This window comes from Neofelis nebulosa, chromosome 16 (assembly GCF_028018385.1).
Source record: "Neofelis nebulosa isolate mNeoNeb1 chromosome 16, mNeoNeb1.pri, whole genome shotgun sequence".
Classification (NCBI taxonomy): Eukaryota; Metazoa; Chordata; class Mammalia; order Carnivora; family Felidae; genus Neofelis; species Neofelis nebulosa.
This window is the reverse complement of record NC_080797.1, coordinates 55,892,185-55,949,359: the sequence shown is the minus strand read 5'-3', so window position 1 is coordinate 55,949,359 and position 57,175 is coordinate 55,892,185. Positions and strand designations below refer to the sequence as shown.

At 45.4% G+C, this 57,175-nt stretch overlaps 3 protein-coding genes and 1 long non-coding RNA gene across 6 annotated transcripts; 1 reads left to right on the top strand and 3 right to left on the bottom strand.

Moving 5' to 3' along the window:
• Nucleotides 1–28,679: 28,679 nt before the first annotated feature.
• On the bottom strand, nucleotides 28,680–32,428 carry CCL16 (C-C motif chemokine ligand 16). 2 transcript variants are annotated; one of them, XM_058703169.1, is made up of 3 exons: nucleotides 32,273–32,428; nucleotides 29,633–29,753; nucleotides 28,680–28,979 (listed from the first exon to the last, which is right to left on the bottom strand). In XM_058703169.1, exons 1-3 carry the CDS (start codon nucleotides 32,340–32,342, stop codon nucleotides 28,847–28,849), a joined length of 324 nt encoding a protein of 107 aa, XP_058559152.1. In that variant the 5' UTR covers nucleotides 32,343–32,428; the 3' UTR covers nucleotides 28,680–28,846. The 2 variants fall into 2 exon arrangements, with proteins under 2 accessions (XP_058559152.1, XP_058559151.1); XM_058703168.1 differs by lacking the exon at nucleotides 32,273–32,428 and adding an exon at nucleotides 30,158–30,244.
• Nucleotides 32,429–34,570: 2,142 nt separating this feature from the next.
• LOC131497142 (C-C motif chemokine 14-like) lies at nucleotides 34,571–37,266 on the bottom strand. The gene is made up of 3 exons (XM_058703170.1): nucleotides 37,066–37,266; nucleotides 35,198–35,312; nucleotides 34,571–34,763 (listed from the first exon to the last, which is right to left on the bottom strand). Exons 1-3 carry the CDS (start codon nucleotides 37,148–37,150, stop codon nucleotides 34,676–34,678), a joined length of 288 nt encoding a protein of 95 aa, XP_058559153.1. The 5' UTR covers nucleotides 37,151–37,266; the 3' UTR covers nucleotides 34,571–34,675.
• On the top strand, nucleotides 34,763–37,236 carry LOC131497143 (uncharacterized). The gene is made up of 2 exons (XR_009254793.1): nucleotides 34,763–35,591; nucleotides 37,029–37,236. It is a non-coding gene; the product is annotated as an uncharacterized LOC131497143 (long non-coding RNA).
• Nucleotides 37,267–43,220: 5,954 nt separating the features above from the next.
• On the bottom strand, nucleotides 43,221–53,364 carry LOC131497139 (C-C motif chemokine 15-like). Of its 2 annotated transcripts, none has more exons than XM_058703166.1 (4): nucleotides 53,193–53,364; nucleotides 50,560–50,607; nucleotides 49,964–50,075; nucleotides 43,221–45,665 (listed from the first exon to the last, which is right to left on the bottom strand). In XM_058703166.1, the coding sequence occupies exons 1-4, from the start codon at nucleotides 53,266–53,268 to the stop codon at nucleotides 45,527–45,529; spliced, it is 375 nt and encodes a 124-aa protein (XP_058559149.1). In that variant the 5' UTR covers nucleotides 53,269–53,364; the 3' UTR covers nucleotides 43,221–45,526. The 2 variants fall into 2 exon arrangements, with proteins under 2 accessions (XP_058559149.1, XP_058559150.1); XM_058703167.1 differs by lacking the exon at nucleotides 43,221–45,665 and adding an exon at nucleotides 49,284–49,563 and having other exon boundaries at nucleotides 53,193–53,355.
• Between the last annotated feature and the right edge of the window lie 3,811 nt (nucleotides 53,365–57,175).

Here is a 57,175-nt window from a genome sequence, read left to right as displayed (position 1 = left end):
CGGGGATGGGGCAGCCCGGGGAGTGGGGCCCAGGGAGAAACACTGGTTCTTACAGAGTTGCTGAGTGACAGGTGATCTCAAGTCCTAATCCTCCTGATGCTTTCAAGTCGGCTTTTTGTTTTTGTCTTCCTCTGCTCATTTGTCAGAAGGGGCCCCTTTCTTTGCGCCTACTCCCAGAGTATAACTGCCTCCTCCTTTCCACTGTCCCCACCTCCAGGGGAAAGCCTGGTGGAGAAGGACAAACCTGGGGTAGAAGTCAGACAGATCACCTCCTCTCTGTATGGCTTTGGACAAGCTATTAACTGGTCTACAACCTCGGTTTCCTCTCTGGAAGTGGGGCAAAGAATGCCCAGCTCCAGGGACACCTCAGAGGATTAACTGTGCCAATCAGTTAACTGTCCAGCACCGTTCCTGGCACAAGAAGAACGGGGGTAACCGTTCCTTCCGTTTCTTCCTCCAAATGTCCAGGCTCCAGTGCTTCTCCCCTCCACGTCTCCCCCTCCCAGTAGGGGTGTTCAGCTCAGTTCAGCGTTAAGGGACATGGGGGCGGGTGAGGGGGAGTTGACGGTGTTTTCCGTTAGTGATTAGGCACCGTGCTGGACACTGTAGGCATTATTTCACTTATTAGGAAGAAACCGTGTAGAAAACGGTGATGACTCAGGCCTGCCCTAAGCTTTCCCACCTTCTGTGCATTGGACTTCAGAGACTTCGCCTCCACAGTCTGTCCCTCACTGGAACTCTTTCTTGCGCCGGGCTTGGCTGTGGAGTGAGATACGCCCCACTCCCCTCCTTTTCCCTTGCTGGCTGTGTCCGCAGCCATCATGCAGACCCTTTTTTCAAAGAGTGTCACAGACAGGCTTACAAAGGAAGTGACACAAGTTTCAGAATCTTACAGGACTCTTGTGGTTGTGGTCTGAATTCTGCCCCTTTTTTGAGCTGGCCTTGGGAAGCCCCTTCTTGCCTGCTGCATCCATTCTCAGGGATGGGGGTCCCCAGTCTCTTGCTTCTCCTGTGTGCCACTTCCCTCAGTCCCTCCACCGGCCCCCCTCAGAACAGATGCCTGTACAACATTCAGGTTACTATAGGGACCTGAGAACTTCCTGAGGCATTGGCATTTTTGAGGGCCTCCAGCCTGGGTGAGGAAGTTCCCTTGGGGAATTTCCTTGAAATGGAATTTGGAAATTCTGCACCTTAGTCATTCCTTGTAGAGGCAGTTTTCAGCAGTGAAAACAGAAGGGACTGGGAATTAGGACCTCGAGTTTTAGTCCTAGCTCACTTGAAACCTAGTGAGATTTTTGGGAATCATTTACCTTTGTGGGCCTTGGTTTCCTCATGTAGGAAATGGAACGCTTTCTCAGTTAAAAGATACAAGGCTAGGGGCGCCTGGGTGGCGCAGTCGGTTAAGCGTCCGACTTCAGCCAGGTCACGATCTCGCGGTCTGTGAGTTCGAGCCCCGCGTCAGGCTCTGGGCTGATGGCTCGGAGCCTGGAGCCTGTTTCTGATTCTGTGTCTCCCTCTCTCTCTGCCCCTCCCCCGTTCATGCTCTGTCTCTCTCTGTCCCAAAAATAAATAAAAAATGTTGAAAAAAAAAAATTTAAAAAAAAGATACAAGGCTAAAGGAATTCTAGTGTACCGGAGGAGATTTGGGGGTGGGTGTCCTGTTGCCCCTAATTCAGTTCACATCATTCCTCTCGCGGTGAAGCTGAAGGGTTATCGTGCCTTCTCTCCCTCCCATCCTTCCAAGGCCCGGGACTCAATACTTAGTTCATAAAGTCCTTCCTGAGGCAGAGCTGCATTTATCCACTTCTGTTCCACCCTACCGTTCCTCCACCATCCATCTGTTGTTCATCCACTCATTCATCTTGGTGTCTGTGCCATTTAAGATTCATTGTTTATAAATACAGAAAACAACTTTGGCTAATGTAAGCAGGAAGGTAATGTACTGGGGAGGAGGGGGGAGTTGAGTAGCTTGTGGAGTGGATAAGACATTGGAGAACCTGACTTAGAACAAGAGTGGTAAGAAACCAGAGAAGCTCTGGGTGTTGGGGCAGCAGGTAATACCTGCCAGTCTCATCAGGGTACCACTGTTGAAATCATCGTACTCCAGCCATTCTTCCTACCCACTTCTCAACCTTCACAGTCCTGGGGAGGCAGATGACCAGCCAGGCTTGTGTCATTTGCTTGCTTTTTGGCTGGGGGAGGATAGGGCACCTGGTCTTCAGTACCATTGAGACTATACCGTGGGGGAGAAGCAGTTCTGCTAAAGGTGATATTTGGAAGGCGTAATGGATGCTGTGTAGAAAAATTAAAACATAAAACAAATAATCAAAGAAACAAACTAAACCGATACTCCATCTACCCATTCACCCACTATTCATCCATCCATCTACTCATCCATCCACCTACCTATCCATCACCCTTCTCCCAACTCCCCATCCATCCACCCATCCATCCTTTCATCCACCTTTATTGAGCATTCCTGAGGTCATGCCAGGCACTTAGATATACTACAAAGCCACCCATCTGAAACACCCCAAGAGTCTCCTTAAAAAGACTTCTCTGTGGAGCTGAAACAAAGCTAAGGATCTAGGGAAAGGAATTTATGTATATCCATGTATCACAGGGTCCCGAACAACATTGCTAGGGACAGGGTGACTCAGTCTAGATGTGGGCAGATAAGGGATGGTTTTTGTGGGTGCCTCATCCTGCCAGGAGATTGCTTATCATGGGGGCAGAACAGACTGTGGCCAGATTAGACACCAGAGAACCTGGATCAACCTCTAGTCCTTGCTCCTCTGGAGCAGTGGGCAAGTCATACCTCCCTTTCCTTATCTATGAAGTGGGAGGAATTAATGTAAGAGTCCCTACCTTGCCTAACTCAGAGCACTGCTGTGGAGGTAAAATGAATTAATGGATGTGAAAGCACTTTCTAAGTACAAAGACAGAGAACTGTTTTCACCATGCTTGCTTCTATTTCCAGAGTGGCTGATGATAACACCCACGGCTCATGTGTTACCCTCACTGTGTTCACGCCCTCACTGTCCACCACCGAGCGGTAACCATGGAGAGGGTCTGTTGAGTTTTTCAGTTCCTTAGGCTGGTGGATGAATGTCCACCCCAGAGAAGTGGAAGATCAAGGCTCCATGGGCCCCAAGTAGGCTGGAAAGAGCAGCTGGTGAGTGTGTATGTGTGGGAACAGGTCCTGGTTTCCTGTGGGTGGGAATGAAATGACAAGTGGAAGCCCAAACCATGTGGGTGGCCCAATTATTTTCGGCTCACAATAGGAAGGAACTGGGTTCTCCAAGTGTGGCGGAGTCAGTGCAGGAGGCTACAGCTGAAACCAGAGGGTGAAGCATGCATGGTCTGAGGGAATTGGCTCCAGACTGACAGGGTTCCAGGCCGTGACCCTGGGTGAGGCATGTCAGCTCTCTGAGCCTGTTTTCTCATCTGTGAAATGGGTGGCTTGCCCGCAGGGAGCCGCCTGTTGGGCGGGCCTGCCTGTCTGCCCCTCAGCCAATCTCCTCCAGCTAAAGAACTTTCCTCATTTAAAAAGCACTCCCTGTGCTGCATTTCATTGGTGGTGGATGACACGTTGCTGCAACCTCAATGGAGGGAGGGCAGTTTGGCAAAATCTATTAAAAACCTAAAAACATATTGTATTTAATAAGCCCTAGCAATCCTACATCTAGGAATTTATCTTACACATATACTCACATGTTTAAGGGACTGATTAAGTAATCCTGGCACTTCCGTATAATGGAGTATCAGGCAGCTACTAAAAAGAGTGAAGCTGGTCCCTACATGCAGCTATGGAATGATCTGTAAGATACACGAAGAAGCAAGGGACAGAATGGCTTGTGTAGTGTGTTGCACATATAAAAAAAAAAATAGAGTCAACTATGCTTATAAATGCATAGATTCTCTTTTGGAGGCTCCTAAGAAATTGGTAACAGTTACTTTCCTTCCTGGCTAGGAAGGGTAGTGGGAGGAGGGACAGGAGTAGGAGGGAGACCTTATTTTCATTGTATATATTTTTTTATCTTTAGAATTTTATATCACGATCATTTCTGATGTATTTGTAGAGAGTCATCTGGCAGGCTGTGCCCAGATGTCTGGGGGAGAATTACCATGGAGTGTCCTTCCCAGTCGTAGTCTCTTTTATCCCTCAGTCCAGTGAGAGAACCAGTCCGTGGGGTTCTCTGAGATGGGTTGACTCGCCCAGGGGCTCATCTTGGCACCTCCCTTACCCCACCCCTAATGACACCCTTCATCCCATCAGGGAAGTGGGTTTTAGAATCACATTTTGACACTTAGGTGCCTTCCCCAAAGAAGAGTGACATTTGATCATTATCTCCTCTGACAGAGGGTGTTTCATAGTGGAAACTCACGAGCCTTGGAGTTGCTCAAGCTTCGGTCCAAATTCCAGCTTCTGCTGCTTACACTGTGAAAGTTCAAGAGATTGCCACGATCTTGCTAGATGGTTCCCTCCTCTGCTACTGAACTCAAGGTGGGGCAGGGGGCACCACGAGATGAAGTCATTGTATACAATGTCTGGCACGTTATGAGTGCTCAGGAAATGGTAGCAGTTGTGTCTCACTGTCACTGAGGTCATTTCAGCCAGCTGGGCCCCTTACCATGAAGGAGGGAAGAAATAGTAGTGATTGGAACCGCACCCAGCTGGGCAAACACTGATGGCCCCTCTGGGCTTGGCCCCTTTCCCAGTAATGGTGGAAAAGTCACCGTGCCAGGGGTGCCTGTCAATCAGATGGTCTGGGAGGGCCTCAAGTTTGCAGTTAGAGAGAGAGAGAGAGAGAGAGAGAGAGCCTCTCTGCAGGTCTGGGGTCTGGAGACAGTGAGGGTAGCCCCAAGGTGACTGTTTTGCAGGATGGATTTGGCACTGGGGTTCTCTGTGGAGGCTCTCTTGTCAGAGAAGAGGCTGACTTGGGAAGGAGCAAAGGTCCTGGAGGATGGGATCTGGGACCAGTAGGGACCCTGGAAGCAGGGGTTCTTATCTTCTGTCTCCAGAGATGACCTCACAGTGTGGGGATTGTTCTCTCCTGCCACATAGGAGTTGTCCTAGAAATGGATTCGCCTCCTTAGCTATGGAAACACAGTTCCTTCTCCCAGGATGAGCAGTGGTGGGGAGCTGAATTCTCGCCTGGTTGTTGATTCACTCAGTGACTGTTATTGAACTTTGCTAGGCCTTGGTTTCCTTGTTTGTGAAATGGGGATAATAATATTACCCACTTCACTGTGAGGATTCAAAGAAACATGTGAGGTGTCACAACAATGCTGTTTTAGTAGAGCTGGCTGGTCTAAAATGAGGGCAAAAATCTTAGTGAGGGTATGACTCTTTGGCTTTGGGGGAAGAATGTTCAGATGCATGTTTCATTATAAAAGGAGAGATGCGGGAGACCCCCTACTTCACCCCACCCTCCCCTGCATTGCTTAGAGAGGGGTAAATTGTTCTGCACAAGAAGGAAATAGGATTGGGAGTTGCTCCTGGTCAGTGTGAGAGCCGTTGTGGGGTTTTGAGGGAGAAGAGGGGAGATGTGCAGGGCCCCAGCCTTGGGAAGAAAAATCAGGCCAGGGGAGATGAAGTCCTTCTGGCAGGGAATGGCCAAGGAATTTTAAGGCAGGGATCTTTATGGCTAATATCCTAGTTCAAGTTCTCACCTAAATTATTCTGTGCTACATTCATGCTACATCATATTTTGAACCCATCCTATTTCCAAATGTCCAGTAAACATCTTTTGATATCCAATAGCCTTACATCAGTGCTGTTCTGGGAGAATGAAGGAATGAGGGTGCCGGCCCATGTGGGGAGAAACAGCAGGTGAGGAAATGGAGGGTCAGTGGAGGTGGAAGTTGGAGAAAGGGGTGCCAGGTTAGAACATGAGACTTCGGTTCTCCTTGGAGTGTGGATGGGGTCTGACTCATGACTGCTTGCAGCATCTGAGGTGGGGGATGGAACAAAGGTTTCTGATATTCTGGTGAGGCTCCGGATGGTCCCATAGTAGAGGCTGCGAAACGGATGCTTAAAGAAGGTGGAGGACATGCTGGGATGCAGGCACATGTGGGCTAGATGGGGCCGAGGCAGCAAGGGAGGAGCCACAGGCCCTGCCACACCCAGAGAACAGACCACAGTTTCCCCCAGCTGTGGCACTGTGGCAGTCAGGAGGGCTCAGGGGCAAGGCAACATGAGCCATACCTCAGCACAACATCAAGTGAAGCTGGCAGGACGGGAACCACGTTCCTCACTCTCAGCCAGGGCCACGAGGCAGCTTAAGTGCACCCTGAAGCCATCTTGGGAGGTAAGCAACAGCCCCGGTGAGAAGTCTGCTACTCCACACTGGCTGTGAATATTTCCCTGAACTGCCACTGCTTTATTCCAGGGGAGATGGCTTCCCTTAATTGTCATTGTTGGTTTCGTCCACCATTCCAGTGTGATCATTTACTGAAAATAAAGAGAACAGCTTCTTCAGTGTATGTAAGTTGTAACCCGCACATTTTGACACGGCCACGTGATTGATGCTGAAGAAGCACCCCCCGCTGCCACATAGACCCACACCGCCCAGCGAGAAACCACTCTTTCATCTTACAGGCTCTGGCTGCTTTCTAGCCTCAGCACTGCAGACATTCAGACCACTAGGGTCTCTCTTCAAAGCCCCAGTTAACACTTCTGAAAACAAGGGGGACTCTCCTTTTTGTGTCCTGCAGCTGTCCTTAGGTTGCCTCAAACCCCTTGAAGAGACTTGATTTCCCCCCAGGGACCAGGCAGGAAATACTCAGAAAGTAGGGTGTGGAACTGTTTTCTCAAGAAGAGAAAGAAGAGAAATGGCAAACATGGAGGCTGAGGCTGAGGCTGAGTCGCAGTGAGGAAGGGCTGGAGCCCGGCGTTTGCTCTTTATTGTTCTGTAGTACTGGTCCTTCTATACTTCTGGTAAGTGGGCATAATATTAGATGATTCTTCCCACAAGGCTCTTTGGGAGGTTTAAGTGAGTTGACAAAGAATTTAACAGTGCCCTGCACACTGGAAGCACTCCATACAACTATTGTGATTATTTTGATTATTCCCTCCCACCTTTGTCCTTTTGGTCCATTCTTTTCCCCTCTGCCCTCCACTTTCTCTATGAGTGCCGTTTTCTATGAGTGCTGTTTGTGAGGAAAGGGGAACTCTCCAGTTGGAAGTGAGGGGCTGGTATTGGAGGTAGAGAGCCTCGTGAGTAACACATCAGGGGCAGCCAAGTCAAAGCATCGTGGACTTTCTACCTCCCTCACCTCCTCTGCTCCTTGGAAACCAGCTCGACCCGTCTGATCCCGGGAAGATGGCTTAACTTTTCTGATCCCGGGAAGATGGCTTAACTTTTCTGAGCCTGTTTCCTTGTGGGTATTATGGGGATGGTTCTGTACTACAAACTGTGGCTGGGATAATTAATTGGCAAGCTCTGTGTAACGGGCCCTGCAGAATGCCTGGACACGGCAAGCGCTCAATACGTGTAGCTGCTTCAGCTAAAATCACTATTGAAGCTTGACTGGTCAGGCCAGCAGCCTGGGAGTCACTCTTGACTTTTCTTTCTCTTGCACCTTTCTTAGGTTAGGATTCCCCAGAAGTGACCATGAAATAAGGGTTTTAGTGCACGTACTTTATTGGGAGGTGATCCCAGGAAGTTCCAGTAGGAAAAGTGATAGCCAGGGAGGACTCTCAGGCAGAGTGGCACGTGCTTGCAATAGAGGGGTTGGCCAGGTGTTGCATGGCCTAGATTAAAAAAGATGAGCTGCGCCAGTAAGATTCCTCTGTTGGGGCCTTGGCAGTCAGGAATCAGAGAGACTGGGCAGTGGGGGGCATGGTACCCCTAGAAGCTGAGCCCGGAGTGTAGATTTTAGAAAGATAGCCCACAGGGCCCACAGGGAGGGCTGGGTCAGACACGGACAGGTCCCACCTGGGGGCCTGGACTCAGACACAGATTTGGATTCTGGCTTGTTCACTTGCTAGTTGTGTGAGCCAGAGCAAGTTGCTTATACTCCCTGAACTCTGCGTGGTTTTCTCATATGGCTGTAAGATGCACCTGGCCTGCAAGGTGGAAGTAGGATCAAGGTGGCATGTGTAGAGTGCCACTGATACATAAAATATAGCCAGTGAGTGTTTTCCCCCTTTTCATTTCTATCTGCCCCCACCTCTTGCTGCTTGGAGCTGGACAGTGACAGGGTTGCAGGGTCAGAAATGAGTTTGGGAACAGATGTTCCTCAGGAAGTGACAGGGAGAACTCCAGCTAGAAAAGGGGAAGCGGAAGCCCTTTCATGACTCAGAACTTCCACTTTCAGGGTCCAAGGCAGGGTTGAGAGGAGAGTTCCCTGCCGTTGTGAGCTGTAGGCAGACAAGCCCAGAGTTTGTCACTCAGTGGGGGATTTCTGGAGAGGAAAAGTCCCCCCAAGAGGCTGGCAGGGAGTCTGATCTGCAAGTAGGTGAGAAAGGAGGTGGGTGGGCACTCTACCAGTCCTACAGCCACAGACTGCCTGCTGAGCCCAGGAAGGAGGCGGCTAGAGGTCCCACTCTGGTTCAGCCTCAGGATTGTGTGTGGGATGTCTGTGGTCAGACCAGAGTCACAGGGAAGCCACAGTGGGAACACCCTCAAGCTGACTCCTGCCTCTTTCATAGGTTTCCATGCCAGGGACACGGGGTAAGAAAAACGTAATGATGATTATGCAAGTAAAACACTAACATAGAAAAGATACAAATCATTATAACAGATTCGATTAATGCAGAAGTACCCAGAGTTGTAGCTGGAATCTTCTAAGTCTACAAAGTCAGGTTTATAGGAAAGAAAACTTTGCTCCTATAACTTAATTTGATGTGTTTGCATCCTGCCCTTCTGCTGGTCTGATGGGAAACTTTAACCTCAGCCTTTCTGGGGTGTGCCTGGGTGTTTGGAGGGCCCCTATGATGATCTGTCCCCACAGGTTACTGCTGAGCCTTCCTACCTGGGGTTACTATGGCCTATGGGTCTGATGACATTCTGAGAGTTTGGGGTCACACTTGAGGACATGGAGACCTTCCCCAGGGCTGCTTTGCCCCACCTGCCTGGACATTGTCCACAGCTCTTTCTTTGGGGTCCCCCTGCTCCCTGGCCATCCTGCTGGGATACCCGCCTCTCTCCAAACCAAACCAGGACTCTCTGGCTTGGAAGAAATCCACACTCCTTACTAAGTCTGGTGAAGACATTAAAAAAGATTACTTTGAATCCTCTTTGGCCTTTCTGTAGAGGACTTAGGCTTTTAGAACACACAAGGCAAAGAGACTCATAGTTTTAGTCACTGCCCTATGTCATGTCTCCCCTGAGACAGGTGGAGGAACTGCGTGGTGTGGATCACCTGTCTGAATGACGAAAGGGAAGAGGTGATAAAAATAGGAAAATACCTGAAAAATGTCCAACCAGAGAATGAAACTTGGAAGGCTGTCTTCCAGCAGCCCTCCCTTATCCAGAGGAAATGTCTGAGTAGTTTGAGCTGCATTTCTGCGCATGCGTATTTGGTACTCAGAATTAGTCTCTCGGAGTGCAATGCCCTCTATGTAGACCTAGTGGTATTTCTCTACCTCCTCCCCAGTGCCCGCCCATGATGCCCTTTAAAAAATGCCATGTTAGGGGGGCCCGTGGGTGGCTCATTTGGTTAAGCGTCTGACTTTGGCTCAGGTCACAATCTCATGGTTTGTGGGTTCGAGCCCTGCATTGGGCTCTGTGCTGACAGCTCAGAACCTGAAGCCTGCTTCAGATTCTGTGTCTCCCTCTCTCTCTACCCCTCCCCCCGCTTGCGCTCTGTCTCTGTCTCTCTCAAAAATAAAACATTAAGGGGCGCCTGGGTGGCGCAGTCGGTTAAGCGTCCGACTTCAGCCAGGTCACGATCTCGCGGTCTGTGAGTTCGAGCCCCGCGTCAGGCTCTGGGCTGACGGCTCGGAGCCTGGAGCCTGTTTCCGATTCTGTGTCTCCCTCTCTCTGCCCCTCCCCCGTTCATGCTCTGTCTCTCTCTGTCCCAAAAATAAAAAAATAAAAATAAAAAACGTTAAAAAAAAATAAAACATTAAAAAAATTTTTTTAAATGCCATGCTAGGGAGCAGTAGAGTATAGCCCAATAGTCAGGTCTGGTTGCATCAGCTCCCTCTGCACAATCATGGCTTTTTCCTGATAGATACATTGTTCTCAAAGGAGCAGCATAAAATTGCTGTCTCTGCTTTGCCAATGCTCTCAGTCTTCCAAACCTAAAGTCCTTATTTAAACAACAACAACATCAACAACAACAACAACAACAACAACTCTTCAGGGATAACTTCTATAAAGTGTACACAACTTATAGCTTGATGGGTTTTTAACAAACATGTATATCCTCACGTAGCTATCACCCAGATGCAGATAAAGAACATGTTTGGCTCCCCAGAAGTTTTCTTCATGTTCTGTTGTGAATATCCCCCAAAGGTAACCACTGTCTGACCTCTAGGACTGTCCTGACTATCCCTGAACTTCATATAAATGGACATATATAGTATGTGCTCTTACAGGTATGACTCTGTTGCTCCAAATCATGTCTGTGCAATTCACTCACACTGTGTTTACTGGTGGTTTGCTCTTTTTCATTGCTGTGTAATATTCCACCGCATGGGCTACACCACAGTTACTAAAGCTGAACGCAAACTTCTCTGCTTTCAAGTTTCCCTTCCAGTCTGTGCTGAAGACAGAACTTCACAACACAGTTTGACTTGAGCCCTGCTCTCTGCTCCTCTGCTCACTCTTCTGGAAGTGAAAGGGGCAGGGTTTCCAGTTTCTCTACCTGGCTACATTAGACATTTCTCCTTCTGAAGAGGTGTTCATTGGCTCTGCCTTCTTTCCTGGGGCTATCTAACAAGGGGCAGGTTTACTGGGGAGGAGCTGTAGCAAGGTAAGCATTGCTGCGGAGTTTCTTTGGGACTCCTGATTGGTCAAGGAGGTTGGAGAGAGAGGATCTGGAGGAAATCTTGGGAGGGGCTCTGGACTTTCACAATGCTGTGGTATTGGGGTTATACCAAGTTTAATCAGATCTTCTAAGGGCTGGGGTCTTGGTTATATATAAGGATACCCAAAGACAGGAGTCCCCCTGGTTCTTAGCTCAGTTCAAAGCAGGGCAAGCTGGATTCACTTGGAAAGGACATGGAGGGGCGCCTGGGTGGCGCAGTCGGTTAAGCGTCCGACTTCAGCCAGGTCACGATCTCGCGGTCCGTGAGTTCCAGCCCCGCGTCAGGCTCTGGGCTGATGGCTCAGAGCCTGGAGCCTGTTTCCGATTCTGTGTCTCCCTCTCTCTCTGCCCCTCCCCCGTTCATGCTCTGTCTCTCTCTGTCCCAAAAAATAAACGTTGAAAAAAAAAAAAAAAAAAGAAAGGACATGGAAAGGGCCGGCTGGACTAGTAGGGGAAGCAGGCCTGGGCTGCTGGACTGGAGAATAGGATTTCACTTGGGAGGTCCCTGTCCCTAGGAGGCCCTAGCCAGAGGGTACCTGACAGGCTGGGTGGCCTTCTGGGGACATTAGGGAGCTTCTGACGGTCCTAGAGCGGCAGACAACTATTTCTGGACCCCACTTACCAGTGGGACATACCCTACTGATACCTTCTAGACGATACTGGGGAGGGAGGAGTTTGTCTGCAGAGGCTGGGATAACTGGACTGTGGTGGGTGTGGATACCTCTCCTCTCCAAAACTTTCTGCTTCTAGGCTTCTTCATTCAAGTGTCCAATTCAAGCCTGACCTCTCCAGGCAGTCCCCCACAATCCATACGTACTCTTACCTATTTTTCAAAACTTTCCTTTTCTTAGGATGGTATGAATGAACAATACAGCAAATGTATTAGCTTCCTAAACTTGCTTGCATTTCAAAACTGAATGCTTGGCCCCAAAATTGAAGCACCAATAGATGGATGACTGGCACATGACAAGTTGATATGACTCTGGTGAGGGATGGGTGGGAGGGCTCCTTATCATGACCACAGTTTCTTGATAACTACCCCCCCCCCATTCTCCCATGCAATCCCCCTGTAGCCCAGATTACATGATGACACTTTAACCTAGGTCACTATTTGCCTGAGTAAATGACTTAGCCTTGTCAATCCCAACTCAGCCTTTTCTCTGATTAATCTTCCTGTATATATTTGGGAAAGGTGGTTTGTTTAATATCTGCCCTTGTGTCATCTCCAAAAGAGGCTGCATCTCTGTGCTTTCAGCAATATGAAGGGTCATCAATCATTTTGCTGCTAGTCAAGGCTGTGATTCTTGTCCTCCTCCTCTCTCTTGAGGATCCTGTTACCTCCACTTGGGCATCAGTGGAAGGGCTTATTGATTTTTGGTTGAAAGAGGCAGAGATCCAATTCATATGAGCTTAATCAAAAAGGAGACTTAATGATTCATGTAACTGGAAAGTGCATGAAAGCTTCAGGTCTAGCTTGATCCAGAAGCTTAAACAATGTCATCAAGGGTTTCTCGCATTCCACTTTTCATCTCTCCTTCTGTGTGTTGCCCAATTTTCTACTCCTGAAGATGGGCTTCCTTTATGCAGAGGTGGGACAAAGCCTAGGCGGTTCAAGCTTTTCATCATCCTAGCTCAGCCAACCCCAGTAAAGAGTGTGCTTCTTTCTTCAAGTGTTTGTTACTAATCTTAGGTAGGGACTTGGTCTGGCCCTGTGTGGGTTGTGTACCCACCTCTTGGTCAAATCTTTATGGTTGGGTGTGGGAGATGTAGTGGAGACAGACAATCCCATTAATACCATGCAGTGGGTAGACAAAACTGTCCACATTTACTGTGAGGTGTGAATATGGGTAGGGCACACTTCTATCTACTACCCTGACCCTCTATTTCCCCTAATACTACTGTAACCAAACTAATGTGAGATCACTCCTTGGTGAGTCACAGATGAAAACTACACCAGGTAGACTTGTTGCACAAAGTAAACTTTATTTGTAGCAAATCAGAAAGTCGAAGAGTAACTTCCAAAGCTGTGACTCTCCAAGCAAGGGCGAATGGGTTCCTTTGATTTAGGAATGAACATTGAAATAGAGGAGCCTTGTCATTGCATGTGGACGTAGGGCATGAGGTGGTGCACGTGCCTTAAGGACACGTGTCTATACATTCATTACGTGTTATGTAAATGAGGCCTATGCTCCTCCTTGGGCAGAGATTTTAGTATTCTAATTAGGTGAAGGTAACCGTGGGTCACTTCTGACTTCTGAGTATAAGTCTGCCTGACAAATTGTATGATCTTTGATATTTGAGCTTGGCCTGAAGGGGTCAATGGCTTAGTCTTTGTTTTCCCTGAAAAGGTTTTCAGAATGAGCAGTTGCACTTGACCTCAAACCCACACCACAAAAATTAGGAACTCAATCCATGCCTGTTGCCAACTCCAACTTTTTAAAAAATTATTTTAAAACTTTTTGAACGTTTATTATTTTTGAGAGAAAGAGACAGAGAGAAAGCAGGGGAGGGGTAGAGAGAGAGGGAGACACAGAATCTGATGCAGGCTTCAGGTTTTGAGCTGTCAGCACAGAGCCTGACAAGGGGCTTGAATTCACAGACTGCGAGATCCTGACCTGAGCTGAAGTCAGCTGCTTAACTGACTGAGCCACCCAGGCAGCCCTACCAACTCCCAACTTTTAATGCCCCTCCAAAACCTGCCTGCTTGTGTACGGTCTCTTCTGCTCTCTGCTGCATTTAAAAAATATTTTCTGGAGATTCTAGCTTTTATTTGTAGGACGATCAGCTTATTGGATGTGTTTGGTGCACATTTGGTGTGTTTGGTGTATCTGTTCTGCCTTGGTGTGGATTGAAAGCCTCAGCTCCCTGGAAAAGGGGAGAAATCAGGGAGGTGGAAAGGCGTGGGCACGAGGAGTAGCCATCTCAGCAGCTGGGTTTATGCATTATGCACCAGCTGATCTTGCTTCATAGACACAACCACGTGTCTCAGTGAGCCCTTGAAGGAAATCAGAGTCTAGTCATTGTCGTTCTCAACCACTGGGTGGCTCTGCCCACTAATTTTCCTAACACCAAGTCAGGGTAGAATTGCTTTGCAGTGGCTGCAAACCCTTACCCTCCAGGACCCAGCTTAAAATGCCATCTCCATGGTGGCTCTTCCTGTCCTGACTCACTGCCAGAAGGACTCATCACATTGACTTCTGAACACACCTTCTGCCCAGCCAGCCCAAGGCCTTTGTGTGAATTTTCATGAATAGACATTTAGTGAAGGCTACTAGGTGCAAAGGGTAAATCCAAAGTGGTGGCTCACGCCTCCAAGGCAGCCTTTTTCAACTGACTGCAAAGATATGTGTTGGATGTAATGGATTAACTTCTCTCCTTTGCATCTAGGGTGGTGCTAGTTATGCATCATCCTTAGGAGAATTGAGAAAATAGTCTCACAAATCATCTGTGTTCTGTGGTTCAGATGAGAAACCCTATGTTATAGAGTCTGTGGGGGGAAGGCTCCTTTTCTGGGAAGAACATGAGGGAGAGAGAAAGGGAAGCTCTGCGTATGTGCTTTAGGGTGAAAGCAACTGTCCTCACAAACCACTTCTTGGTCCTGCCATTCACAACATGGTTCCTTTCCCACCAACTCTTCCTCTGCCACAAGGGGCAGTGTGGGAACTGAGAGCCGTCATCTTTCCTTTACCAGTGAGAACCTTCTGGATGCAAGCATTCTTTCTCTGGCAGAGGAGCCCTAAAGTACTGACCCTGCTATGAGCCAGATGTGAGACTGGACCCTCTGTGTATGTTAACTGGTGTGATTTGCATAATAACCTGAAATTGTGGGTGTTTTGGTCTCGGTTTTACAGCACAAAACCGATGCTCAGAGCAGTTGAATACTTTGCACATCAACACACAGACACGCTCTAAATTCTCACATTAAAAAAACTCTCCCTTGAGCCCATACCCGTTTCTGGCTCCAACCCTGAATTTTGTTTCCTTTCACAAAAAAGTTCTTAGTAAAGTTCCTTGTGGAGCATCCTAGTCCCTACTTCTACAGCCCCATTCTCTCACCCCCTTTGGTAGGGCTTCTGTCACTGCTCATCCAGGTCACCGGATATTCCTGAGTTGAACACAGTGGCCATCTCTCTATTCTTCTTTTATCCCTTGGTAGCACTCATCATGTTTGACCACTCACTCTTTCTTGAATTATTTTCTTCTCTTGGCTGCCAGATGACCACACTCTCCTGGACTTCCTGCTATCTTACTGGCTTCTCCTCCCTCCCACTTATGTGAGACTCCTGCTCTGTTCTACCTCTAAATGTCTGAGGGCCCTGGAGCCCACTGCTCATCACCTTCCTACATGACCCCATGTGGTCCCATGGCTTTATATCTCCAGCTTGGCCTTTCCCTGATGTTCCAGACTTACACAGCCAGTCCCTTGCTCAGCGTGGCCACATGGATGGATAACTAACAAGTGTCTAAAAATTGTCATGTCCCTATCCTGATTCCACTCCTAACTTGCTTTTCCCCCAGACTTCCTCATTTCTAGAAATTGTGCCAACATCCACCTAGTTGCTCAAGCCCTAATCTTTCTCAGTATTTCTTTTTAATTCTGTCCCCCAAGCAGTTCTCTAATTTGCTCATTTTCCTCTACCTCCACCACTTCCTGCCTGGCCCCAGCCACCGTCATCTGTAGCCTGGGCTGCTGTGGGGCTGTGCTGACTGGTTTCCCTTGCCTCCAGTAATCCTTGTCTGCATAGCAGCCAGTTTTCTTTAAATAGGTGGATCAGATGATGCTACTTGGCTGCTGAGAAGCATCCCCAATGGCTTCCCACCTCCCAGTGTAAGTCGCACACTCCTTAATCTGGCTGACAAAGTACTCCTGACATGCTCTGCTTTCCTCGTTCCTCATCCCACTCTCCCGGCTGTATGCTCCAGACATACTGCTCTCGCGGACCAAGCTAGTTCCTGCCCAGCGTTTTGCACTGGTTCTGTCCCCTGCCCAGGAAGTTTTCTTCCTCACGCGGCTGATTCACTTTAGTCATTTAGCTGTTGGGTTACACACATAACCTCCTCGGAGAGGCCTTTCCTCACCACCGAGTCTGAAGTAGCCAACCTGGCGTGTCCCTGGATCTTGAGAACTGCTTGGATCTTTCCACCCCCCACCCCAAGTTCTACTGTCTAGGGGAATCCAAAGTTTTTGCAAGACTTCTGTGACTCTCCAAGGACTTACTTCACGCTTCTCAGTCTTTAATTCCTTGTTCTAGGGCCCTGGCCCTTTCTCACATCTATGTTAATCTTGACGGGGAGTTATCCCCCTTTGTAATTTCCTCCCAAACCACTCACATCAAGTATTCTGAGAGCTACATAATTGATGGGACTCTTGAGAGTGCCAAGGAGGAGAGGGGGCCCACTGTTCATTGCTCTGGATCCAGCCCCTCCCCCCAGGGCCCTCTCCCCACCACTCTCTGGCTCTCAAAGGTAAAACAGTCCCTCCCTTGGTTTACTCCTTCCCCTGAAGTCTTGGCCCCAGTCTGTAGTCCTGTCCTGGGGGAGTTTCCTGCCTTACCTGGGCTTACTGACACATTCTCTTAACAGAGGTTGTTTCCTCCATGAAAGGGATTCTTGTTCTTGCTGCTAAGAGAATAACAACATTTCCATTTTATTATAGTGCTTGTTCCAGACCCTGTAGTTGGGGATTGTCACAACAGCCCTATAAGGTATCAGTTCCACTTTGCAGATGAGGAATCTCAGCTCAACGAATTAGAGGCTGATTAACACCAGGCTCCGGAGAGATTCAGTATCCCTCCCTGCATCTGCCTGTTGCTTCCTCAAAATCTTGGCGGGAGTCAAGGGGTAGGTGGATGGAGGCCAGGCTCTCAGGAGCCCAGATCATGGAAAAGGAAGCCCTCAGGCCTTGAGCTGTGGCTCTTTTTGTGGGATGGATCCATTTTTCCCTACACTTACACAATCCTCAACCTCACCTAGATCAGAAGTTTCTTCTGTTTAAAATATGGCTCTCAGTTCTAACGCCAGATCTGCCAATGACTTGTAGTGCAGCCTTGGGCAAGTCACTGTTCCTCCTCTGAACTTTAGTTCACTTATCTCACAGTGAGAGAAAGCTCCTTTCTGTCCTACATCCTATGGTCTTAAAGAAAAGTCAGATGCTGGAATATATGACTCATCTACTGAATACTTGCTGTGTGCTATGTATTCTTTTAATCCTCTCAGCATCTGGAGGGAGGTCCTGTAATTGACCTATTTTTACAAACATCAAAACTGAGGGTTAGAAGGATTTAGTTGTCCCAAGGTCTGCCCCAAGTGGCAGAATTGGGTTTTGAACCTAGACTTACCTTTCTGAACTTGGAGCCAAAGCTTTTAAACCATTGCATCAATTAGGTCCTGCTAATACTAGTTCAGGCTGCTGATGACTCTCAATGGTTGCTCACACACATGCATACACATATGTACTCTCTTGTGGGGAAACATGTGTACATCTGGCCTATCTTTGGAGGCCTCTCTGAAGGCCAAATACCATTTCTTTTTGTTTTTTTAATTTTTAAATTACTTAAATTATTTAAATTAAAAACATTTTTAATTATTTTTATTTTTTATTTAAGTCCAAGTTAGTTAACATATAGTGTAATAATGATTTCAGGAATAGAATATAAATATTTCAGGAATATGTAGTGATTCATTACTTACATATAACACCCAGTGCTCATCTCCACAAGTGCCATCCTTAATGTTCATCACCCATTTAGCCCATCCCCCCACCCAGCATCCCGCCAGCAACCCTCAGTTTGTTCTCTGTATTTAGGAGTCTATTATAGTTTGCCTCCCTCTCTGTTTTTATTTTATTTTTGCTTCTCTTCCCCTATGTTCATCTGTTTTGTTTCTTAAATTCCACATGAATGAAATCATATGACATTTGTCTTTCTCTGAGTTATTTCACTTAGCATAATACCCTCTAGTTGCATTCACGTTGTTGCAAATGTCAAGATTTCATTCTTTTTGATCGTTGAGTAATATTCCATTGTGTATATATATACCACATCTTCTTTATCCATTCACCAGTCAATGGACATTTGGGCTCTTTCCATACTTTGGCTATTGTCGATAGTGCTGCTGTAATCATTGGGGTGCATGTGCCCCTTCAAATCAGCACTCCTGTATCCTTTGGATAAATACATAGTAGTGTAATTGCTGAGTCATAAGGTAGTTCTATTTTTAATTTTTGAGGAACCTCCATACTGTTTTCCAGAGTAGCTGCCCCAGTTTGCATTCCCACCAGCAGTGCAAAAGGGTTCTTTTTTCTCTGCATCCTTGTCAACATCTGTCGTTTCCTGATTGTTTCCTTCCTTGCCAACATCTGTAATTTCTAGTTGTTAATGTTAGCCATTCTGACAGGTGTGAGGTGGTATCTCACTGTGGTTTTTATTTGTATTTCCCTGATGATGAGTGATGTTGAGCATCTTTTCATGTGTCATCTGGATGTCTTCTTTTGGAATCCTTTTATGCCTTTTGCCCATTTCTTTACAGGATCATTTGTCTTTTGGGTGTGGAGTTTGATAAGTTCTTTATAGATTTTGGATACTAACCCTTTATCTAACAGGTCATTTGCAAATATCTTCTCCCATTCTGTTGGTTGCCTTTTAGTTTTGCTGATTGTTTCCTTTGCTGTGCAGAAGCTTTTTATTTTGATGAGGTCCCAGTAGTTCATTTTTGCTTTTGTTTCCCTTGCCTCTGGAGACATGTCAAGTAAGAAGTTGCTATGGCCGAGGTAAAAGAGGTTGTTGCCTGTTTTTTCCTCTAGGATTTTGATGGCTTCCTGCCTTATGTTTAGGTCTTTCATCCATTTTGAGTTTATTTTTGTGTATGGTGTACAAGTGTTCCAGGTTCATTCTTCTGCATGTCACTGTCCAGTTTTCCCAACACCATTTGCTGAAGAGACTATCTTTTTTCCACTGGATATTTTTTCCTGCTTTGTCAAAGACTAGTTGGACAGAGGTTTGTGGGCCCATTTCTGGGTTCTCTATTCTGTTCTATTGATCTATGTGTCTCTTTTTTGTGTGTGTGTGCCAGTACCATACTGTCTTGATGATTACAACTTTGTAATGCAGCTTGAAGTCTGGAATTATGATGCCTCCAGACTTGGTTTTCTTTCTCAACATTGCTTTGGCTATTCGGGGTCTTTTCTGGTTCCATACAAATTTTAGAATTGTTTGTTCTGTGAAGAATGCTGGTGTTATTTTGATAGGGATTGCACTGAATATGTAGATTGTTTTGGGTAGTATCGACATTTTAACAATATTTGTTCTTCCAATCCATGAGAATGGAATGTTTTTCCATTTTTTTGGTGTCTTTAATTTCTTTCATCAGCTTTCTATAGTTTTCAGTGTATGGATTTTTCACCTCCTTGGTTAGGTTTATTCTTAGGTATTTTATGATTTTTGGTGCAATTGTAAATAGGATTGATTCATTGATTTGTCTTTCTGCTGCTTCATTATTGGTGTATAGCAATGCAACCAACTTCTGTGCATTGATTTTATATCCTGTGACTTTGCTGAATTCATGTTTCAGTTCTAGCTGTTTTTGCTGAAGTCTTTTGGGTTTTCCACATAGAATATCATGTCATCTGTGAAGAATGAAAGTTTGACTTCCTCCTTGCCAATTTGGATGCCTTTTATTTCATTTTGTTGTCTGATTGCCGAGGCTAGGACTTCCAATGCTATGTTGAACAACAGTAGTGAGAGTGGACATCCCTGTTGTGTTCCTGACTTCAGGATTCCCTGTTTTTCCCCATTGAGGATGATATTAGCTGTGGGTCTTTCGTATATGGCCTTTATGATCTTGAAGTATGTTCCTTTTATCCGTACTTTCTTGAGGGTTTTTGTCAAGAAAGGATACTGTATTTTGTCAAATGCGTTTTCTGCATCTGTCGAGAGGATCATGTAGTTCTTATTCTTTCTTTTATAAATGTGATGTATCACATTGATTGATTTACAGATATTGAACCAGCTCTGCATCCCAGGAATAAATCCCACTTGGTCGTGGTGAATAATTGTTTAAATGTGTTGTTGGATCTTGTTTGCTAGTATCTTGTTAAGAATTTTTGCATCCATGTTCATCAGGGAAATTGGTCTGTATTTCTCCTTTTTAGTGGGGTCTTTGTCTGGTTTTGGAATCAAGGTAATGCTGGCCTCATAGAAAGAGTTTGGAAGTTTTCCTTCCATTTCTATTTTTTTGAAACAGCTTCAAGAGAATAGGTGTTAACTCTTCCTTAAGTGTTTGGTAGAATTCTCCTGGAAAGCCATCTGGCCCTGGACTCTTGTTTTTTGGGAGATTTTTGATTACTGATTCAATTTATTTACTGGTTATAGGTCTGGTCAGATTTCCTATTTCTTCCTGTTTCAGTTTTGGTAGTGTATATGTTTCTAGGAATTTGTCCTTTTCTTCCAGATTACCCATTTTATTGGCATATAATTGCTCATAATATTCTCTTATTATAGTTTTTATTTCTGCGGTGTTGGTTGTGATCTCTCCTCTTTCATTCTTGACTTTATTTATTTGGGTCCTTTCCTTTTCTTTTTGATCAAACTGGCTAGTGGTTTATCAATTTTGTTAATTCTTTCAAAGAACCAGCTTCTGGTTTCTTTGATCTGTTCTACTGTTTTGTTTTGTTTTTGTTTTTTGTTTTTTGTTTTTGTTTCGATAGCATTAATTTCTGCTCTAATCTTTATTATTTCCTGTCTTCTGCTGCTTTTTGCTTTTTATTTGCTGTTCTTTTTCCAGCTCTTTAAGGTATAAGGTTAGGTTGTGTATCTGAGCTCTTTCTTCCTTCTTTAGGAAGGCCTGGAAGGATATATACTTTCCTCTTATGATTGCCTTTGCTGCATCCCAGAGGTTTTGGGTTGTAATGTTATCATTTTCATTGGCTTCCATATATTTTTAATTTCCTCTTTAACTTTGTGGTTGGCCCATTCATTCTTTAGTAGGATGTTCTTTAGTCTCCAAGTATTTGTTGTCTTTCCAAATTTTTTCTTGTGGTTGATTTCTAGTTTCATAGCATTATGGTCTGAAAATATGCACAGTATGATCTCGATCTTTTTGTACTTGCTAAGGGCTGATTTGTGTCCCAGTGTGTGGTCTATTCTGGAGAACATTCCATGTACACTGAAGAAGAATGTATATCCCACTGCTTTAGGAGGAAATGTTCTGAATATATCTGTTAAGTCCATCTGGTCTAATGTGTCATTCAAAGCTATTGTTTCATTGTTGATTTTTTGATTAGATGATCTGCCCATTGCTGTGAGTGGGGTGTTGAAGTGCCCTACTATTTTGGTATTACTATCAATGAGTTTCTTTATGTTTGTGATTAATTGATTTATATATTTGGGTGCTTCCACATTTGGCACATTAATGTTTACAATTGTTAGGTGTTATTGGTGGATAGACCCCTTAATTATGATATAATGCCCTTCTTCATCTCTTGATACAGTCTTTATTTTAAAGTCTAGATTGTCTGATATAAGTATGGTTACTCTGGCTTTCTTTTGTTGACCATTAGCATGATATATGGTTCTCCATCCCCTTACTTTCAATCCAAAGGTGTCTTTAGGTCTAAAGTGGGTCTCTTGTAAACAGCATATAGATGGATCTTGTTTTCTTACCCATTTTCTTACCCTATTTTTTTTTGATTGGAGCATTGAGTCCATTGACATTTAGAGTGAGTACTGAAAGATATGAATTTATTGCCATTATGTTGCTTGTAGACTTGGAGTTTCTGGTGGTTTTCTCTGGTCCTTTCTAATCTTTGTTGCTTTTGGTCTTTCTTTCTTTCTTTCTTTCTTTCTTTCTTTCTTTCTTCCTTCTTTCTTCATCTTTTCTCCCCTCAGAGAGTCCCCCTTAAAATTTCTTGCAGGGATGGTTTAGTGGTCACAAACTTCTTTAAATTTTGTTTGTCTGGGAAAATTTTGTCTCTCCTTCTATTTTGAATGACAGCCTTGCTGGATAAAGAATTCTTGGCTGCCTATTTTTCTGATTCAGCACTTTGAATATATCCCGCCACTCCTTTCTGGCCTGCCAAGTTTCTATGGATAGGTCTGCTGCAAACCTGATCTGTCTTCCCTTGTAGGTTAAGGACTTTTTTTCCCTTGATGCTTTCATGATTCTCTCCTCACCTGAGTATTTTGTGAATTTGAATATGACATGCTTTGTTGATGATTGGTTTTTGTTGAATCTAATGGGAGTCTTTCCCTAGGTTAGGAAAGTTTTCTGCTATGATTTGCTCACATAACCCTTCTACCTCTATTTCTCTCTTCCTTTTCTGGGACCCCTATGATTCTGATGTTCCTTTTTTTTTTTTTAATTTTTTTTTTTTCAACTTTTTTATTTATTTATTTATTTATTTATTTATTTATTTATTTATTTATTTTTGGGACAGAGAGAGACAGAGCATGAACGGGGGAGGGGCAGAGAGAGAGGGAGACACAGAATCGGAAACAGGCTCCAGGCTCCGAGCCATCAGCCCAGAGCCTGACGCGGGGCTCGAACTCACGGACCGCGAGATCGTGACCTGGCTGAAGTCGGACGCTTAACCGACTGCGCCACCCAGGCGCCCCTCTGATGTTCCTTTTTAAGGAGTCACTCATTTCTCTAATTCTTAAATCATGCTCTTTTGCCTTAATCTCCCTCTTTTTTTATGCTTCATTATTCTCCATAAGTTTGTCCTCTATATCACTGATTCTCTGTTCTGCCTCATCCATCCTTGCCGTTGCCGCATCCATTCAAGATTGCAGCTCAGTTACAACATTTTTTATTTCATCCTGACCAGATTTTACTTTTTTTATCTCCATAGAAAGGGATTGTAATCTATTTTTGACTCCAGCTAGTATTCTTATTATCGTGATTCTAAATTCTGGTTCAGACATCTTGCTAGTATCTGTGTTAGTTACGTCCTTGGCTGTCATTTCTTCCTGCTCTTTCTTTTGGGATTAACTCCTTCATTTCATCATTTTGAAGAGAGAAAAGGAATTAATGTGGTAGAAAAAATTAAAATTAAAAAAATATTGAAGTTAAAAAATTAAAAACAAACACCCACAAAAAAAATCAAATAAATGATGCTAGATCCTAGGTGTGTTTTGGTCTGGGTGTTGAAAGCGGCTTGATAGATTAGAGAAAAAAGGGATAAAAAGAAAAAAAAAAGGAAATCATTTGAAAATTTGAAAAAATGAATACACTGAAGTAGACTAAAATGAAATGATGGAAGTAAAATAGAATTTGAAAAAATGTACACAAAAGTAAAAAATATAGTAGAAAAAAATAAGAAAAATATTTTTAATAAAGTTTGACAATAAAAATGAATTTTTTCTCTTTATGTATTCAAGAAAAAGAAAAGAAATGAAAAAGAGAAAAGAAAGAAAGAAAGAAAATTGAATAGTTGGACCAGCTAACAGACTGAAATACGACTGAAATTATTTCGTTTTCCCCTGAAGTCAAACTATGAAGCGCTTTATAGTCCATAAACTAAGCAGGCAGTGAGACTTGTGTTCTTGAAGAGTGAGGTTGGCCACTCTTGAAGAGCGAGTTGTGCAGGGCTTAGTGTAATGACTCGGTTCTCCACTAGATGGCGCTGCTAGCCTACTGGGGTGGATTGTTGTGGCGCTTGTAGGTGCATATGTGCATGTGTGGGAGTGGTGAAAATGGCACTAATCTCTAGTATTGGAACTCTGTTCTCCCCTATCAGCAATCGTGCACTGTCCTTTGTCTTTGTCATCCATCCACTCCCTGCTTCCACACTGTCCATGACCAAACCCCAGGCAGCACCTCCCTTCCAAGTTTTGTCTCAGATGTGGCTGCCTTCCCCAGCCCCCCTTCTTAGGGACTGTGGCTTTGACCTGTTCTGCTCCTCTGCAGAGGGTCTCACTGAGCAATGGCTGGGTGCTGACCGCACCCAGGAATGCTTGCGGGACCGTGCTGCTGCTGCCCATCAGCAGACTATAGCCGGGTGCCAGCCCACCCCAGAAAACGTTTGCAAGACAGTGTAGCAGCAGCGCCTCAGGGATTATGGAAAATCACAACACACATCTGGCACCAGGCTTCATCCCCAATGACCTTGTTCCAACATCAGCAAATGTGGCCATTCTCTGGGGTCTACTGGGCCCAGGTGGCCTCACAGCCTCTACCAAATGTCCTTTCATCAGTGGAACTGCTTCTCCCTGTGTGGCCCAAGAACCTCCCGGACCCCGCTCTGCTCCTGGGGATTCTCCCTTCCCACCAGAACACCACCAGGTATCAAGCTGTGGAGTTTCAGACTCCGTGCTCCCCCTGTTTACAGTCTTAATGGAATTTAAAACCCCTCCTTTCTCCTTTCTCCCTTTTTAGTTCAGTCCCTGTGGCTGTTTCCAATTTTCCACTTTCTCTCCAGCTGCTTTTGGGGAGTGGTGCTTTTCCCATAATCTCCCCCGCCCCCATCTCCTTCCTCTCTCCACATGCAAAAGTGGCTCCCTGCCCTCTGTAGCTTCTCTCTCCCCAAGTTCATCTCTCCACGCTGTGTACCTGCTGAATTCTGTGGTTCAGGTTGGGCAGATTGTTGTGTTAATCCTCAGATCAGTTTTCTTGGTGTGCAGGATGGTTTAGTGTTGGTCTGGCTGTATTTCATGGATGTGAGACACACAAAAAACTTCCATGCTCTTCCACCATCTTGAAAGATCTTAAATTTATTTTAAATTTATTTTTAAATTTATATACAAGTTAGTTAGCATATAGTGCAACAATGATTTCAGGAGTAGATTCCTTAATGCCCCTTACCCGTTTAGTTCATCCCCCCTTCCACAAACCCTCCAGTAACCCTCTGTTCTGTATATTTCAGAGTCTCTTATGTTTTGTCCCCCTCCCTGTTTTTATATTATTTTTGCTTCACTTCTCTTACATTCATCTGTTTTGTATCTTAAATTCCTCATATGAGTGAAGTCATGATATTTGTCTTTCTCTGACTAATTTCATTTAGCATAATACCCTCTAGTTCCATCCGCATAGTTGCAAATGGAAAGATTTCATTCTTTTTGATTGCTGAGTAATACTCTATTGTATTGTCAAGAAAGGATACCACATCTTCTTTATCCATTCATCTGTTGATGGACATTTGAGCTCTTTCCATACTTTGGCTATTGTTGATAGCACTGCTGTAAACATTGGGGTTCATGTGCCCCTTTGAAACAGCACACCTGTATCCCTTGGGTCAATACCTAGTAGTGCAATTGCTGGTTCATAATGAAGTTCTATTTTTAATTTTTTGAGGAACCTCCATACTGTTTTCCAGAGTGGCTGCACCAGTTTGCATTCCCACCAGCAATGCAAAAGAGATCCTCTTTCTCCACATCCTCACCAACATCTATTGTTGCCTGAGTTGTTAATGTTAGCTATTCTGGCAGGTTTGAGGTGATATCTCATTGTGGTTTTGAATAGTATTTCCCCAATGATGAGTGATGTTGAGCATTTTTTCATTAACCCAGCTAGTATTCTTATTATCATGGTTCTAAGTTCTAGTTCAGACATCTTACTTATATCTGTGTTGATTAAATCTCTGGCTGTCACTTCTTCCTGTTTTTTTTTGGGGGGGGGTGATGGAGAATTCCATCCTTTTGTATTTTGGAGGAAGAAAACAATTAATAAAATTAAAAGTAAAAATTAAAAAATTAAAAACAAAACAAAAATCAAATAAAAGAAGCTAGATCCTAGATGTGCTTTGGTCTGCTTGTTGAAAGAAGCTTGATAAAATAGAAAAAAAGGGAAAGGAAAGAAAAAAAAGGTAAGAAAAAATCTAAAAGTTAAAAAAATTTATAGAATAAAATAAAATAAAGAAAGTTAAATAGAATAAAAATAAAATAATAAAATAAAGTAAAAAAATAATCATAAAGTGTCCTTTCTGTATCCAAGAAAGAGCAAGAAAAGAAAGAAAAAAGAAAACAATGCAAGCAAAAACAGAAGAAAGAAAACAAATAAGTTAACCAGCAAACAGAATGAAGCCTGAATGAAGTTACATCCAGTTTCCCCTAGAACTGAAACTATGAAGACTTTTATAGTCTGTAAACTAAGCAGGTAGAGTGACTTGTGCTGGTCTTCTAGGGGATGTGCTTGGAGGGCACAGTTGGACTGGGCTAAGTGTAATGGCCCTGTTCTCCAGTAGGTGGCGCTGCTTAGCCAACTAGTGGGTGGATCTGTATGCGAGCTTATATGCGCTGGTGCGGCAGAGATGGAAATGGCTTCATCCAGCTCTCTAGTCTCTGGCACAGGAACTTTGCTCTCTCACCCACCTGTAATCAAGCACCCTCCTTTGTTTCAGGCCTCCGTCCACTCCTCGCCTCTACCCTGTCCATGTCCAAGCTGTCCACCTGCCAGGCGGCCCCTCCCTCCAGCTTTATCTCAGATGGGTTGTTTCTTATTTTATTTAAAAAAATTTTTTTTACATTTATTTATTTATTTTTGAGAGACAGAGAGAGAGAGAGCATAAGCGGGGGATGGGCAGAGAGAGAAGGAGACACAGAATCTGAAGCAGGCTCCAGGCTCCGAGCTGTCAGCACAGGGCTGGACGCGGGGCTCAAACTCACAAACCGTGAGATCATGACCTGAGCCGAAGTCCGACGCTCAACCGACTGAGCCACCCAGGGGTTGTGTTTCAAAATCCCACATTTCAGAGACCCCCAGGGCTTGGACCCACCCTGATTCTCTGGGGGAGGATCTTGCTGAGCAATGGGGGGGGGGTTGCCATCTTGCCCCAGAAAACATTCATGCTATCGACAATGGCAGAAGTTCAGGGATTATGGCAAATTACAACACACCTGGAGCCAGGCCAAATACCATTTCTTACAGGCCAGCCAAATCCAGCCCCAGGACATCTGGTCATCTGGTTCAAATGCTCATGGTGCAGCAAATGGCTGTACAGAGAAGGGACATGTGGCCAGAACTCTCACCTCCACATAAAATTCTCTTTGTACTACCCAGAATTTTTCTTCATGTTTTGCCTTCCTGTCCTACCCATTGGTTCCTCCATGTTGCTGTGTGTGGTCTTCTCCTGTTTTGAGCTGAAGGCCTTTCTCTGATATAGCAGTGAAAACCACCTACTGTTCTAGGCCTTATTTTCCATTCCCTCCCAATTGATCACCCACGTCCCATAAGGCTGACAGTCAAGTAAGCTGGTTAGGTGTAGGTTTATGTGGATGAGGTCTTTGCTTTAGGATGACCAGGGTTAGAAGACCCTTGTGTGTCCTGATGAAGAGGGCCTTTGTGTGTGTGTGCATGTGTCTAAAGCCAGGCATCTATTTACCTTGAAAAGATGAGGAATAGCCCTCTTTGAAAACAACTGAATGTACCTAAGAAAAGTATGTCCAGTTCTGAACTGTTAGGAGTTTCTGGCAAGCTTTGTATTATGTGCTGAGGTGTGAATTTGACTTTGTATATAGATTTTCAATTAGGCTTTTAGACTGACATCTCAACTCTGAACTGTGATGGATCAAAAAAAAAAAAAACAAGAAAAAAAGAAAAAGAAAAAAGAAGAGAGAGAGAGAGACAGAGACAGAGAGACACACACAGAGAAACAACAAACAACATTTCCTTTCTGGCTTGCCAGGATCCTGGCCCTGGCCTGTGCTTCCTGTTTTCAGCTCCATCCTGTCCTTTAGGCTTGTGAACTCTGGTTCCCTGGTTTTTGACCCTGGTGCTGGCTAAGGACTTTGAAACTTCCTGCTGCCTTGGGTGTACATGCTGAATTTGTTCTGGTTCCTGTGTCAATACAAGCCCTGACATCCCTCCATGTCCACTTTGGCCTCTGCAAGCAAAGATCTGAGCCTGACTATGTTGTATTTGTTAGTGATTTTGTTGTCCCTGGTTTGTGAGCTACTAGAGGGAGAAATTTGATCATGTTCAGTTGTAATGCCTCATCTCTGATAGCAAGGAGGGTGGAGAGAAATTTCTGGGTCAAGGAGCAGGAACCTCCAGGCCAGGAGGTTCTAAAACATGTACCACTTCCCTGCTGTGGAGGGACAAGGGCAGGAAGCCTGTGGGTCAGAGTCTTGGACCCTTACCTGTCTCTGAGGCCCTGGCTGGTGACTGATGGGCCATTGTACAAGTTAAAGTGCTTTTGGCACCAGTAATGGAAACCAAGATCCGCTAAGTCTAGCTAATGTCAAGAAAAGGGGGTATGGATCCTCAGATGTCCACAATGGATGAATGGATACACAAAATGTGGTGCATACACACAATGAAACATTATTCAGCATTAAAAAGGAATGAAGCCCTGATGGGGCTGCAGCATGAGCAAACTGGAGATACTGAGATCTATACTTCTCTTTTGTGTTGGGGATCTAACAAAACCTCTGCAACAGGGAAAAAATTATTAGCATGTGAATATTCCCACTCTGGTTGCTAAAAAAGAAATGTTTTAAGAGAAAAGAAGAAGAAAAAGAAATCTAGTAAAGGGATAAGGATGGACAGGAAAAGTCAGGAGTTCTATCAGGCATTTCATGAGTAAGGGGCCAGAGATGTGGCAGGTCGGAAGCTGGCCATAATTATTTAGGATGGCTGGTGTGCAGGTGGGAGGGGAGGCCCCAAAGGCAGAGCCAAGAGAAAGATGTGAAATACATATTTCTGTGTATTGAGAATGTATTTATCCCCACCTCCCTTAACTTTGGCATTTCCTCTGGAGATTGAGAAAGTGTTTGAAATACTTTTAATTACTTTTTGCATCAGGGGCCAGCTTCTCTCAATACCACTGTCATCCAGACCACATGGCCACCTGCATTTTCACAGGGTTGCATTTTTCTTTCCGGAACCTGGACTCCCACCGAGGCTTCAGAGCTTCGAGCTGGGGTCGGCCTTCCTATGTTCTAATACTTTTAACCTGGGCCAAGTTCCTGGGAGGCAGCAAAGGTAGATTGGGATCCTTGATGAACTCTTGGACCCATTTGTTGTTGGGGTTGGCGCAGACCTCTCGATTCTTTTTGGTGACAAAACTGTGGAGGCAGAGTTAGAATGTCAGTGAGCATGGAGTAGGGTGGGGGTCCAGTCTACACTCCCCCATTTTTAGCTCACCGGGGGCTCACCTCATACTCTTTACTGCATCCCTAGGCCTCCCCCATCTGAATTCCCTCAGTAGGCCTCCCTCTCTGGCTTCTAGACCTGGCTTCATTGTCCCTGTTTCAGCCTGTTCCCTGCTCAGCCAAGATACTTAGGCATGGGTACCATTATGGCTGTCATTTATCAGTCCACAAAACTGTAAGTGGCAACATCAAGAATTAAACTCAGGCCTGGGGCTCATGCGTGGTTCAGTAGGTTAAGCGTCCAACTTTGGCTCAGGTCATGATCTTGCGTGGTTCATGAGTTTGAGCCCCGCATCAGGCTTGCTACTGTCAGCGCAGAGCCCACTTCAGATCCTCTGTTTCCCTCTCTTTCTGTCCTCTCCCACTCTATCCCTCTTTCTCTCTCTCCCAAAAATAAATAAATATTAAAAAAATAAACAACCGAGGACTTCCCTGCGAGATTCGAAGCCCAAGCCCTTAAGCACGACTCCCCTGCTTCTAACATGGAGACTTCTTGGTTCTGTGCATCTCATTCTGGCCCCGGTTCCCCTTCCCCCTCCACAGAAATGTCTGCAGGGGATGCTTACATGATTGCTGGCAGGTAACAGTTGAGGGCCTTTCTGTATCCCACCACCAATTTCTTTGGCAATACTTTCTCATGATACTTCAGGCAGCAGGTGGGAGAATGGTTCACCGACTCAGGAATTTCTGAGAGAATCACATTGAAAGCTGAACCAAGTAGGCATAGAGGGAGCCCGTGGTTGCCTACCTTCATCTCCCACCCATTGCATTCCATACTTCTGATGGCAAAACCATCTGTTAGCAGGGACTGATGATAGCTTTATGGGTAACAGAGAACATGAAAAAAGGAAGGGGGGGGTGGACATACATCTAGAACCTTCAGCTTCTGAACTGAGTTTCAGCAAATGCAAGTGACTTGGTTATTCATGTTTGCTGGTGAGCCAGGGCTTGATTTGGCCAACACATATTGAGCTCTAAGGGGGCAAAACCCTGAGGAAGACACCATCATTACTCTGGAGCATCTCACTGTCTAGTCAGAGTGAAAAGGGAAAGTGAAATGAATTGTGGAAAACAGAATGAGGGGTACCTACCCCAGCCTGGGTGGCTGAGGAAGAAGTCCCACAGCATGTAGTGCATGGCTTGCTTCTTGAAAGATGAGTGGGATTGAAGCAGATGAAAGGGTTGTGGGATCTGGAAGAAAGGCATGAAGGCGTGGGGGAAGCCGAGTGTCTGGGGAATGCTGAGCCGCTACAGATGGCAGCAATGCAATGTGAGAAGAAAGAAGAGGAGACAGAATTGGAGAGGGAAGGGGAGACTAGCACACCTTCTGAGCTGTGGACTGTATCCTAGCAGCATTAGAGGGGCTGAGGTCAGCGAGGAGGGTGAGATGAGCAGTGAGCCAGAGAAGTTAGGGTGGGAAGAAAAGTGTTCTGTTTAGGCTTCGGGTCAGACATCTGGAATCGGTATCTTGACCAAATGATTTGAAGTATGGGCAAATTAAAAAAATCTCTCTAGGTCTCATCCATTAAATTAGGGTAAAAATATGCTTATACGTCCTAGGATCATCGTGAGGGTTAGTTGAGAAAATGCTGGTAAAACCCTTAATTCAGAACATAGTAAGGCTCAGTCAGTGCTTGTTACAATTAAGAGTAGATGCTGGGGCGCCTGGGTGGTGCAGTCGGTTAAGCGTCCGACTTCAGCCAGGTCACGATCTCGCGGTCCGTGAGTTCGAGCCCCGCGTCAGGCTCTGGGCTGATGGCTCGGAGCCTGGAGCCTGTTTCCGATTCTGTGTCTCCCTCTCTCTGCCCCTCCCCCGTTCATGCTCTGTCTCTCTCTGTCCCAAAAATAAATAAAAAACGTTGAAAAAAAAATTTTTAAAAAGAGTAGATGGTAGTAATTGACCATTTTTCTTGCCTGGAAATGCCACTTCCCCCCCTCTTTTTGATGTTGTCAAAATGCTGGCCTTGGTTGGTTGTTAGTGCTGTGTTTCTCTTGAGCTCCCCTGACTACTCATCAGTTGGGACATCAAACAAGAGGGCAGGTAGAGACCTCTCCCAGCCCCCAAAACTGCAGAGTGCAGATCCCTTTGCCGCCTGACCCTTTGCTTCCAGCTGGTGGCCAAGATTGGAATATCTCAAGAGTACCATTTGGTTGATCCATGCTTTGGGTGGGCCATTTTCCGAAACTTTTTTGAAGACTGAACCCATCGTAGTGGTCTGTTTGACCTTCCCTAAGGGCAATGTTACCTCCTGCCACCCACCAGATGCAGCTCTGCACATAGTGACATCCATGACCCTGGTTCTCAAAGCAAAGATGACAAAGTCCAGGGGGCATCTTGAGAGCATGTGGGCAGAATATGTGGTGTGCATGACCGTTGTTCCCCTGAGAGTTTATATGCCAGAGTCCGACCAGACCACATGCTAAAGGTAGCCTTAGGGAGAAAAAAAGGGGCTGGGGCACATGGAAGTTGGTATGTGGAAAGTCTGAGTGGCTTGGTCTCTTTCTTGTTGCCAGGTCCTCACATATGATGGTTGAGGCAGGGATAGAGAGTGGGAAAAACAAACCTTGTTCTCCATAGGTCCCAAGCATCCTGTGGCTCCCAAAACCTTTCAACCCCTTTCTCTTTTCTATAGCCTTTATTTAAACCCAGGCTGGGGAATGGGGACAGAGGCCATGAAATCCTGCACTGCACACCTGGGCATCCCATTGGGCCTTCCTTTGGCTGCCATGATAGTCCCAGAAATCTGTGCCAGACACTACAAGGAAGAGTATCTAGGTTCAGACTCCCCACCCCTGGGCTTGGCCCCAAACATCACTTCAGCCCCCTTCCCAGTACCTTTTGTCCTGCTCTCTCAGAGCACCTGTAGCTTTTCTTATCCAGCTATCTTCCTGTCCTCCTTTTGTTGCTCACGTTTATTCTCGTATCTCCTATTACTTCCTTGGCTCCTCCTAAATGATCGCTCACTATTCTCCAACTTTGGGATTCCTGACATGACCTTGACCCAGCTTCCTGGAACTGCCTGATGACCCCAGAAGGGATCTAGATACCAGCCCAGCTCTCCTTGCAAAGGAGAGAGTTTGAGGAGTGTGCCTGCAGGAGGGGAGAGGGCCCATGGCTGATGACGGAGACCTGACAGGACTCTTGATGTCACCTCACTGCCAGCTGCCCTTTCTCATTCCAGCCCTGCAGGGACAGGTGGACTCACTTGACTGGCCGTACAAAGCCGGAGTGGTGATGAGGATGAGGAGAAAGAGGGCTGCCACAGAGAACTTCATCCTCTCCGGGGGACCCTTTAGCTTCAGGGGAGGCTGGTTGTCCACTCTGACTTCACAGCTGCTCTCTGTACTCTGACCACTTCAGAGTGGGTGGAGGAGAGAAGAGGTGCCTCCCTCTGTTTGCCAAAAGGAAGGGTGGGGCTTGGCGCAGAGTTGAATTAATAAGTTTTTTTTTAATGTTTATCTATTTTTGAGAGAGAGAGAGAGAGAGAGCAGGGGAGGAGTGGAGAGAGGAGGGGGCAGAGAATCCCAAACAGGCTCTGCACTGATAGCCGTGAGCCCAATGGGGGAGGGGGGGGCTCAAATTCATGAATCATGAGATCATGATCTGAACAAAAGTCAGACCTTCAACCAATCTGAGCCACCCAGGTGCCCTGAATTAATAAGATTTAAATTCACCAGGAAAGGAGTAGAGGAAGGGAACATGTGGTTCACGTGTGCTGTGTGTCAGCCACCTTATATAGGCGCTGTTTGACTTAATTCTCACCATAGTGAAGCGGAGATTATTATTCCATTTTATAAATGAGGCCACTTGAGGCTTAGAGAGGTTAAATTCTCCCAGGTCACAGAGATGAGAGGCAGTTCTGCAAACCAGATCCGTGTGATTTCACCACATTACCTGCCACCATCTCTATTTTGGGGAAAGGGGGAGGAAAGGGGGTGGAACCACCCCAGTACCCTCAGGTGATCGGTCTTTGGGAGGGTGAAAATAAAGCAGGATTAGAGAGATCACAGACTGGAGCGAGGATAGGGTTTAGGCCTCTGAAAAGGATGCCTCCCATCCCCAGTCTAAGGACACATGGCTCAACTCACACCTTTTCCCGTCACAGATTGTGTTAGTAATACTGAGAAAAAACAATGTGCGATCCTTGAGTCCTCATTTATTGCTGAGGTCTTTGGCTTATTCGTTAATGTTCTTTTATCTCTTTGGACCTTGGACTCTGAACCACCTTTAGATCTAGTTGGCCAGCCCTCCTGCTTGCCTGCGATATGGGTTTATCCAACCAGCTACCGCGGCCAATCACGGCAAGCAGAGGGCGCTCCAACCCCACGCACGTGATAATCTCTTCGGTGTTTCTGAGCTTCTCCGCCAGGCGCCTTGACTGGGGCTGACCTGCCCCTCCGCGTCTTCTCTCTTCAGACTGCCTCAGGACCCCATTCCAGGGATTGAAGGTAGAATTCAGAGAAGACATGGAAGATATAGGGGATTTTGGCAGGCGCTTTAGAGGTATAGTGGGGTGCGTTTCAGTAAATGAAAGTAGACTGAGGCAGGGGCGTATGAAGATCCTTATGGGGCTTGCTGTTTTGCATGACTGCTCATGAATAGGGAAAAACTATATAATGCATTTCGTCCTGGTGGGTTCAAGGCAGTGGTGGTGACACTATGGCTTTTTAGGACGGTAGTATGTATGTATTTGGGTACCCCCTTGACCATTGTTTTTGGAGGTGAGGAGGTCTGAGGAAGCCTGGTTGTACCTTTAGCATATAAGTATCTTCTTGGCCCTGGTGTGTGGAAGATGGTGGCCTGGGAAGGGTGGGCACTGTACCTACACTGGCCATGCTCTTACTCTGAGGAAGAGGATCTCCTCCTTGAACCCCGAAGATGGGTCTGAGAGCTTTTGGGGGCCGCTGCGTATTATTCATGGAGCATAGCATCCTCTTGATTCCTGTATCTTTCTATCCAACCATCAGTCCATCCATTTCCTGAGTACCTGGTATGGGCCAGGCTTTCTGTTAGGCCTTGGTGGAGGACACAAAAATGGGCATAACAATATAGTACAACCTGATGTATGCAAGTGGAGGGGGAAGGGTTGGATAAAATCATTCTTATCCCAGATAGCTGGGAACAAGGGCCTTGGGAGCAGCACAGAACAAAGGACTTTGAAATTTGGCTGCTACGAAGACTTTATGAAGATTTACCTGCAAAATCAGGTGATAGTTCTTAGCATTACACTTGTGTAGCTTATATAAATAAGATAATACACTTAGACTGTTTAGCAGACTGCTTGAAAGGTAGAAAGTGGTAAGACAATGGTATCTGTTATCATCATGATGATTATTATGTAAAGGTGGCCTTAGCTTCCCGCCACCCCCATCACAGGCCTGACCTGTTTTTTTGCATCTAGGGCTGACCACATTTCTGTAGAGCAAAGCCTGATGCCAAGAGTGCCGCCCAGCTGGGCTCCAAAGAGTAGATCTGGTAGAAATGAATGAGGACAGGGAGGGCATAAATTCTAGGTCTTTAATTCAAGGCAGGGCAGCTCCCAGAAGGTGTCTGGGGCTGAGCATTGGGACTGAGAGGGGGACCTTGGCCTCTTCTTCAGATGGCCAGCTCATTTCTCCTCCAGGTCCTTGATGTAGTCCTGGACCCAGACGTCACTGGGGTTGGCACATATGGAATGGCCCTTTTTGGTGATGAAGCTATGGAGCGAAAGGGAGAAGGGTTATAGACTCAGGCATCAAGCAGTGAAGTGTGAGCCTGTCAGCCTCCCAGATTCCTCACCCATCTAGGCTGTTTCTCCTTTCTTTGTCAGAGGCAGCTCAAGACCAGTCTCCTCTCTGAGACATGCTCTCCAGCCCCTCAGGGCCCCTGGACCCATCTCCATGCGTCTCCTGCCCCTGGAAGTGCCCTCCTGCCTTCCCTTCCCCTCCCCTGATGCCTCCCCATGCATGGGCTCAGCTTCCTCCTGGTTCCCCACAGGCTCAGCCAGGCCAGAAAGCCCCCAGGTTTCCCCTCCACTGCCTGTCACTGCACCTGAGAGGTGCTTTGGGGAGTCCCCACTCCAGTTCCTCCCTATCCCCCAGGGCTTGCAGGCTTCCTGTCCCCTGGTATATGGTGTGTGGGTGCCACCTACACCACTCCGGGCCTGGAGCACTGGCTGCTGGTCTCATAATAACCCGTGATCCGATGACGTGCGATTGCCTGGGCAATGTAGTTGAAGCAGCACTCGGCCGGGTGGTAAGGTCCTCCTGAGGAGAGAGCAGGGAGGGAAGTGGACACTGGGTTCTCTGCTAAAAGCCAGAGCTGCTGGCTGCTTCTGCACTATAGAGGGTGGAAGAGGGAAAGGAGGAGGAGGTGGCCTCACAGAATTTGGAGGGAGGGTTGTGCAGACACTCGGTCCTCCGGCTCCCCTCTCCCTCCTCCTGCATCCACAATCACCCTCTTTCCTGTTCTTCAACCTCTCCTAGAAAGACTGGCTGATGACCTTCAACTCCAGATTGAAGATTAGCAAAGCCCAAATCTTCTCAGTGAGTACACACCATCCCTGTGGGGCAGGCTCGCACAGGTGTTCCAAAGAGGAGGGATATTCGGAAGAAATGCCAATAGAGACAGGGACACACGCCAGCTGGGAGTGCAGACCCAGCCCTTCCCAATCTGGGAGATTGGGAAAATGGGGTTTTGCCTGTGTCCCAATTAAACCCCTGTCCTGCAAAGAAGGAAGCCAACACCAAGGCCCAAGGACACCAAGGGAGTCAGGATACCCAGGTCCCAACCTCTCTTGCCTTTGCTGGCCATATGCCCATGGTAACTTTGTTCCCCTCTCTGTTTCCTCCTCTGTCAATGAGCCTGTTGGACTGGATTGGTGGTTTTTACACTGAGTTTCTGGGGGTCTTGGGGCCTTGGGGACTATTTCAGAGGTACTGATGCATTTGGGAGTAGTTTTAGAGATAGTATCCCATTCAGCCCTTTTTTGCTGTGTCTGAGTAAGCTTTTGCTGGAAGAAAGGTTCCCTGGTCTAAAAAATGTTAGACATCACTGAATTAGGTGAACTTTTCAGTTACTTTCTGATTTCTAAAATTTCATGGCTCTTATAGCAGGTGCAAGAGAGTGACTGGAAATAATCCGTTCCTTCAAGCTTCAATTATGGAGGTAGCAGGAAGGTTACTTCAGAACGAGGGCCCTGGAGAAACAAGTAGGCACTGCAGTCACGGAGTGGAGTGTTGGGGGTGTGCATGTGCTCAGCCTGGACAGAACCCTGCGTGTGTTGGCAGTGGCCTCTGAGGTTGCAGAGGGGCAGCTGGATGCTTGGGTGGGAAGGGAACAGCTGGGTCTTTTATCCAGTTCCATTCCAGGTAGCATCCTCTGTCTCCAAAGAGTGGAATAAGGGTCCACTGGTTCCTGAGACCAGTCTCAACCTATTCCTCTGAGATCCACACATCTTCTCAGAGAGGCAAGTCGAACTGTCCAGATTACCACTAATTTTAGACTGGCTTTATTTCAACAACCCCCTCTATTTCCTCCCAGTTTCTGAGAAGAAGCTGAGGTAAAGATGAAGGGTGAGGCATGGTTTTGGTTGTGTGTAAAGGCAGCTCATCCTAAGAAATAAGCTGGAAAAAGGTGACCGAGGTGAGACCCCCACTGTTGTGGTCGCCCTCAGCCCATACCTAAGCAAGGTCACACCTTTGGGTAGGGCTGACCCTGGAAGCCGGCAGCCCCAATCTCAGAGGGCAAGCAGACAAATGGCTCCTCTGTATCCCTGGGGATAATGTCCCCCAAATGAGGTGGGCTACTCTTACTTAATGGCAAAGAGAGATGGACTGAGGGAGTGGAGAGGCAGGTTCACTCCATGGCCTTGGCAGGAGGGGGGACTAGTCCCGGGAGGGTGAGGACAAAACCAATTTCAGAAGATCCCAGACCTCCTCCTTGTCTCTCCAGCAACTTTACTCCTGCTTCTTTCCTCACAGGGGCCAGGATGGAAGGAAGACAAGGTATTGCACTCACGTGAAGAGGATTTAGCCGTGGACACCAGGGCACCGGTGATGAGGAGGAGGAGGAAGAGGGAGATGGCAGCCATGGAGACTTTCATCCTCCTGGGTTGAGGGAGCTGCTGCAGGAGGAGAACTTGCCTGGTAGGGGCTTCTGAAGCTCCTGGGCTGAGGTGGTGGTGAGAAATGACCTTCAAGGCAAAGTATTTCTTAAAATAAGGGAACCAAGATTACAAAGGGAAGTAGGAAGCAGTGATGCCTCAGCAATTTCATATCCTGAACATTTGTTGAGGGTGGAGTGAGGGAAGCATGGAGAGCCAAGATTTCAGGGAGGAAATTGCCTTCTATTCCCAGTGGCAATACATTTAACTCCTTTGATATAAGCCCTTCCTTTGATATAGGCTACAGCACAGGGCCTGGGGGTACTGTTGCGCACTTAGTTCAAGATCTAAAGGCTGGGATGTGGCCTGTGACCATTTGGGGAGGTTCAGAATCTGTTTGTCTGGAGATCAGAGGTGATTTAGGGTACCAGGATGAGGTCAGGAGCTCCCCATGTCCAGTCTCACTCATCTGGACTAGGAACTCCTCACTTAAACATTTAACCAGAACCTCCAGCTCCCAGACTCATTGCTACCCTCTCACCGTACCCTGGGGTGAGGAAACACTGTGATGCTCAGTAGATAATTTATTTAACAAACATTACATAACAGCTACACACACCAGCCACTGTCCCAAATGTTTTATGAATAATAGCCCATTTTATCTTAAATAAGCAATGGAGGAAACTGAGGCACAGAGAGCATAAGTAACTTGCCCAAGCTTTGACAGTTGATAAGTGGAATCTGGGTTCAGACCCAGGTAGTCTGGTTCCCAAGTCTGTGTTCTTAACCACTATGCTGTGGAGAAACCTGGGGACCCCAACTGAGCTGTCTCTGAAAGTGATCTGGCTTTTCTACAAAGCCTCTAGTCTTAGCTCTTTCTGATCTCAGGTGTATCCCTTTAGGACCTTCTCCTGGCTTCTGACTTTTGTCACAGAGAAGCTTGATGAATACCTAGAAAATGCTGTGTTCAGGGATGGCCAGTAGGCTTCACTGATTAGCAGTGGGCTGGAGTTCTGCATTGCATAGTATTCCAAGGCCGTGTCCACACACCTCAGAAGAAGTGCTGTGACTAACACATGCAGCTCACGTGCTATGTATTTGCCATCCTTAGATTGGTCTAAACTGGCCATTTACTGAGGAGGAATTCAGGCTCAAGAAAGGGCCAGGGACTTGCTCATATTTATAGGATGAGCGGGGTGCAGAATAGATCCACCTCTGCAGACTCAGTCCAATGGCCTTTACCATGTTCAGCTTAGGGGCCATTTTGCTTACTGTTGCATTTAGAAGGCTGTTTACATCTCCTCTCCTTTCCTGGACTCATCAGGGCAGGGAACATCTGTTATTTATCTTTGCCCATTCATAAAGAGCCTAACACAATTTGTAAATACATGTTTTAGAAGAACCATGAATAAAGTACTTGAGCTGGTCTAAGTATGTGCATCTCACAGGAAATGGCTGAATTCTCATGCTGAGGTGCCAAGACAGCCATTTATTAGACATGTTCTGTATTTGTTATCATCAATAACAAAACTATTTAAACTCTTCAAATCAAACAATCTAAGGAAATAAGTTGTTTCTGGGGAGAATATGAGTTGGAAGGAAACAGTGTTTACTTTGTTTTCATGGCGACTTAGCCCACTTGCCAAGTTGTTGCTAGGAACCTTACAGGAAATCTCTTGATTTTTCAAGCAGTTATTAAGTTCCTACCTACATTAGTCTGTATATACTAATTGCTAATAAATAACCCCTAAATCTCAGGGGATTAATTAAATGAAGGTTTATTTCTTGCTCATGTCACAGTCCAATGTGTGTGAGCAGTGGAATGAGGGTGTGTGTGTTGGAGAAAGCTGTTTCTATTTATGCATGTATTCAGGGACTAAGGCTTCTTCTGTCTGTAATTTCCCCAAGTTTCAACAATAGGTCTCTAATTTTGCTACCATAGTGGAAAGCAGAAGAATTGGGAGGTTTTTATGTAACAGTTGTGGGAATGATATAAATTGCTTTCACTTATACTCTATGGCCAGAATGAAGTCACCTGGCTCCAATTTAATGACAAAAGTATGGAAAAAATATATCGTCTGTGTGTCCAGGAGGACAGTGGGATGGGTTTCATGACTGCATCACTTCTTTGCCACAATATCAAATTCTAGGTACTGGGCTATACTTGCAGTGTGGGAATGAAGATGACCCTGACCTCAGAGGAGTCATAGCTTAAAGAGGGACTCAAAAAAGTAAATGAAAACTGAAATGCAGTGGGATGAATGTAACTTGGTAGCAACATAGAGGTCCTAAATGTTCTGTTGCCCACTGGTAAGTATGCAGTACCTGTTTAAAAAATATTGAAAATAGTTCCCAAAGCAAGACATATACATTGATTTAAAAAATCAAATAATCCAGAAAGGTGTGTGGAACATAAATTCTCTGAGTTCTTGCTTGTCTGAAGAAGTCATTATTCATCCCTCATACTTGATTGATATTTTTTGCTGGGTATAGAATTCTACACTGAGAGTATGAGAATTTTTTCTGGAGTGGAACTTTATTTGTGGTGACCTGATTTTTCCTCTCTCTCCAGATTTTTTGTTAGGTTAATAGTCTTTTTACTGGAAAAAAAAGACTAGCATTTATAATTTGGAATGGACGTAAATTGAATTTCTTGAACAGCAGTGATGATGATTGTGCCGAAGTCTATAGCCACAGCCCGCTTTGCTGGCTCCAAGTCATGGTTCAAAAGATTTCAAAAACAGAGTCCAAAGGTGCTTCCCTGGTAAAGGTTTCTTTTAAAAATTTGTGTGAATGGTGACAGCCTGACACCCATTTTGCTCTAGCACAATGTGGTCAATACTAAAGCAACACATGCAGCATGTCACCAGGATGTGTTTCATCATCACCATGGGTCAGGGCCCATGGAAGTACAAGAGGGCCATCCTACTAAGTGGGGCTATGTCTAGACAGTTTAGCCTTCACCCATATTTCTGCACAGCATCCTGAAGTGAACCAATTTTAAATGTTTGTTTTCAGTGAACCAGCTATGACAATTTATACTAACATATTGAACTAGAACCTATTTGAATAGATTTATAAATTTTCCTTCCTTCCTTCCTTCCTTCCTCCCTTCCTTCCTTCCTTCCTTCCTTCCTTCCTTCCTTCCTTCCTTCCTTCCTTCCTTCCTCCCTCCCTCCCTCCCTCCCACTCTCCTCTCCCTTAATTTAGGCTTCCTGTTCAGCATGGAGCCCAATTCAGGGCTTGAACTCATGGCCCTAAGATCAGGACCTGAGCTGAGATCCAGAGTTGGATGCTTAATCGACTGAACCACCCAGACACCCTTATTTTTCATTTTTAACACAAATGCCTGACTCTGCTCAGTTGTCAAGCAGCATGTATGAAAAACTGGCCAACCCAATGTATTAATCATTAACAAATGGAACTGCAAGGGCTCCTCCAAGTACTTTCATATTGTTAAGGTAGTACAAGTATTTATATTGTAAAACTGATGGGTAGATTGATCTTCAAAGGACAGGACCACCAACCAATACATGCAGATTTTTTGTGTGTGGACAGAAGGTACCTTTGATATTCAGTTTTGCTGTATGGAAACAGAACAAATAAATTAATGTTTTTTTTGGCAAGAGGTAAGTAAAAGATTCATTTTCTTCTAGAGGGGGAAAAGAAGTTGAAAGTAGATCTTCATTTGTAGTCCTCATCTGTATAAATTATTTATTTATTTATTTATTTTTAATGTTTATTCTTGAGAGAGAGTGCAAGTAGGGGAGGGGCAGAGAGGAGAACAGAGGATCAGATACTGGGTTCTGTGCTGAAAGCAGAGTCCAATGCAGTGCTTGAACCCACGAACTGTGAGATTGTGACCTGAGGCGAAGTTGGATGCTTAACCGACTGAGCCACCCAGGCACCCTTTGTATTTTTTTATTTTATAGAGAGGGTGCAAGTGGGGGAGAGAGGCAGAGGGAGAGAATCTTAAGCAGGCTCCATACTTAGCATGGAGCCCAACTCGGGGCTCAATCCCAAGACTCTGGGATCATGACCTGAGCCAAAAACAAAGTCAGATGCTCAACCAACTGAGCCGCCCAGGTGCCCTGTACAAAATCTTCATAGTTGTTTGTCCATCTCCATCAGTGTCTGGCTCTCTGATCATTTCACTGAATTCTTCATCTGTTAGTGTTTCTCTTAAGTTTGTCATGACATGACATAGTTCTGCCACACTGCTGTAACTATTGGCATCCTTGTCAAAGACTCGGAATACCTCATGAATTTCTTCTTTACTGTATGTGTCTTTCATTTCTTTTTATTTTTTTATTTTTTTTATTTTTGGGACAGAGAGAGACAGAGCATGAGCGGGGGAGGGGCAGAGAGAGAGGGAGACACAGAATCGGAAACAGGCTCCAGGCTCCGAGCCATCAGCCCAGAGCCCGACACGGGGCTCGAACTCACGGACCGCGAGATCGTGACCTGGCTGAAGTTGGACGCTTAACTGACTGCGCCACCCAGGCGCCCCTGTATCTTTCATTTCTAACCATCAGAGTAAAAAATCCTGGGAAGTCAAGGGTGCTGTTACCATCAGAATCCATCTCATTGATCATATCCTGCAATTTGGGTTCTGTTGGGCTCTGACCCAATGACCTCATGGTGGTTCTAAGTTCCTTTGTTGTGATGGTGCCATCACCGTCTTTGTCAAATAGGGAGAAAGCTTCCTTGAACTCAGCAATCTGTTCTTTGATCAGCTGATCAACCATGGTGAGAGCGGAGGATGGAAGAGCAGAGGGAGCCAGGGTGGCTGCCCTAGTGCAGGGGCTCTGACAGCAGGGGATGCCCCACTGCTGCTGCTAAGTTGTGGTGTGCACTCAATACTGAGTAAACCGGCTGTGCCTGTGAGGCTGCCAGCACCACTGCCCCTCTCTCTAGGAGATTTGAGGATTTCTTATTTATCCTTTTTTTAAAAATTTTATTACTTTTTGGCACAAGAAGATGATCCAGGCTCATCTTATACTTTGCCCTAGCTCTGGGAACCTGCCATTTCTCCAATGAGCCCTGGATTCCATTAGTGAAGGATGGTTTTGAAAACCCAGGATCTGGGTGCTTACGGTGCTCATTGCTATGGGAAGGGCATTACTTTTAGGTCTGAGCTCTTAGTGGACAAACTAGGAAATATATTGAAGTATATATGTGTAAATGTGTGTATAAACTTGTATCTATTTCTGTTATATCAATTTCACACATTTGTAGCAATTTCTACGTCATTGGTCTAGGTAAATGAAAAGCCAAAAATTTATACCAATACATTCAATTCCAAGTCAACACACAGGGTTTATTTTAATCTTCCCTTTTTAAGTTTCTCTCCCTACTTTAGTAGTGAGAAATCTGGCTCCCATTAACCTCACTATGTTTACTTTGAACTGTCCCCTGTATGTAACAAATCTTCTGGCCATACTGGCTGTGTCTTTTGTCCTGGTCATATTGGCCTCAAGCATGTGGGTCATGCCCTCTGCCCCTGCCCTAGCTGAGTCCTCAGGTGAGCCCCCTAGTTCACACTAAGAGAATGAATACATGAAGAAAAAAAAAAGAGAGAGAAAAGGGAATGAGCTATATATTACTTCTAAAATTTACACTGTGGTTCTAAAAGTAAAATAGTAAAAATATAGATGTTTCCATTTGCTATTTTATGCCTTGATGATTTCTATGCAGCTTTATTAAGTTTTTTTCAACTTTTAAGCACATTTTTTCTAGCTGCTATGCACAACTCCTAAGGTTTTTACTTTAAAAAATTCAACATTGGCTGTCAGACTTTTTTTTTAGCCATGTTTAAACTTTCCCCAGTTGTATATTTCTTAAAAAAAAATTTTTTTTAGAGGCACCTGGGTGGCTCAGGCGGTTAAGTGTCTGACTTCAGCTCAGGTCATGATCTCGCAGCTTGTGAGTTCCAGCCCTGCATCAGGCTCTGTGCTGACAGCTCAGAGCCTGGAGCCTGCTTCAGATTCTGTGTCTCCTCCTCTCTCTGCCCCTCCCATGATCATGCTCTGTCTCTCTCTGTCTCTCAGTAATAAATAAATGTTAAAAAAATTTTAAAAAATTTAACATTTATTTATATTTTAGAGAGACAGAGCACCAGTGGCAGGTGGGGGGGCAGAGCAAGAGGGAGACACAGAACCTGAAGCAGGCTCCAAGCTCTTAGCACAGAGCCTGATGTGGGGCTCGAACTCACAGACCGCAAGATCATGACCAGAGCCGAAGTTGGATGCTTAACTGACTGAGCCACCCAGGTGCCCCTACTTGTTTTATAATTAGACCGCTCTGATGAGTTTCATCATAAAAAAAAAAAATCAAATATCGACACAAGAACTGGCCCATTTTGTTGTTTGTTCTTTTTTTTTTTTTTTTTTAAGCTTATTTATTTATTTTGAGAGGGAGAGGCAGATAGGGAGAGAGAATTCCAAGCAGGCTCCAAGATGTCAGCACAAAGCCTGATGCGGGGCTCGATCTCATGAAACCGTGAGATCACGACCTAAGTGGAAATCAGCATTTGGACGCTTAACTGACTGAGCCACCCAGGTGCCCCTGTTGTTTGGTCTTGAGAAGACCATAAAGATTTATTTTTTCAACTCTTTGAAATTATTTTTTGGTTACTAACAAAACATGTACTTTTTATAAAAGTTGCAAACAGTGCTCAAGTGACAAAGTCAGAAGTGAGAATTCCTCTTCAAATTCCCATTCCTCCCTGTAGCATCAGGATTACCTGGGAACTTGTTAGAAACACTGATTTGGGGGTGGGGCATTCCATCCTCCTGAATTAGAATTTCTGGGAATAGGATGAGGAAACTGTGTTTTAACAAGCCCTCCAGATTATTATTTTGCATACTAAAGTTTCAGAAGGCCTGATGTGTAGTATAGCTTTGTAACTGGTGTGCTTATACAGTTGACCCTTGAACAACGTGAATTTGAACTGTGCAGATCTACTTACATGTGGGTTTTTTTCGGTACCGTACATATTATACATTAAATACGGTTCGGTACTGTACATATTTTCTATTTCTTATGATTTTTTAAACAACATTTTCTCTAGCTTACTTTATTATAAGAATACAGTATATGATACATATAACAAACAAAATATGTGTGAATCAACAGTTTATGTTCTCAGTCAGGCTTCGGGTCAGCAGTAGGCTATTGGTAGGAAAGTTTTGTAGAGTCAGAAGTTATACTTGGATGTTTGACTGCATGGAGGTCAGTGTCTCAAGACCTGCATTGTTCAAAGCGTCAGCCTTTGGGCTGCCTGTATGGGGCCTGAGGAGGTCTGAGCCCCAGGCTCATTGCTCCCAATATCAACAGCCTCATCATTTTAATCCAGTGTTGCATAAAGCTCAGAGATTTAGTGATGATGAATTATATATATGATTCTTGCACACAGATGTCATTGTTTATTCTTATTTTCAATCTTCTCTATATACTGAAATATTTTTGAAGGGCAGGAATCTAGCTTGTTTTGTTCTTGTGGTTTTCCTGATGACTACCACAACGTCGAACATGAAGTAGCCACTCAGTCATTGTTTGAGTGACAATAAACATCTGTTTCAGGAATCCAGAGAAAAGGAGATGGGTGCTCTGGCTGGGATAGTGAGGGAGGTTTTATGGTGACATCTACACTGAACCTTTCAGGCTGCACTGAGTTTAGCTGGGAAGAGTTGAGAGGAGGGGCAGAGGTGCCACAAGAAAACAAGGAAGCAAAAAAGGAACATGCTGTTTCTGAGGACTTGTGAAAATAGAGTATGTGAGTTTTATGTAATTGGCCTAGACATAGCATGCCATCGTCCCCTCCAAGACCCCAAAGACCAGAATGACCAGATGCTCGGTTAGAAAGGAACATCTCAGTGTCTATCCCTCATTTCTGTTCAGCTGCCATTGTCATGACCCAAAGCCTTGACTAGGAGACACTTGGTCCTCTGCCATCTGTACTGCTCTGTGGGTCTATGCTCTCCATTTCATTCTACTGAGCTAATGACTTGGCCAGCTAGAGAACCCGATGACATCACACACACACTCCTCCTGGGTGTAGCACAGTTTCAACCCAACAACTTTTTGAGATTTTTCAATGAGGATTCACTGAAGCCAAAAAGTTGCTGTTGTGATCATTCAGTCATTGATTCTAGGGCTCAGTGGGCTGGTGTTAACTCAAAGGTGCTGAATCCAAACAGAATACAGTGAAGTGAAGAGAGCAACAGGAGAGATCATAAATGAGTCAAAATATAAGCCGGAACCCTGAGCATCTGTGTTTGCCTCTTCCACCTCCCCAAGTCCCATGGAAATGGCAGAAGAAATATGAAAATGAAAATAAGTTTGTAGTAGCAGAGGAAATCAGAAAAGGTAACATCAGCTGACCGTAAGATGAGACATTTCTGTTCTATATAAAGGACATGTGTCAGCTTGATGGCAAAATAAGGAGGCTGAAAAACTTGTTTCATCATACAGGTGAAGGAGATCATTGACAGAACATCTTCTCAGTGGCACCCTAGGTAACACAAAGGGCAGAGTCAGTGGATGTTGGGAAAAGAAACTACGACTTTGCCAGTCCCCGTTTCAGGACAGATGGGTGTGGGATTTGCCCCAGGATAAAGCTACAAGTACAGTTCTCTAAGTAAAGAAGGATATCTGCTTTGGGAGTCTTCCAGAGAGGACGATGGGCCCAAGAGAGAACTGGGCAGTACCCAGGACAACCTCTGGTCAAAGACAAGAAAGAAGTCCCACTGCCCCACCCCCTAGAAACAAACCTCTCTGACAACCTCAGTGAAAGCCTGACCAGTCCCACTTCCTCCTCACCCACCCGAGCCAAGGCCCCCCATCATCGGAATCTGCATTAACAACCAGGGAACTAGGGATTTCCACTTAGGTTGAGAAAAGAGAAAGGCATCTCTGAAGGTGTGAAATTTACCAAGGCACAGGTCCACCAACTAACCTGCCTACCTTTCTTCCTGCACCTCCTAAAATGGTACCTTGAAGTGAGGTCCTTCCTAGGACCACCTGCATAAGAATCACCTGGAATGCTTGGTTAAATTGGGTACATCTGTGCCCTACCTCTTATTCTCCAGTCATCTTCTATCCACCCCTACTCCCAAATGATGGAGTAAAAGAAACTTTTCTACACTGAAGTCAAACCTTTAAAATGAGCTATTTTAGCAGAGAGGATAAGGTAAGACATAGTGTGAATGTGTATTTGATTGCTTTAGAGTGATAATAATTCCCAGCTTTAATCATTATCTCAGGGGCACCTGGGTGGCTCAGTAGGTTAATCATCTGACTCTTGGTTTCAGCTCAGGCCATGATCTCATAGTTTATCAGTACGAGTCCCGCATGGGGCTCTGCACCAACAGTGTGGAGGCTGCTTGGAATTCTCTGTCTTCCTCTCTCTCTGCCCTTCACATGCTTGCTCTCTCTCTCAGAAAAATAAATAAACTTAAAAAAATCATTGTCTCAGGTTTCTTCTTCTAATAGTGTTTATTATTACAAAGGATATTTGGTTGTCGATTAATTTTTTTTCCCTATAGCTTTTTATGGCAAATCACCCAAAAAGTAAGCATAGGTTTTAAACTTTTTTGGAATCAAAAACTGTTTTGTTGTTGTTTAGAATTCAGTGTTTTCTTCTGAATTTTGAGACAGTTGACCTAGATTTACGAATTACAAATATAAACATATATGCTTTAATGGATATGAATGTAAAATTGATATTCACTCCAACTTTGAATGTTTGTCTTAATGTCCTTTACCTTTAAAGAGGAAATCTTTTAGGAAGTTATATCTACTGAGAGAAAACATCCAAAATGTAGAAATAAGGCAGGAAAAGGATGACTGCAGACAGCTCCTCCAATGTCATTTGGAACATTGTCCAAAAGGCCCACCCCAGGGTTCCTAAATCTGCAGGGGGAATGTCCTCTTGAGTGATGTTCTACTTACTATTGATGGGGCCCCAGACTTTGTGAAATTACATTAACATGCAAATATTTATCTAGCACAAATGTAAATGATTTTTGTCTAGTAGATAAGATAATTCCCCAAATCACAGTTGTATTGTCTTACAGGATATTACCCTGTTTTTCCCTGACTTAACATTTTAGAATGCCATCCCCAGTTAATGATATAAGTCTCTGTTCCACAGATGACCTTTGGCTCCAATTTATGGTTCCCTCATTAAATAGGTTAAGTACAGAAGATGGCGGCGTAGGAGGACGCTGGGCTCACCGCGCGTCCTGCTAATCACTTAGATTCCACCTACACCTGCCTAAAGAACCCAGAAAACCGCCAGAGGATTAGCAGAACGGAGTCTCCGGAGCCAAGTGCAGACGAGAGGCCCACGGAAGAGGGTAGGAAGGGCGGCGAGGCGGTGCGCGCTCCAAGGACTGGCGGGAGGGAGCCGGGGCGGAGGGGCGGCTCGCCGGCCAAGCAGAGCCCCCGAGTCGGGCTGGCAAAAGCGGAGGGGCCGGACGGACTGTGTTCCCAAAGCAAGCGCGACTTGCAAGCGCGACTTAGTGTCTGGGAGGTCATAAGTGAACAGCTCTGCTCGGAAAGCGGGAAGGCTGGAGGACAAAGGGAGGGAGAGCTGCTGAGCCCCCGGACGGCAGAGCTCAGCTTGGTGGGGAACAAAGGCGCTCGCCAGCGCCATCTCCCCCGCCCATCCCCCAGCCAAAATCCCAAAGAGAACCAGTTCCTCCCAGGGAACTTGCTCGCTCCGCGCAAACACCCAACTCTGTGCTTCTGCGGAGCCAAACCTCCGGCAGCAGATCTGACTCCCTCCCGCTGCCACAGGGCCCCTCCTGAAGTGGATCACCTAAGGAGAAGCGAGCTAAGCCTGCCCCTCCTGCCCCCGTGCACCTTGCCTACCCACCCCAGCTAATACGCCAGATCCCCAGCACCACAAGCCTGGCAGTGTGCAAGTAGCCCAGACGGGCCACGCCACCCCACAGTGAATCCCGCCCCTAGGAGAGGGGAAGAGAAGGCACTCACCAGTCTGACTGTGGCCCCAGTGGTGGGCTGGGGGCAGACATCAGGTCGGACTGCGGCCCCGCCCACCAACTCCAGTTATACACCACAGCACGGGGGAAGTGCCCTGCAGGTCCTCACCGCTCCAGGGACTATCCAAAATGACCAAACGGAAGAATTCCCCTCCGAAGAATCTCCAGGAAATAACAACAGCTAATGAACTGATCAAAAAGGATTTAAATAATATAACAGAAAGTGAATTTAGAATAATAGTCATAAAATTAATCGCTGGGCTTGAAAACAGTATACAGGACAGCAGAGAATCTCTTGCTACAGAGATCAAGGGACTAAGGAACAGTCACGAGGAGCTGAAAAACGCTTTAAACGAAATGCAAAACAAAATGGAAACCACGACGGCTCGGATTGAAGAGGCAGAGGAGAGAATAGGTGAACTAGAAGATAAAGTTATGGAGAAAGAGGAAGCTGAAAGAAAGAGAGATAAAAAAATCCAGGAGTATGAGGGGAAAATTAGAGAACTAAGTGATACACTAAAAAGAAATAATATACGCATAATTGGTATCCCAGAGGAGGAAGAGAGAGGGAAAGGTGCTGAAGGGGTACTTGAAGAAATTATAGCTGAGAACTTCCCTGAACTGGGGAAGGAAAAAGGCATTGAAATCCAAGAGGCACAGAGAACTCCCTTCAGACGTAACTTGAATCGATCTTCTGCACGACATATCATAGTGAAACTGGCAAAATACAAGGATAAAGAGAAAATTCTGAAAGCAGCAAGGGATAAACGTGCCCTCACATATAAAGGGAGACCTATAAGACTCGTGACTGATCTCTCCTTTGAAACTTGGCAGGCCAGAAAGGCTTGGCACGATATCTTCAGTGTGCTAAACAGAAAAAATATGCAGCCCAGAATCCTTTATCCAGCAAGTCTGTCATTTAGAATAGAAGGAGAGATAAAGGTCTTCCCAAACAAATAAATAGGTTAAGTACATTTTGGACACATATTCAATCTATGTTTGAATGAGTTTGAATGTTTTTAGCTTTTAAAAAATTCTCTTATGTTTCATTTCAAAAAAGAACGCAGAATCCAGTTTTCAGCAATTCCTATAGTTTGTTTTTCCTCTTAAAGTTCAAGGAAAGCTACATTGGATACTCTTTATTAATGCATTGCTTTTTATAACCAGAGCAGAAAGAACAGTAATTGTTGCTTTTTAAAAAAATAGGCCAAGAAAATCCCAGGAGGTAGTTGGGACAGGAGAAGTGGAAATAGGGGTGGCTGGCACCTAGTATCCCTTCTCCTCAAGCAAGCTTCCTTTTTCTCAGGTCTGTATCATTAGTTCGACTTCAGGGACCTCACGCAATTCTGAACTCCCAAATCAAAGGGGTTGGCACAGACACGCTGCCCCTTCTTGGTGAGGAAGCTGGGGAGCAAGGTGGAGAAAAATTACAAACTAAGGGGGGTTCAGCAAATAGGGATGGGGAGCCCCATCCTCCCTGGCCCTGGGATCCCTCACTCAGCCCAGCCTGTCCTTTTCTTTCTCTGCTGCAGGGGCTCAGGGCACTTCCTCTCTGAGACCCTGCCTCTGCTGAGATGCCTTAGTGACTCATGGGAGTCTCCTTGGGCAGCCTTTCTTCTGTTCTCTCCTTCTGTCTCCAGCCTCCCTCTTCAGGAACATCTCATACCTGATGCCCTGCAGGATCCTAATTAGGACACGTGCCTATCATGACCTGGCAGGATCCATAGGGTGGGTGGGACTTTTCTAGATACCTGTCCATCAGGTCCTCCCCTCCCAAGACATGGCTGGTGAGCTTGGTGCTTACATGACAGCTGGCTGGGAGCACCCGCTGCTTGTTTCATAGTAATCTTTCATGAATCCACATCGGATTTTCCGTGGAGTGTATTGGGTGCAGCAGTCAGAGGGATGGTGAAGGCCTGCAGCAAGGGGAAAGGGTCATTTAGGGACTGGGTCTCTTTTTGAGGAAGACTAGATCCTTTTCCCCTTTCCTCCAAAGTCCTGGGGAGGTTGAGAAGGCACAGGACTTCAAAGGGAACCTTCTCTTCCTCGGCCAGCACTTGCTTCCCTCTCCTCGGGGCTGAGCTATGTGTCTGGGGGCACCCAGGCAGGGCCACAACAGGGCCATGACCATTTCTGAAAGAAGAAGAAACTTCTGATGCCTGCAGGAGGCATTAGAGATCACCTGCTGTCCCAGGGGATCCAACTCAGGAGACAGCTGGGCGGAATAGAGGTCACCCCTAAAATTCTATCCCAATCTTCCTTGGGATGTTCGCCACCTTCAGGATCTTTCCCCCCTTGCCCCCAACCCCCACCTCGTAAATGAGGTGTTTTGAAGCCACCGAGCAGACCTGTGCAGCTGCTGCTTTTAAACACAAGCTATAATATAACATATACTTTTACCTTGCAGATGTATCGAGGTTTCATGAGGACGTATTGCCACCATGGGTTCTATTTGGGAGAAACAAGGGAAGAGAAGTCACAGAGGCAGCATTGCCCCAGTATCTCCACCAGTCTCATTCCTCAGCCCCGTCCCCTGGTAGAGAGGTGATGATGCTGGACCACTGGACACTGTCTGGGTTCTAGGTCTGCCTCAGGGCCCATTGTCTCTCTTAGGGCCCTGAGATGTTTCAGGAAACTCTTGAAATTGTTTGGGATGTGAAATCATCCTGTTGACTTTGAAATACAAAAAGCAAACCGAGGGGCGCCTGGGTGGCTCAGTTGGTTAAGCAGCCGACTTCGGCTCAGGTCATGATCTCGCGGTCTGTGAGTTCGAGCCCCGCGTTGGGCTCTGTGCTGACAGCTCAGAGCCTGGAGCCTGTTTCAGATTCTGTGTCTCCCTCTCTCTGACCCTCCCCCATTCATGCTCTGTCTCTCTCTGTCTCAAAAATAAACAAACGTTAAAAAAAATTTCAAAAAGCAAACCGTAAATCCCATATGAATAAATCAGTTGAATTAGCTACATAATGTGATACAGCCCACAATACTTTCTGTATATTTCCGGAATCCACAGGGCTCAGGAAGCAGAAACATTTTTTATTAACTGATTTGGTGGCACAGTGCCACCCAGGGTGAAGAGAAGCTATTTATAATCTTTATTTATCCCATTAGCATAAATATTTGTACGTGTTTGCTGCAAAAGTACTACTATGTTTGATTGAAGTACACTTCCCCAGCTCTGCCAGGGATGTTAAGTAATGTCCAGGTATATGTTGCCTTTTAAAAAATGATACTTACTGCATTGCAAATGTGAAATATACATAATAAACATTTATAATTTTAAGCATTTTTAAAAGTGCACAGTTCAGTGGCATTAAGCATATTCACATATTGTGCAACCATGACCGCAATCCATCCACAGAATGGTTTTCATCTTGCAAAACTGAAACTCCTTACTATGAAGCAATAACTCCCATTTTTCCTCCCCCTGAGCCCCAGGCCACTACCATTCTTTCTGTTCCTGAATTTGACTACTTTGAGTACCTCGTATGAGTGGAGTCATACAGTATTTGTCCTTTTGTGACTGGTATATCTCACTTAACATAATGTCTTCAATGTTCATCCATTTTTTAGCCTTTATAAGGCTGAATAATGTTTCATTGTATGTATATACCCCATTAAAAAAATCTCTTCATTTGTTGACGGACACTTGGGCTGCTCTTACCTTTTGACTGTAATGAATAATGCTGTTATTAGCATGGGTTTACACATATCTCTTCATGTACCTGCTTCCAGTTCTTTTGGGTATAATTTCAGAGTGGAATTGCTACATCATATTCTATTACTACTTAATTTATTTTTATTTTAAAAGTTTATTTATTTTGAGAAGGAGAGAGCATGTGAGCAGGGAGGTGCAGAGAGAGAGAGAGAGAGAGAGAGGGAGAGAAAGACCGAGAGAGAGAGACAGACAGACAGACAGAATCCCAAGCAAGTTTCATGCTGTCAGAGCAGAGCCCGACTGGGGGCTCAATCTCCTGAACCGTGAGATCATGACCTGAGCCAAAACCAACAATTGGATGCTCAACCAACTGAGCCACCCAGGTGCCCCTATATTACCTTTTTAAAAATGGAATAATTCTGCATTCCAAAACACATCCAGCGCCAAAGTTTTCGATTAGGGATTGTGGACCTGCATTATGCTAACTAGTCAAACCCAACTACACTTTTAGCTTATTTCTTATATAGTTACATATGAATTCTATTCAAGGAGGCATGCACTGAGGCATGCATGAATTCTGTTTAAGGAGGTATACTTGATATGTTTGCTATGAGGTGTGTGGTGCTTGCAAAATAAAATCTTCAGTGGCCTTGTCTTTCCATAGCAGCCTCCTAACTAGCTCAGACCCTCATTCTACCACTTAATAGTTGTGTAATCTTGAGCAAGTTGTCTAAATTTCTTATGCCTCAGTTTTCTCAACTGTAAAATCAGAATAATGATAATAATATATGCAAAACTATACAAGTTGTCGATAGTCTACCCCACAGGGTTGTTAGGGGGATCTAATGTATTAAGTCCATAAGACACTTAGAACAGTGCCTGCTTGCATATAGGAAGCACTAGATAGTTATTTGTTAAATACATAGAATGGTTAGGTGACTTGGGTGAGTCACTTTTCTGGCTTGTCCCATTTCCTCTTCAAAATGATAGTTTTACACTAGATGGTATGTAATCCTTCTAACATTGTAGAATTCTATGCTTCTTTCTACAAATTTACAATTTTACTACACTTCTTTTGATTTAGCACTTAACCACCCTAGTTCAGCTAAGAGAAGGTATCAAATAATTCTGGTCATGAAAAGGGAGAGGATTATTTCCCTTAGGGGGACCAGTCATTTGTACAGTTTTTCCCAGAGACCAAAGGCTGCAGAGGGAGGTCCACACCCTACTGCTGCTGCTTTTAAACAAGTGGCAAATTCACATCTGCATCTGGGACAGGGAGCAGTCACAGGAGGACAAAGGTGTCCTTTTGTGTCTCCTCTCCAGATTGCAAGTTACCATGGAGCTTATCACCAGTGAGAAGGCTCACTGAACTCACCATGAAGGGCCTGGACCTGGGATCCAAAGGCAGTAGCAACAATGAGGAAGGGGAAGGCAGCTGCGAAGACCTTCATTTTCCCAGTGGAAGGTGAAGCTGGTCTGGGGACTCCTGGCACTGTGCTCTCTGATTCCCTGGGATCCCAGTTCTGCTCTTGTTTTTATAAGAGAGGAGGATCAGGAAGTCACAGGGCAGAGGGTCAGAATTCTATTCTTTGGTTATACAATAGACAACATTCTATTTCTGAAAAACGGAACAAGGCTAAGAATGCAATAGGAAGTAGAGGGCAAAGGTGCCTTCATGCTTTCCCAACTGCCCAGTGGATACAGGCACAGAGAGTGACTATTTCATGAAGGACTCTTCCTCCAGGAAATTCATTTCATCCTTGATGTTGCAGTGTTTTCCTCAAGAGTTAAGTACCTTCAAGTGGGCAAATAGTTGGTAAACTGGTCATGAGATTCCTTATGCAGACTCCTGATCCTTGACCCTTCTCTTTGTTTCATGCCCCATATCCAAGCCATTCATGAACACTGTTGATTCTACTTTCAAAAACACATCCAGAATCTCATTATTCCTCAGCACCTCCTCTCTCTCCACCTGGTCCAGGCTACCCTTGTCTCTCACAGAGATTCTTGCAAAAGCTTCCAACTTGTCTCTTTAATGACTTTATGCCCTTCAGGTCATTCTCAGCAATGCAGCTGTAGTGACCCTGTTAAAATATCAATCAACTCTGGTATCTTGTTCAAAACCCTCCAATGGCTTTACAAAAAAAAGAAAAGTGTTTATTTACTTTTGAGAGAGAGAGAGAGAGAGAGAGAGAGAGGCAGAGAGAGGGGGAGACAGAATCCTATGCAGGCTTCTCACTGTCAGCACAGAGCCCAATGTGGGGCTCAAACCCAAGAACTGTGAGATCATGAACTGAGCCCAGACCAGGAGTTAGACACTTAACTGACTGAGTCATCCTGGTGCCTCCTGTTTTTTAAAAAAGTGTTTATACTTTATTTATTTAGTTTTTAATGTTTATTTTTGAGAGAGAGAGCCTCCAATGGCTTTTTGATCCCACTCAGTGTAAACCCCAATCCTTTTAATAATCTGCAAGCTCCTGTGTGATATGTAGTTTGTAGTCGTGACCCAGTGTGAGAAGAGAGATGATTCATTTTCAGAAATACCAAATAAGAGCTGTGCTGTCTTGTTAAAATAGGTTTATAACCTATTGGAAATATGTACGAACCCTACCCCCCGCCTCCAACAATGGAGTCTCACACCCTTAGACACTTCACTTCCTGGTTCTTCTTCCCCTCTCCATTTCACAGGCTTATTTTCATGGGCTTTGCAATGAGCATGTGCCAAAGAACTGAAGTCTCTGTGTCACCTCACGGAATGTGCATTTGTTCCAATCAGACTACTTTTTGCCTTACATGGGCATAGGCAACTTTGGGTAAGGATGTAGCCTCTGTATACTCAGCCAATGAGGAGCCAGGAGAGGGACTTGCATGCTAGGAGATAAATTGCCTGCTGTAACCGCCCCTGGTGTGCCTATCCATCAGACACCGGCTCTTGCAAGAACATTGATTAAAGCCTTGCTTCACTGTGCTCTGAGTCTCTGTGTCCCTCCTTTGATTGGGTCAGTGGGCTTATTTCTCACACCCAGGCAGCCCCAGGTTGGCACACAAGCATTGGCTCTTTTGGATGATGAAACTGAGAGGTGAGAGGCAGAGGATTAGGAGTGAAACCTCCCTTCAGCTATCCTCCTCATGGAATCCTGTAAACTTCTAGATTAGGGCCAGTCTCCTTTCTGAGGGATTGTCCTCTATTCCCCAGGACCCCAGACAGTGTCTTCCTCAGTGATTCGTGTGCCCCTCAGCTGACTCCCCTCTTCATCTTCTCCCTCCCAGACTCAGGCCCTCTCTACCCACTGGGATAGGCACCCACACCCATCTCCCTGTGGGTCCAGCCCAGGCCAGAAGGCTACAGCCTCTCCCTGTGTCTGTATACTTGGCAGGTGTTCAGAAGTCTACGCCTCCCCCTGGAAAGTACCCACTCAAGCCTTGCTGGCTTCTTATCACCACGGAAGGTTAACTGCTTCAAGGCAGAAAGGACAGGTCTTAAAAGAACGTGTCACAGACCATGTGGGATTTTCTGAGAGACAGAAGAGAGACCATAGGTGCAACCTTTGCTTCTGCCTAGAGAAGGGTGGTGTGAGGCTGGGCCATGTCCACTAGGAGACCTGGACCTGCTTCTCTGTTTGTGACAGCATAGGGATGGAGGAAGGAGGAGGCAGCAGCATACCATGGAGAGGGGATGGCCTGGCCCACTTCTGGATGCCTATTCCTCCTTCTATTTTTAAGTTTATCTTTATCTTTTTTTTTTAACTTTGTTTATTTTTGAGAGACAGAGACAGAGAGAGAGAACCAGAGGGGGAGGTGCAGAGCGGGTGGTGGAAAGATCTGAACTGGGCTCTGTGCTGACAGCAGAGAGCCCCATGTGGGGCTCGAGCTCATGAGAACTGTGAGATCATGATCTGAGCTGAAGTCGGATGCTCAACCAACTGAGCCACCCAGGAGCCCCTAAATTAATCTTTTTCTAATACCTCTCTTCCTTCTGTACTAACCCCTCCTGTCCACTCCTTCCCTCAGACCCTCCCAAAGGCTGGACTATGCCTCTGTGGGCACCCAGGGCAGGCCACAACAGGGCAGACCTGTCCTCCATGCACAAGGAAGCAGTCACTACCATTTCCCAATCCCTCCAGGCCTCAGGAAGATGCTGGGTTGGAAAGGGGAGGTTTGTCTGTATCCACCCAGCACAGCAGAGCATTCACCGTGAAGCAGGAAGACCAGGTTTGTCTTTGTTTCTGCTTCTGAAAGCTGTGTGGCCCTAGAGAGGACACTTACCCTTGGTGGGCCTCTGTCCTTGAAACGGTGAATCACACCAGATGGGGCATTGCATTGGGTATCAGGTGTTGGTCCATGTCTATTGACATAACTAATTGCTAAAATTCCCAACCTTTGCACAATACAGGCAGATGTTACCAGTATTACCCTGTTACAAAGGGCCTGATGAGCCTTTGGAAGTGTAAATGGCTCATGGAAGGTCACAAGCTGGTCAGTGACAGAGCATCCAGAATGGAAGCTCCCTGAAAGCATGTTTGGAAAATGGGTGGCACAGAAGACGCTCTGAACGAAATCATTGACCAGGTGTATAAACAAATGAATGATTGCTTGATCAATGAATAAGCCAGGAACCTAAATCTGTCTGACTCTAAAGCCTATAATTGTCCTCTCATGTCTTATCTATACAGTAGTAGTTACTTTAACAATAGTTGCCATTTGTTAATTCCTTACTATGGGCAGGGATATAACTAGGGTGTGGTGAGTGGAGCGCTGGTTTTGGGCACAAAAGAGGGCACCAAGAAAACTCGATACATCAAGATAACTAATATTAAAACATTTTAATGTTTGTTTATTTTTGAGAGAGAGACAGAGTGCACGCGGGGAAGGGGCAGAGAGAGAGAGAGAGAGAGAGAGAGGGAGACACAGAATCTGAAGCAGGCTCCAGGCTCCTAGCTGTCAGCACGGAGCCCAACGCGGGGCTTGAACCCACGAACTGTGAGATCCTGATATAAGCCAAACCCAAGAGTCGAATGTGTAACCGACTGAGCCACGCCAGTGCCCCGAGATAAATAATATTTTAATAAGATATTTTAAAAATGAATATGCCAAAGAATCCACAGCGAATACAAAATCAAAGTTTTGAATAAAGACAGGATTATTAACAGTGCTGTGCTACAGCACACTGGAACCTGAAGCAAAAGAAAAATTAGTGGGAGCTTCCTGTTAGAATATTCACCCACCCATCCATCCATTAACAGACTGAGACACCCAGGCTCAGTATTAACTAAGTGCCCACTGTGTGTTCAGCCTTCTGCTTGGCACCAAGAATACCACGGAGGGCCAAAAGATCATGTCCCTGTTCTCCTGGAGACC

Coding starts and splice junctions, on each gene's coding strand:
- LOC131497139 (XM_058703166.1), bottom strand. CDS start 53,268: ATGAAGGTCTTCGCAGCTGCCTTCCCCTTCCTCATTGTTGCTACTGCC. Junction 50,608..53,192: donor CCAGGTCCAGGCCCTTCATG/GTGAGTTCAGTG, acceptor TCTCCCAAATAG/AACCCATGGTGGCAATACGT. Junction 50,076..50,559: donor AACCTCGATACATCTGCAAG/GTAAAAGTATAT, acceptor CCCTTGCTGCAG/GCCTTCACCATCCCTCTGAC.
- CCL16 (XM_058703169.1), bottom strand. CDS start 32,342: ATGAAGTTCTCTGTGGCAGCCCTCTTTCTCCTCATCCTCATCACCACT. Junction 29,754..32,272: donor GGCTTTGTACGGCCAGTCAA/GTGAGTCCACCT, acceptor TGATTCTCTCAG/AAATTCCTGAGTCGGTGAAC. Junction 28,980..29,632: donor TGTTACCTGCCAGCAATCAT/GTAAGCATCCCC, acceptor CTGCCTCCACAG/TTTTGTCACCAAAAAGAATC.
- LOC131497142 (XM_058703170.1), bottom strand. CDS start 37,150: ATGAAAGTCTCCATGGCTGCCATCTCCCTCTTCCTCCTCCTCCTCATC. Junction 35,313..37,065: donor CACGGCTAAATCCTCTTCAC/GTGAGTGCAATA, acceptor CTCTCTCCTCAG/GAGGACCTTACCACCCGGCC. Junction 34,764..35,197: donor TGCTCCAGGCCCGGAGTGGT/GTAGGTGGCACC, acceptor TTCGCTCCATAG/CTTCATCACCAAAAAGGGCC.